We start from the raw sequence: 72,089 nt of genomic DNA, 5'->3' as shown, positions 1-72,089 counted from the left end.
TTGTGGAAATATAATTTGTTGATTTTTTTCTCCACCGAGGAATTCCACAATCTAGTGCTACTGTTTATATCTGTCTAATGCTTTTTTGTTTTGGGTACAATACAAGGAAAAAGGATGCACCAAGTCACCAACAACAACATGGGGTAGATGCTTGAGATTCTCAGGTTCCGCATATGCTAATTGGGACAATAATATGTGAAGTGCAATTTAGTGAATATGAACTGTGAAGAAGGTATAATTAAGATTGAGGTGCTAAGAGATATCTCAAGTCAATCATTTCCAATATCTTAGAGTAATGTCCATGAAGAGGTGTATGTTGTCTAGGTGTTAGAGCTGAGTGGATATTATGCAATTGATACATACTATTTTCAGTCTGAAGAAAATTTTATAGGGTAGTTATATGAATGGCCATGTTTTGGAGCAGAATGTTGGGCAATCAGGTATACAAGACATTCATAATCTGGGAACACTAGAGTATTCAGATGGATGAATCAATGTTGTTAGTACCAGACTGGATATAAAACCAGAAAGCTCACTGGTGAGGGTTTTAACAGTTTAACTGGTCATTCAATCCTTCGGCCTGTAAAATCTGGGACAAGGGGAGCTCACTTCTCACTGGTTCACCAGTTTTTACTGTTCAATCTGATTTAGTTTGACAAAACTGGGATGAGTGGTATGGATTAAATCAGGAATGAGCATATTCATGGGAAATAGGGGTAGCATCATTTGGCAACAAGGTAAGAGAGGGTATATCTAGATGGTCTAGTATCTAGTTGTGAAATGAAGCTAATGAAGTTATTTGTAAGGAGTGTTTGTATTCAAGCTTAAGGTTCTAAAAAGATAACGGAAGAGACCAAAATGGTCTTGAGTTTGTGTATGGGGGAAATATTTATTGGCTCTTTTTTTATAAGAATATATTTCCCTTAGGCATAATTTAATTGAGGAGCAGAATAATGCATTATTGTCCCTTATATGTGGAATTAGGCAGATGATGATAACAGTGATTTTGGTGGTAGACTTCCTGCTTTTTCATCTGGTTTCCCTTTGTCTGCATTCTAGTCATTTTGATTTATCATGTTTTTATCAGTTAAACCTTTTTTTTCTTATCCTAAGCTTTTACTGACTATTTGTTGTTAATTTCTCTTTTTCCAATTCAGGGCAGATGAGGAACTTATTGATCAGAAAAAGTATCTTGAGGAATCTTGCAAGCCAAAGTGCGTGAAATCTTTACTTGAATATCAGGTACTTCTAGTTCATTTGATCTTCAAATGTTCCAAACATGAGGACCATAATGTTTCTGCTTCTTAGCATCCTCCATGGTTCACACCCGCAAATGAAATGAGTTTAGGGTCATCCACCAAAGAGGTACTAAAAGGGTGTATGGTTGAGATGATCAAGAACACCAAGGCTCAATATCTATCACGGGTTGGGAAGTATACAGAAGGTGATCAGCTGCATTGTGTCCACTCCATCATGGTTGAACACCATGAGTTAATGTTGGTGTGGTGGGCATGGGGCCCACGGCATGTGCAAATGATGTGGTGGAGTGATATGTGAAGTTGTGCAGTGTGATGTGGTGTGGTGTACGAGAGTGTGCAGTTGGGTGTGCACCCTGACAGACTCCAATTATGGCCTGGGCTGGCCCAGGCCAAACCTAGGGTGCTTGGGTTTGGGCTGGAGTTTTAGGGCTGTGGGGTGAACCTGGGCCTTGATGTCTGGTATGGTACCAGATATGGTTGGGCTTGGACTGTGACCTTGGTTAGCCCAACCCAATCTGGGCCCATCTCAGCCAAACCTGAAGCTGTAATTATGCTTTGTTTTCTCTGTACTCACATTGAGAAGCCAAAAAATGAGCACAAGTGCAGAGCTAGCCCACACCAACTAGGCTGGAGCAAATTTGAGTTGTAGTCGGGTTTAAAATGGGCTGGTATGGGTTGGCCTGTTGATCCATTTTCAGGGGGCTTGTATTGTCCCTAACTCTTCCCAATCATCCCAAATTGCTCGCTATTTTTATAATATGATTGGATGAGTTGCCTATGTTCGGAGTTTGAGATTCTCCTAATTCAATTTTGGGAATACATTGATTGCTTACGGCATACCATTTCAAAAGGTCTTCAGGTTTCCAGCTCCATTAATACAGCATTTGTATTATGAACTTTTCTAGTGGAGTAGCCACAGGTTTTGTTAATATCATATATGACATGAATTGATAATTTAATATACCATGCCTACATTTGCAAATTCCAGGACCTTGGATGCTACATGATTTTTTTTAACAATTTTGACAAATGACTAATCTAACAACCAAAAGGTGTTTGCTCCTGCTAGATAGATCAAATACTGTGTTGTGAGATGTGAGGTGTTGCTCTGACTTGAGCTTAATTTCATTGTCAAAGATTGGAACTACCCTTCATTCCAATGAATATATTTGTTTCTATTTCTATCATTTCTAGTCTTACCAGTCTATCTCAAAATCTCACCTTGCTAATATCCTGTTAGAATGATCTGAAAAAAGGCATTTCCCTATCTCTATTTCTTGCATCTTATGCTTGGTGATGTTTCGAGCTGTGATCATGTATATTTGACAAGGTAGCACGTATTCTTGCAATCCTAGTAATTCCAAAGTTGGGCCATTTACTGGACAAATATTATATGAGTGGAACAAATTTTTGATCAGACATGAAGGGCACAAAATTGGCAAAAATGTTCTTACCTTTTACTGTTACATCTTCGATATACTTAATCGAGTTCGAGGGCATATTTTGTCCAAAAGCAAAAGGAAAAAACTAATTGGACACATCACTTGTTGCTAGCTGCCCTTTGGGACCTAGGAGGCTAGGATACAAAAAACCTTGACCCAAGTCAACTGACCGGATTAGGGTTGGATCAGTTGGACACTTGGACTTTGCTTGAACCTGGCCCACTTCGTATCTTTAATTTGCTTTAGGAGCTGTTTGGCATCGTTGCCGTTTGCTGGAGCAATGGTGCCACATCAGCGCCACGTCGGAAAAAATGGTGCTCCAGGAAACGAGAATTTTTTTGGAACCGATTTTCCATAAAAAATGGTGCTCCAAGCTAGCAATGCCAAAATTGGCATTTCCTGGAGCTGCAGCTTGTTGCTGCCAACAGGGCAGTGATGCAGCACTGGATAATGGGTACCAGTGTTGAAAACGTTTCCTGGAACAATGGTGCCAAACAGAAAAAGTTACTGTTGATCCAGTAAACGTCCTACTTGACAGCAACGATTCCAAACAAAAATAAAGGCACCCTACAAGCCACACTTCTGCTGCAACTGCAGCATCGATGCCAAACATATATACTTCGTTGCTTTATAGTAATAAATGCTTGTAGTATTTCAATATTTTTTAGTGTCATGAGTTATGACTTAAATAAAATATTGGGCACACCATCTATGGTCTGAGACATTTAGTAACACTTATGACATCCACTTTCTGTCTTTCTTAGTCTTAATCATAGCCACCTGTTAGCATTAATTAATGGTATAATATAGGCATGCGACGTTGTCATGTTTTTTTCTTTTTTAAATATCTCTATTTTTCATGGTTGTATACCTACTTCTATATAAATAAAAGTCCTATTAATGGAGGTATCCATCAATTGTTGTCATACTGAAATTGTGTCTATTATTACAGGCATGTGTTAAGAGGATTCAAGGAGATGAAACTGGTCATAAACACTGCACAGGACAATACTTCGACTATTGGTCATGTGTTGACAAATGTGTAAGTCTTTGTTGTTGACATGGTTGGTTTAGTAATATCCTAGTCTGGCTTTTCTTCTAAAACTGCTTTCTCGAAAAACAGGTTGCATCAAAGCTATTTGTGAAACTCAAGTAACTGAGAAGTGGAGTTTTATGAGCACCTTATTCTCATCTAGTGTTTCATTACTTCCCAACATTTTAATTTCTTTTGTACTCAAAACTAGCCATACTCGTATGGTGCTAGTCCTCACCAACCGATCAACCATGACATTTTTTGAACAGTGAAGATTTCAAGTTAGAGAAATAAAAGAGGGTTGAAGTGCACTTAGTTGATGTTGGTTTTCTGATAATGTTGAAAGCCACAAGTTATTTTTGGGTGAACAGTGAAGATTCCAAGATGGACAAAATAAAAGAGGATTCTAATTTGATTTAATTCACTTTGGTTTTTTGTTAATGTTGAGACTTGAGAGCTATAAATATGGGGGGTTAATGATATGCTAACAAATAATGTAGTAGCTAAAGTTCCAAGTGATCATGACAGCAATTAGCCATTGCATTGTGGTTCAAGAGAGTCTGTGCTCAATGGGATTATGGGATTGGGCTGTTTATACTTTATGACGCAATCTTTAATTGTAGAATTATATCATGGAGACATGCATGCCTTGGATTCAGATCACAAAACCAACTGTGCTTGCCATCAAGTCATTAACCATGTTCATACTCCCCCATTGGGGTAGCTTGGGGGGTTTGCTCTTCCCATTGTCTCTACGGTTTCCAACTTGCTGAGAGGTCTAAAATCAGAGAAATCTTGATTGAGCTGGAAAGCACAATGGAGATTGGAGAGCTCTCTTGTATAAACCAAGGTAGAAAACGTTCCCTCCGTCCCTTAGATGACAGTTAGAGGCACATTTGCTGAGATAGGCAGATCAAAAATGTGATTTTCAGACATTATGTACAGGACAAAACCTTGTATTTGCACTCTGCGTATTTGTATTTGTACATTGTACACTTCCCAAACATTGGGTTTCACTAAGGTTACAAATATGGTTTGTTGTACGATTCAAATGAACGATGCGCAGAATTTTTAAATAGGATGTTGTCCTTCAATAGTGGCCAGATGTCCAAACTCCCTGTATTTAGGGTATCGATGGCTTTAAAAATTGATACGTATCAATGGATACTTACTAATAAGTAGTGATATTTTGAACTTGGGTCCTTGGGTGTTGGGTCTCACTTTGTCTGCAGATATATCCAAGAGTTCCTCCTCACAAATCATATTCCTTATAAAAAGCCCCTGGACTAGAGTCTAGAGGTGTAAAACGGGCTATGCTGGCCAGTACGGCATGGCCCGCGTGTGGCCTGCGGGCCGTTCTTGGCCGTGCCTCTCACTCTTGGGATATTTTAGGGGTTTGGCCTGATATGGCCAATGGCTTGAGCCCGCATGAGCCCAAGTCAGGCTGGGCTGGTTTATGGGTCGAGTTATGCACCATGCCAAAATTAAAAAAAAACTTAAAATTTTAATTTTATATGAATTTTGATGTATACAATTGTTTATATATATATAATAATTAAATAAAATAGTATAATAAATTTGAAAAAATATTTATTTTATTAATATATTATATACTATATATTATTATATAATTATAAATTATATAATATTATATATAAATATATAAAATATATATGGGCCATGTCAGGTCAAACCGTGCCAGCCCGTGGGCCACAGACGGTATGGCATGATAGTGCGGGCTGTGTTGGCCCGACCCATTGACCTGAAACCCCATTGGCCCATACAATCGTGTCAACCTGTGGCATGACCCATGGACCATCGGGCCAAGCTGGCTCAAAATCGTGTTGGGCTGCGGGTGTCACTAGTGGAAGTGTTTGTATTTGTAGGGTTACCATGAGTAGGTTGTATGGATGACAATTTTCCTCATTTTCCCGATTCCCATGGGGATATGCCTCGAATGGAGCAGAGATGGGGATGATTTTCCTTCCATGGGGACAGGGATGGGGAAATTTTCATCCCCATTAGCGAGGACAGGGTGGGGACGGGAAGAGCACTCCCTACCCCGTGGGATCCCCACTAATATATATATATATGTATGCATACGTTATAAATGTATATATGATAGAATTGTAAATTTTAATTATTTTATTTTTATTTTTTTAAATGAAATAAAAATAAAAATAAAATAATTAACATTATAAAAAATCTTGGAGAATGAAGATCCTTGTGGGGATAGGGATGGAAATAACCTTGTCCTGTTAGCGGGGACAGGGATGGGGAGAGGCTCCCCGTCCCCGCCCTGCCCTGTTGCCATTTCTAACCACGTGTCCATGTTGCAAGGGTTGCCATTGGATCATTCCCAAAAATCAGCCTAAGTTGTACTTATCTATTATAATGCAATAAGGTCAGGTTAATCTAGTTCTATATTGATCTGTCCAAGCTGATCTGATCCAAATCTCATAGATGGGAGTACGACCCACCTCTGGTCCTACCCCTTGAAAGATGAAACTGGTTTCAAGTTATGCGGCCAGACCAATCTATGGGTGTATATGGTTTAGTCTAGCACCCTAGCCTATTTTAATCATCCAGGAAAGTATGAATGGATTAGATTAGAGCCGCAACTTGTGACTTTAACCATTTGATTAATCAACTTTAACTTGAGTGTGCTTGTGGCTTTTTTATTCAGTTTTTATTAGTACTTAGATAATTGTTAGGTAGCTGAGAGTTGATTTATTAGTCATTAGAGAGCTATCTATAATAAAATAATAAAAGACTGATTTGTAGTAGCCCAAAATAAGGGAGTTCATCTCTTTAGCCATGACTGCGGCATTTCTCTTCTCCCTCAATTGGAGGACATAAAGTTACATATACACTTGCAATAAGCAAAGTTCAATATTCGTTTGATATTTCTCATTAATCAAATCCAGTTCATGTAAACTATAGTCATATGATATCTATATTAGAATTTTAGTTATTTTTTATTATTTAATAAATTATATTGTTTAATGACACTTTTGATTAAAATAATTTAATAAAAAGTACCATTTTGTGGAGTTGAATTTTTTATCAAACAGAAGTCGGAATAACAACACCTCTTTATTAATCAAAATGCCTATCAACAAAAGAATCTCTCATTGAATTATCAAATATCTCCTTGAAATCAACTTTTTTCCCTTTATTTCAATTTTATCATGTTTATTTTAAAAATAAAGGTTAAATTACAGATAGGTACCTTGAACTTTTAAATGTGACACTTAAGTACCTCAAATTTCTAAAAATAGATACCCTGGTCCAATACCGTTAACCCAGGTTATGGTATGGTGTACAATCAAACGTTATGGGTTAATGTTTTATTATTATTATTAATCATTAGGCTTATCACAAACACTTAGGAAGAAGGGCAGTTTGGGGGATTTTGGAATGTTTTAGAGTCACATGTAACTTCACATGCATAACTGATAGGATACTAACAGTCGAATTGGGATGTCAATTTATGGGAATTTAGAGTAATCAAGTATTGCATTTGAAAGTTCAGAGTACCTATCTGTCAATATCCACAAAGTATAAGGTGCGTATCTATAATTTACCTTAAAAACAAACAAAACACAGAAAAGAAAAGCTAAAAAGCCTAAAATAATGTCTCTTATAATGCTGAACAGCCCTCAAAGTACCACCACTCTGATTCCCAACTTTGGATCTACGTCATTTTAGACCTTGACGAAGGGAATACAAGGTGGGCCATGGCCCATAAATTTATCCCTTTATTAAATAGGAGATGAAGCCCAGTTGCCAAATATATTAGTATTAAGGTTCAAAATATTGATACGTCCGATATATGGGTGTATCGGATGAATCGATACTATTTTTTTTAGTTTTTTTATATTTTTTTTTTCTGAAACCGGTTCAAAAGGGCCAATTTAGGTCTCCTCCATCTCCTGAACCGATCAGACCCCTGATACACCCACTATAGGGGCGTATCAGTGGGGTCTTAAAACAATACGTATCAATCGATACGGACCAATACGTATCGATTCTTTGAACCTTAATTATTATTGTTCTTAAATCCCGGGTACATGAGTAAGTGTATAGTCATTTTAACCGAACGAATGCATTATCATTGACCGAACGAAACCCATGAGACAGAATCCTCCTACCAAGGATTCTGTTACTTGCTTGGATCATTTTCAAACGAATCTGCTATCCAATCTTATTATATGATCCACTCTACAGTCCTCCAATCTCTGTTGTGGGAATCGTTTCAACTTGAGTCAGGTAGAGCTTACATCAAAATCTACAACTTGTTACAGCACAATTAGGCTTGACCATTGGAGGAATCCAAGGGTTTTGTTATTGCCATACCTCATCTCCCAGCAAAGTGAAAGGGTAGTGATATTGTTGGATTGCTGACTATGAAACTTGACTAGAGTTGAGTGTTTTTTTTTATGAGTTATCATGCACACTGATCAAGAGAAGAGAGAAAGGGGATTGGTGAGTTGTTGAAGTTGGTAATGCTTTTCTGATTATATACTCAAAAGGGTTATTAAGGTACACGGAATTAGTAGAAGATTTCACACTTTTTGTTTCTTGGGTACAGTAATCTGATGACCATCTCAAGTGTCAAGTCCTATGGAGGTCTAAATGAGCTGTGAGCACATAGAGATGTATTTTTAACCTTAAATCCCTCTGCCTTGTCATCTACTTCTGAGACGCGTTCTTCTCTCTACTATATTTAATTGGACCTGTAAGATAAGGTTTCTGAAGCCATGAATTCCATGTCAAAATATTAATCCAGCTTGTGGATATGAGAGTTCATAGAAAGAGCTCAAGAGTAAAGAAACTGGAATTGTCCAAATCTAGCTCAGCTCTTATAGTAAAGACCCAAGTGCCAGAAAATAACTTGTTTGGCCAAGTGGCAAGGGGCTTTAGGTTGAAATTTGCCACGTAAGTAAAGGATGAAGAAAAGAAAATGTGGGGCCCTTTTGGGCCTACACCTTCTTGTCATGTGGAAGACCCTTGATGGATTCCACTTCATTACTAAGTTTGAGTTTGTCAATTGATGGAGGTTGACTTGGCCCGACCTCGTAGCATGGAGACACGTGGACATGACCTGGCATAAGTGACAATTCAACGTGATAGCTTGGCCATAACTTGGCGTAACGAACTCGTTGGAGTCCGGCCGGACAGCTTGGCGAACGAGGCAACTCGTCGAGAAATAACATTCAGTTCACCCCGAATTCTCTCCAAGGGTGGAGCGAACCGAGCTCCCCCCCCTCCCCCCAGCAAGGGGACCCGAGCTCCTCCCATTGAGCCCCAAGCTCTTCCTAAGAAGGGAACACCTCGACCTACGGCTAAGTATCCCGAAGTGTTTCCACTTTGGGTCCGCGCCATTAACACTCATGTCCATACTTGCCTAAGGCCCGCTTCAAGCATAAGCACCTCGGCGCACCCCCAACACCTTGGTGTAAGGTAGCTCGATGCAAAGTAGCTCGGCAACCTGCAAGAAAGATCTGCCTGACAACAGTACCTGCCGAATTTGGAGGCTACGCCCACGTCCCCCGTCAGGTGGCGTCGTGCCTGCCATTTCTGAAAGATGTGACACGCCTGATAGGTCCATACCCCTCCTCAGCTCTGGCAGTAACGGCTGCGGCGGAGGCGGTTACGCCTGATTTGACAAAACTTCAATATAAAATGACCCCGATCCCCAAGGAGCAAAGGTACTGAACTTGCGCCATCTGCACTCTTAGCTCTTTCTTTGCGTTCTCTACAGTTCTCTCAGAGTTCTAACTTAAGCATCGGAGTGTTCCTGCCGGGCGAGCTCCCCGAGAATTCTTCACCTCCCTCTTCTTCTCAGGTACCGTCTGTCGCCAGATAGAAGCTAGGTTTTCGCCAGATAGGAGTGTCCGGATCGCGCTGCATCACCAATGTTTATATAGATTTGATTGTGATGAATTTAATGCTTCTAAGGTCCACTTTTAAGTTTGGATATGTGAGAATAATTCTTACATGATTCTAAAGATCAAAATTTCGCAATGTATCGACTGATACATATTATATGGTTAGGTCATTGATACGTTAACTATGGGTTTTTGGGTTTTTGACCCACCATTTCAGGGGTTAGGCAAGCCTTAAGACCACCCCATGACCAATTTTTGAAAAAAAAAACTAACTAAAGAAGTAAAGAGTGCGACCAAAATAACTTATACACCCAATCCAGCATATCAGGGTGTACTGATTATGGTTTTTAAAAACGAACCGGTGACCGAATTGATCAGGGGTTCGATTACCGGTTTGAACGGTCTGACAGTTCGACCCGAACGACCAGTCCGTTCTGACAAAAAAATAAAAAAATTAAAAAAATTAAAATAAATTAAAAAATTGAAAAACGGTCAAAACGGTTCGAACAATTTACCATCCGGTTCAATGGTTTATTAACCAAAATCAACGATTTTAAAAGAAAAAGCAATTTTGAAGAAAAACGGAACCGGTCAAACCTGGTTTTTTTGGTCCGACCGTCCAATCCGGTCCGATTTTGAAAACAATGGTACTGATACTTTGAACCATGTATAAACCAAAAAGGGAATGCATAGAGAACTTTGGTTTCTATTGATCCATGATATCATAAAAATCCCACCATTACAACGCTTGTCAGCCTAAGATTTTACCATTATAAACAATGGTCATTTCTGATCCATCATATTATATCATACATCAAATTGCCAACCCTTCTTTTTGGCTGTAAAACATATATTTGAAAATACCAAATTAAGACTAAATTATCACACTGAAAATAATTTCTGGCTCCCACTTTAAGTCAGAAGCAACCAGCTCAAAGTAATCTCAACGTGACTACTAGGTAACAAATACCACTTTTTAAAACGTGACTACTAGGTAACAAATACCACTTTTTAGTACAACTGATTTGAAGCTCTGAGTGGTTTCCCTCTCATCTTCCATTCATTTTTTCCTTCATTGGATAAGGAAAAAAAAACCATATTTCTTCCTTTTTGCCTACTTGGTTGATTCTTTTCCTGCTCCAACCCCATTTGTTGAAGAGTAATATAGTAAGGAAGAAAGAAGCAGACATAAGGAATCACACATTCTCAGATTGTACAAGTTACAACTAGTACACACTCTTTTTCTCTGGTGACTAAGATACTGGGGTCCCCACCTTGTAGCCCCAAAATTCAGAAGGTCTTAAAAAAACTAAGGCAAAGCTTCCAAGGAATGGGTCTACTGTTGAAAGTGCACCAACTAACAAATACCCTGATGACCACGTATAAAATCTTCACGTTCTAATGGGACAATCCCTCCGGCGAATGCCGGTTCCGGCGACGTTGTCATCGTCGTCTCAGATGAGCTAACTTGGCTGTTGCAACCAACAATTTTCTGACACGTTTCAATCAGGCAGTGCCTACAGGTTGGGCATGACGAGTGTGAACTCAGCCATTTATCAATACATCGGATGTGAAACCCATGCTTGCATTTGGGTAGGATCCTGACTCGTTCCCCTGGACAGAACTCTGATAGGCATATAGCACATGCCGAGTCCAAGCCAGGTAGCTCTAACCCAGCTGAGTATGTTAGAGTGGGGAAAGCCTTGAGGGCTTTCCTCTTGACTCCTGTGTTGGCCAACTTCTGGCTCGTTGTGTTGGAGGTGACTCGGCTTGACCACCTCAATGCACACCTAATGATGGAATTTAGCCCCAGTGCACAAATCAAGGCACACAAAAGAACTGAAAGGATCATTATTACATTGGCATCCAAGCTACTTCCGGTGGTGTAGGGGTCTGATGAGTCTGATGAGTCAAGGACGTTTGCCGTGCCAGCCGGCGGCGGCGCCTTGCCCGGTGACTGGTAATGGGAATTGTGTAGAAGCAATCTTCTTGAGTGAACATATCTTGGAACAATTTGGATCAATTGTGAAGGATCAGCTGAGGAGGAAGAAGGAAACATGTTGGGGACTCAAGAGTTTGCCTTGAGATCACTTGATGGAAATGGAAATGGAATTCCTTGTGGATGGTTGTGTGGGGTGATATATAGAGGGAAAGGCTGATTCGATCATCTTTTTCAGCTTAGTATTTTAATAATTAAGCAGGAATCGTTGAGGGTTGAGAATATTCAACGCATTAAGAGATTCTTCAAAATTAAAATTTTCTTGGCTTATTAGGGTTATGATTTAATTCAATTCTATTAACTAATAATTTTCCCATAATTTGGAGCCTCCACTATGCCCATGGCCCATCTAATTTCTATGGCCCTTCCAATCAAGATGGGCCCATGCCACTTTCTACATAAGAGACAATGCCACGTGGCCACATCTCTGTAAGTAGTCATGTCTCTAATTGCTATTCAGGCCCCACATTGTCTAGTTGCCGTGGAGAAGTTATCCGCTGTACATAGTTTTTTACTATTTGTTTGCAACTGAGTTAAGAAGACACATTAAAGTTTTTTCATCTTCAGACTCAGCTCAACTCATTTAGAAGTTAGAACTCCAACCAATTAAGAGTCCGTTTGGTTTATAGTCGGAATTGGAATCAAAATTAAAAATTTTCAGAATTGAAATTAAAATGGTGTATTTTCACAGTCTGTTTGATTCCGATAAGAATTGGAATGGAAATTAAAATTAGTTGGAATGGGATTTAATTCCTACAGGTTGGGGCAACCACTAGCAATGGAAATAGAATTTCAATTCCGTCAACCAAACAATTAAAATCGGAATGGCCGATTCCAATTTTAAACCTCTATTCTTGCAAACCAAACAGGCTCTAACTGGGTGATCTGAGAATGCATAAAAAACCTGTTCATAAAACTTTGCCTTATTAGTAGTAAATGCCACTATGCCAGTCAACTCATGGCTCGAAATTGACTCACCTCATGTGAAATCATAACTCAAATCAGCTGGTTTCTGTGAAGCCAAAGATTTAACTTTAGAAAGAAAAGCAAGCAACCAAGAAACTGTTGAGCTTTATTTATTTGAAAAATGCAAAATGGTAAGTTTGACTTGGCTCAGTTCCCGTTCCATGGGAGCCGAGTGACGTTTCCAATCATAGCGAGTCACACTGAGTCGCTGCTACGAAGGTAACACTGAGTCACTGATCACTTTCAAAGATTCCGATTTCCACATGCCTCGACGGCTCCACTTAAGTGGAAGGTTTGCCGACCTGTACGCCACAATCTTGCACATAACACCAATGGCCTATTGGCAATGTGTTGAATTGAACTCGTTTATTTAATCACAATTCTTATCATCTATTCATTTGTCTTATCTTCTTGTCTTACCAATATATTAAAATCCATTTATTTATTTATTTGATTTTGTTGCTGCTTAGGATGGGGCCGAGGGCAACATGCTGGTAACTTTGCTTCTGGCCGAAGCTTGATGTGTCCAACCTAAGACCAAAAAGAAGAGAGTATATATGAGAGGCCTCAGGTGTTATCTCAAAGGTGGAGATTCCAACGATGAAGTTAGTCAAATGCTTGAGAGGGATTGGACCAGGCTTGAGACGATGGCTCAAATGATGTCATTCAAGAGAAGGAAAGCTAGAGAGTAAGAGTAGACTAGATGGCCTTACCTTGAAACAGGGCACCCCCTTTTATACTTGACCTTGCCATGGAGTGGTTGGAGGCAGTTAGAGGTGAACAACCAAGATCTCATCTGGCCGATGCCATGTGGCGCCATCTGGAACTTTGCCATATGCCCCTACATCACTTTCCCCCCACTCTCAAGGTTGTAGTGGTCGAGGTCGAGCGGTGTGTTGAATGGAGACCTCAGCTTCGGCCAAAGAGAGTAGTATGATGCTTCCTGGAGGCATTGAATGGCGCATCAGGTGAGGGCCTTGGCTTGGTTGAAGAGACCATAATACAATGGCACGGAAGCATCGACCTCGGCTGTCGAGAGATCTACTTGGTCATCTAGTGGTTACTGCTTCCTTGTTGACTTCTCGCCTCTTTGGAGGATCGTAGTGAGCTGAGAGAACGGGGCCATATTTGACATGGGTGTGAGGCGTCCACGTTCGTCGGTCGTGCTCTATACGAGCGTCGTTGTGGATTCATACACAAGATGGGCGTCGACATCAATCGGTCATGACTGTGAGCGAGATGGGCGATGGGTCGCCCAGCTTAGGTTGCTTTTGACTTGGGTTCGTTGGTCGGACTGGCTAATGTCTTCAACATCGTTTTGCATTCCCGAGGTCAATGCCACATGGCACATGTTGGTTCGGGCTGCTAGGTCAGCGACTCCGCGGCCATTGGATTGAAGCGATCTGAACCATACATTTTCCTTTAAATAGAGTCGCTAGTTGAGGTAGCTTCCTACCATTTTCTCGCTTCTACTTGTGCTTCCATAGACCTCAGCCACCAACCAACCAACCAAATCCTTAGTTTCTTCCTCAAACTCATCTTGTTAGGTAAAGGACTACTCCTGTAACCATGTCATACTCAGACTCCGGTCCCGAATGCTATGACCTTCCTGACCGCTCTAACACTAGCACTCCATGCTCCACCTCGTCCAACAATTAGGACATTGTCACTGAATCTGAGAGCTTCCCTCGGGCAGCTGGAGTCCAGGTATTGAGGGAGAAGACCTCCCCTAGAGGCACCGAGTGCAACCGACAGGGTAGGGAATCTCCTTATGAAAGTACTGACTCTACAAGGTCGAGGGGAGACGTCGTAGGGAATGCCTTAGCACATCCCAAAGTGGTGGAGTAGGAGGAGGTCGAGGATCCAACCCTTGAGGAGCTAGCCGAGGCTGAAGGCCGAGGTGTAATGCTAATGCACTATCCGCACTCCGACCTAGACAGTGAACTCAGCAAGGAGCAAGTGAGGGTTATTGCTGAAATGTACCACACTCCTGGGGGCTATAGGATTAAAGTCCCTAGCGTCGACGACAAACTGTGGCAGCCAATCGAGGGGGAGGTGTGTGTGCACAAGCACTACCTCCACTTCGGCCTTCGATTCCCCATTCCTTAGCTCGTTTCCGAGATCCTCAATTACTACAACATCTCCCTTAGTCAGTTAGCTCCTAACGCCATTAGGATGATCATAGCGGTGCTGGTGATTGCTCGCCTCCAAGGTCTGTACATCACCGTGAACATCTTCTGATGTTTGTTCGCCTTAAGGAAGCATCTAGCTAGGGCCGACTTATTTTACTTCCAGACCGACAGGTAGAGTAGTGGACAACTCGTTGTCCATCCACAATTGGAAGAAATATTTCTTTATGTCCTATCCAGAGGGATGGCCCTTCAGATTTGACTAGGGGAGGTCAAATATCTTGGCCGAGAAGATAAGGCCATATAATAATGACGAGGAATCTGACGTGGTGACACGAATTTGGCTGATGGGGACAATTCGTGCCGAGTCCTTGGTAGCGGAGGAAGCCTTGGTGTAGGTTGGTCTCAGCCTCGCCTGCCTCAATATGGGCACTCCTGTTGTCGACTATCTATGTCGTCTTCCTTCTTTTCTTTGCCTCCATACTAACATTTCCCTTTGTGTATTGCAAAGATGGATGGCGGAATCAAAGAGCGCATCATGTAGATGGCCAAGTCCACCAAGAGGGGCTCGGGCGAGGGGCCATCAAAGAGGCTTACCCTGAAGGAGACAATCGCCTCGGGTGAAGGCGCCCATTGAGGCCGAGAGGAGAAAGGTGCCCATACCCAAGAGACCCACCGAGGCCCCCCAACCTTTGAGGGGGAAGAGATTGGTAATGAAAGAGTGCCCAACCAAGGGCACCGCTAGGGGCTTGCGGCAGTCGGGGCCCCACTCTTTTGATCGCTATGACGAAATGCTATTGGTGGCAAGAAGAATCTTCCACCCTAGATGGAGCGTCCAGGAGGGCGACACTCTGAGCACCCTGGGCAATCCTGGTCCCAAGTGTCCCTCCAAGGGGTTTGGGACACTTTGCTAGATCGGTTGGCCGAAGTGAGGCTTCTTTTCTTTATACTTGGCCAAATTTCTTCTTTACTTTGCTTTCTCAATTGCTGATCGCTTGTGCCTTACAGACGTCTTCCACCGCCGTTGGCCTGTGCGACAAGGTGGAGGTCCTTCTTCAGCAAATAAGGACCTCCTAGGAAGAGATCAACCAACCGAACCATCAGCTGGCCGAGGCGTAGACAGGTCAAGAGGCATCAGTTGCAACAGCACATGAGGAGCGTGATCACTGGAAGGAGATTGAGGCCGAGGTCTTGGCCAAGAGGGAGAAATTGAGGGCTGCCCTGGCCTCTTTGAAGGAGGCCGAGGAGAAGCTACAAGAGGCAGAGAAGAAGGCTCAAGAAGCCTCGACTAAGGCTGTCGAGGAGTGGAAGACCATCAAGGCCTACAAAGAGGAGATGACCCAATTCGGTGTCACTTCGTACTTGGAGGACATCAAAGACACGAAGGCCCAAGTGTTGGCACTCCAACTGGATTTCAACATCAACCTGCTGGGTCCAACACGAGAACAATCCGGCGACTGAGGCAATGTGCCCATCCGAGGGGTGCAGCCATTCGAGGGCCAAGTCAGTGATGAGTAGCCTGCACAACCTGAAGCAGCCGATGAGCACATGGACATCGAGGGCTAAAGATGCTTCACGCGGGGCCAGGGTCTTCTCCAAGGAGTTTCTTTTTTGTCTATTCTCCCCCAACTGAGGTCAAGTTTTGTAAAGTTTACAGTGGCATACAGTGCAAAGGAAATGAATGAAAAATAGATTGAGTTTTTGCCTATCTTGTTCCTACTTTTTTTTTATTTTTCTTTCTTGTGCTAGGGACTGATGCCCCCTTCGATAGGTCACAAGTAGTAAAAAAACTCACAATCTCTTACTTAGGCACTTGCTTAGGAATTTAAGTTAAGGAAGTTAGGTTGAGACTGAGCTTTGCTACCGAGGAATCGGGGCCCCTTTCCTTAGCGAAAGGGATAGGGAGGCGATTGCCTTAGCTCACTTGACTTATTCTTCTTCCCCGTCAAGGTAATTAGGCCGAGGCCGAGCTCTGCCACCAAGGACTCAAGGCCCCTTTCCTTAGAGAGAAGGAAAGAGAGGCAAATACCTTTGCTTGCTTGGCTTAGCCTTCCTTAGGGATTTAACGAATTGACTCGCATGAAGACGAGGCCTAGCAAGTGGTGCCCAACCGAGGTCACAGAGTGCCTTTGCCTTGGCAAAGTAGTGTTGCCTGATTTAGTGTGTTTGTTTGCCTTAGTTCGTATTCGCTAGTGGGCTGACGTCGTGAGCCAACACCGTGGCAGAGGTCCCAGCAGTTCTTTTCCTTAGCTAAAAGGCAATTAGCCATATGACTCTTTGAGAGTTGTGTGCCTTGGTCATCGTCCAATCCGAGCGTATAACCTTGGTAGATTGTGTGCTACGGATAGTCGTATGGTTGAGGGGTCTAGGCAATGAAATGGAGCAAGAACATCTACACTAAAATTTGAGCCGAGATGAGAGGAACTTTTCACTTTTCATTGATAAGCTTTTCATATTTGAGATTACATCATTGGTAGTACATTTGGAGGTTCTCGGAGTTCCAAGTATGAGGTACCGGTCTTCCACTCAGGTACTCCAATCGAAATTTGCTAGGGCTGACCATCTGCTTGATTCTATAAGGCCCTTCCCAGTTAGGGCCAAGCTTTCCAATGCTGAGCTCAGGCACCATGACATTTTTGTGGACGAGGTTGCCTTCTTGGAAGTGGTGCTCTCTCACCCGGGAGTTGTAGTATCTAGCAACCCTTTGCCGATAGGTCACAACCCTGGCATAAGTTTGCTCTCAGATGCCTTCCAACAAATACAGATTGTTTCTTAACTCATTATCATTCTCAGCCTCATTGTACGCCTCAGTCCGAAGCATCGGCTAGCCGATCTCTATTACGATGACAGCCTCGATCCTTTACGTCAAGTCTCACATGTGGCGGTCTAAGGTGTCATCCAGTAGGCCCAAAGGATGTTGTATACCTCATCGGCCCATAGACCGTTGGCTTTATCCAACCTTGTCTTCAATCCCTCTAAGATGGTTTTGTTGGTGACCACGACTAGGCCGTTAGTTTGGGGGTAGCCGACCGAGGTGTACTGCTGCTTTATTCCAAGGCTTGCACACCATTCTTTGCACCTTGCATCGTCGAACTATTTTCCGTTGTCAATGACGAGCATGTGGGGGATGCTGGAGTGGTCAAGGACATTCTTCCAAACGAAGTTTTGGATCATTTTGGTCGTGATGGTCACCAAGGGCTCAGCCTAGACCCACTTGGTGAAGTATTCTACCACGACGACAAGGTACTTCTTGTTCCTAGTGTCTTAAGGGATGGGTCCAAGGAGATCCATTCCCTACTTGGCAAAGGGCCATGGACTACTGAGGGCCGAGAGGGTTGTGGTTGGTCGATGGGAGATATTGGAGTGTCTTTGGCATCGGTCACATTTCTGCACTAACTCGGTGGTGTTCTTCTGTATGGTCGGCCAAAAGTATCATTGCCTTCGTGCCTTTTATGCTAAGGCTCTACCTCCAAGGTAGTTGTCATAGTTGCCTTCGTGGATTTCTTAGAGCACATACTCGCCCTACTCTTGACGGAGGCATCAGAGGTAGGGCAAGGTGAAAGATCTTGTGTACAACTTTCCTTCGGGTAGAGCGTAGTTAGTCGCCTACCATCGGACTTTACTCACTTCATTCTTCTTGGAGGGGAGTTACTCGTGATGCAGATAGGCGAGGATGGGGTCCATCCAACAGGACTCGCCTTGGATTGGACACACCTGTTGCTCTTCAATGCTAGGCTGCACAAGCTTCTAAACATGTATAGTTTGATCAAGGGCTGACCCTGAGCTACATGCTAATTTGGATAAAGTGTCAACTCTCATGTTCTCAGCCTGAGGAACCTACTGCAAGGTGAGGTGTTGGAACTACTTGGCTAGTTCTTAGAATTTTTCCAAGTACTTAGCCATATTGGGTTCTTTGGCTTCATACTCCCTGTTTACTTAGTTCACCACCAACTAAGAGTCACTGAAGACATCAATATGCTTGGCTCTGAGGTCTTTGGCAAGTTGTAGTCCTACTAGGAGGGCCTCGTACTTGGCTTCGTTGTTAGAGGCAGGGAAACTGAACTGTAGTGTGTATTCCACCCCGTTGTCATCCGAGGTGAGAAGTATGAGGCCTGCTCCGCTTCCCTTGGCATTAGAAGACCCATCCATAAATAGTCTCCAGGTCAGCTGAGGTCCCTTATCCTTTATGGGAGCCTGGCCGAGGTCTTTGCTAAATGTTTACTCGACCAAGAAATCTGTTGGGGCTTGTGCTTTGCTAACATGCCTCAGCTAGTAGTGCAGGTCGAATACAGATAACTTGATGGCCCACTTGGTTAGTCGACCCAAGGTCTTTGGCTTGGAGAGTACAAACTTGAGGGGTTGGCTGGTCAATACTGTGATGTTGTGAGCTTGGAAGTAGGGCCTGCGTTTCCTGGCTGTGACCACCAATGCAAAGGCTAGCTTCTCCACCTCAGGTTATCTGGTATCGGAATCGCAGAGGATGTTACTAACATAGTAGATCGGCCTCTACACTCCTTCATCTTCTCGTACCAGACCAAAGATGATGGTCTTGTCCCTGGCCGAGAGGTACAAGAGTAGGGTTTCTCTTGTGAGGGGCCGTGTGAGTAAAGGGGGCGAGGCGAGGTAGGACTTCAATTCATCAAAGGCTTTTTGGCATTCTTTGGTCCACTAGAGTTCTTCAGCTTATTGATGGCTCAGAAGAAGGGTATGTAGTGGTTGGCCGACTTCGACATGAATCGGTTGAGGGTAGCGACTCGACCGGTCAACATTTGTGTCTCCTTGATGGACCGAGGTGGCTCCATGTCAAGTATAGCCTGAATTTCCTTTGGCTTGGCCTCCATGCCCTGTTGAGTGACCCCAAATCCCAAGAACTTGCCCAAGGTGACGCTAAAAGCACACTTGCTAGGGTTCAGCTTCATGGTGTACTTTCTCAGTACTACAAAGGTTTCACCAAGGTCTAAGGTGTGTTGGTCAGCTTTCAGGCTCTTCACCACCATGTCGTCCACATAGGCCTCAACATTCCTTCCCATCTGGTCCTTGAAGACTTTGTTCACCAACCGCTGGTAGGTGGCTCTAGCATTCTTTAATTTGAAGGGCATGACCTTGTAGTAGTAGGTGTCATGCTCGATACTGAATGAGGTATTCTCCTCGTCCTTGGGGTGCATTTTGATCCGATTGTATTCGGAGAAGGCACCCTTGAAGCTTAACAGATCATACCCTATGGTGGCATCGATGAGGTGGTCAATCCTCGGCAAAGGAAAGTTGTCTTTGGGGCAGGCTCTATTGAGGTCTGTGAAATCAAAACAGATTTGCCATTTCCCATTAGCCTTCTTAACCATGACCATGTTAGACAACCATTTAAGGTAATGTACCTCCCGGATGAAGCCGACATCGAATAGGTTCTCTACCTCCTCTCCGATGGCTTACCAATGCTCCAGTGCAAAGTTCCTCTTTTTCTACTAAACTGGCTTATAGCTCAGGTCAATGCTTAGCCTGTAAGTAATAATCGAGGGGTCAATTCCTAGCATGCCAATGGTAGACCAAGAAAAGACGTCGACATTGGTTTTGAGGAAGCTTACTAGTTCAAAAAGTGTGTCTGGAGGAAGGTGGAACTTGACACACACCATCTTCTCAAGTTCGGCCTCGTTTAGGGGAACCGAGGCAAGGCCCTCAGCTCGCTAGTTCATCCTTGAGGTCGGGCCCTTCCAACAGCAAAGCTTCTTTATTTTTGCCTTTTAGTGCTGCCACATAGCATTGTCTGCCTGTCTACTGGTTTCCCCTAACAACTCCGATGCCATGCTCGGTAAGGAACTTCATGGCGAGGTGATAAGATGAAATGGACGCCTTGAGTGCATGAAGGGTCGGCCTCCCAATGATGGTGTTGTACGGGGAACCTATCTTCATGACCAAGAGTTCGGTCATCCTAGTCACTTGTCAAGGCTCTGTCCCTACTGTGACTAGTAGAGTGATTCTTCCTTCTAGCATGATGATGGCTCCAAAGAAGCCGAATAGTGGCACATCGACCGACTGCAGCCGATCTGGTGTCAGCTTCATCTTCTTGAAAGTGTCGTAGAAGAGGATGTTTGTTGAAGAGCCGCTATCCACAAGTATCCTCTTCACCATATAGTTGGCGATGGTCATGGACACCACCAACGTGTCGTTGTGGGGCACCAAGACCCCTTTCAGGTCATCATCCAAGAAGGAGATGACACCGTTTGGCTTCGGCATCTTGGGTGTTGGGCCCTGGATGCTAAGTTCCCCGGCATACGCCTTCTAGACCGAGGCCGATGCTCCACCCAAGGCCATGACCCCTACGATGACGTCAATGACTCCTGCCAAGGTGTGTTGCTGTTGTTATTGTGAGGACGAGGCGCCGGCGTTGCCCCCCACGTACTCTTTCAAGTGACCGTGGCGAATGAGGGACTCGATCTCATTCTTGAGCTCGTAGCAGTCCTCAGTGTCGTGGCCGGTGCCACGGTGGTACTTGCAATATTTCTTCGGATTACCCCTCTTGGGGTTCCTCTTCATATTGGTTGTCCACTTCATGTATTCCTCCTTCCCTACTTGTTGTTGTGGTCGCGGCCATGGCCATCTCTTTCCTTCCTCTTCTTCTCAGATGCCCCTCGATTGGGGTTGGCCTCAGGTTCATGGAGGTGCTCACTAGCCTCGGCCTCTTTGGCGGCAATGTACTTTTGCGCCTTTTTTAGGAATTCCACCTTATTCTTAGGCGGTGTCTTAGATATGGACCATTTGAGAGGTCCAGGCCAGAGGCCGTTGATTGCAACATGCATGGAGACTGAGGGGTCGGGGTCTCAGACTTCAAGCTCTTCCTTCTTGAAATGGTGGATGTAAGCTCAGAGGCTTTCTCTATGCTTCTGCTTGATCAACATGAGTGAGACAATGATCTTCTGGCACCATCGGCTGCTGATGAAGTGGGAAAGAAAGAACCTGGCAAATTGCTCCCACGAGTTGATGGACCGGGGGGGGAGCATAGAGAACCATCCGTGTGCCACTTCCTTGAAAGGCCAGAGGCCATTGATTGCAACATGCATGGAGACTGAGGGGTCGGGGTCTCAGACTTCAAGCTCTTCCTTCTTGAAACGGTGGATGTAAGCTTAGAGGCTTTCTCTATGCTTCTGCTTGATCAACATGAGTGAGACAATGATCTTCTGGCACCGTCGGCTGCTGATGAAGTGGGAAAGAAAGAACCTGGCAAATTGCTCCCACGAGTTGATGGACCGGGGGGGAGCATAGAGAACCATCCGTGTGCCACTTCCTTGAAAGTTGCTTGGAAATCTTGGCACATCAAGGCGTTGAAGTACCCGTAGAGAAGCATGAATGCTCGGAAGCTCTCTAAGTGGTCGTTCAGGTCGATGGTTCCATCGTATGTCTCCAAAGTGGGAGTAGCTCCGAGGTGATGGAGTCAGTAAAGGGGTCCATCCTGGTGGACAAGGGGTTCTGACTAGTGGAGGCATCACCTTGGCCCTCCTTCACCTATCGGATTTCGTCTTGAATGGCACCAATCTGCACCTGCAGGTCACCAAGACGTCAGTCGATGGGGGCTTGGGCCTTGTCCTGGTTTTCTCTAACATAGAACGGGTCGACCCGATTCCCCGAATTCTCAGATGCCGGTACGTCTTGGGATTTTTGGGCTCGGTAGTCATTGAGGAGATCACAGAGGTCCGATACTAGTTGGGGAGAGGCGTAGTGTCGGCCCCCAACCCTCAGAGAAGGACTGTAGTGACCAGAGTGCCGGCCTTCGTCCTGGTGGCTCTTTACACGATGGTAGTGGTCGCGGTCCCGGCAATTGTCATAGGACCCAATTGGATCATCTCCCCTTTGGCTAGGGAGGCAGGATGTCTTTGACGGAGGCTTGCTCACCCGTTAGCTACTGATATAGGGCATTGAGGAGTCGACCTTGCATGGGTCGAGGGTGTGCTGGACCAGTGGCGCGTGAGTGGAGCGCCCACTATACTACCCTTGGCTTCCAATAGGGCAGCCACCTTGTGGGCGGCCTCCTGTCAGGTGCCCCACCTTGTCCAGTCTTTGAGTTATGTTGACCAATCTGTCGAGGACCAGTTTGAATTGGTCCATGGTGACCATGTTTTGATTGTTATCTTTTTTGTCAGCCATTTTCGAAAGCTTAGTTGTTTTGAGTTAAAATGTTTTATTAGGGGAAGTGTTAAGAACGTTCTCACAAACGACACCAAATGTTGTTGCCTAGGATGGGGTCGAGGGCAACAAGGTAACTTCACTTCTGGTCGAGGCCAATGTGTCCAACTTAAGAGCAAGAATAAGAGAGTACACGTCAGAGGCCTCGGGTGTTATCCTAGGGGCGGAGACTCCGACGGTCAAGTTAGTCAGGTGCTTGAGAGGGGTCAAACCATGCTTAAGATGAGGTCTCAAATGAGGTCACTCAAGAGAAGGAAAGCTAGAGAGCAAGAGTAGACCAAATGGAGTGGTTGGAGGTAGTTAGAGGTGGACAGCCAGGATATCATCTAGCCAATGCCACATGGCGCCATCCGGAACCCTACCATATGCCCCTACATCAGATTTCGTATAATTATTTTCAGCCTAAATATTTTATACCACAATCTCAACTACACCCCACAATAGCCAAATTTTTCTTCACCTCAGATTTTCTTCTCCACAAATCTTTGCTATTACATTGGGATCTTAATTAGGGCGGGCCCTAACAAGATCTAAATAAAAAACAAAAATATCTGAGAGAGAGAGAGAGAGAGTGATCAGTCTTAGTTGCAAAGAATGAAAACAAAGTGTGTGAAGAGGGTTATCAAGGGTGATTTGATTGAGTGAAGCTATCTACTCCATAAACATCTATTCCTCCAAAACCATGAAATGAGGAACCCAAATCTAGAAAGATAAAATTTTGAGAGTACAGATGGATATTATATTATATGTCTAATGTTGCTCCAAACTAAAAAGTGTGTGTGTGGGGGGGGAGGGCTTATTAGTGGCCTTTTCTCCATTATTATCATATAATAATAACTAGTGGGGACTTCTGTGATGCATGGGCTTTGTTAAGTCAAATCAATGTAAAAGTTGCCTATGACATTTCAAATTTTATTGATTAAATTTTATTCAAAAAAATTACATTAAAAATTTTAAGTTTAATTGATTAAAGATTAAATAATAAATTTAAAATGAAATTTAAATTAATGCATATATAAGTTTTGAAGTTCATTAATATTTTAAAATAATTAAAAGAACTATAGCTATACTAAAACAATTTAGTGAATGGAATTTTAAGTTTGATTTTGTTAATGATAATTTTTAATTAATAAATAATATTTTATTAGTGAATTAGAAATTAAATTTAAATTTTCATTTGATTAATAACCATATTAATTAAATTTATAATTTATTTTATTAAGTAAAAAATTATCTTATTAATTTAATTTTACAAAATTACTTAAAAATTAAAAATATTTAATAATTAACTTTAAAATTTTATAAAGGAAACATTCTAAATAAATTGTGAGTTATAATTAGATGGAAATTTAAATTATAATACCATGTTAATACAACTTAACGTGTTTAATTAGTCTAATTAGTTTTGTTTGATTTAATATTTATTATGGTTCCTCACTTGTTCCCAGTCTAGCTCCACTCCTAATTCCTAATGTGTAGTAAAGAATATCTATATTATTAATTACAAAAGTGCGAATGAGGAGGTATTGGCTTTTGGAATTTTTCTTTACTGAAATACCCATCATCTTGAATTTAGTTCATCTCCATTGAAAGGGAAGAAAATGTAATTAAAAGAATACCATTAAGTACATTCAATTACCTCTCATTAAGTCTCACATTTAAGTCATAAAATAAGTCACGTTGTCTCTCATTGAATCCAACATCTATACTTTTATTTATCATCATTAAATTCCATTAATAAATCCATACACACTAATTATTAATAGAATGAAATTTTATATTTTTAAAATAAACATAGAAATGAAATCATATTTTTCATCTAGGTCATGGGTAAGTAGTTCAACCATTTGGGTAAAATGGATAATTTCATGATGTCATAAATAAATAATACAAATTTATATATATAAAAATACTTTTGTTTATCATCATTAAATTCCACTAATAAATCCATACACTAATTATTAATAGAATGAAATTTTATATTTTTAACATAAACCTAGAAATGAAATCATATTTTCCATCTAGGTCGTGGGTAAATATTTCAACCATTTGGGTCAAATGGATAATTTCATGATGTCATAAATAAATAATACAAATTTAGAAATATAAAAATATAAAAATTATATAAGAAAAAAGAAATTTTGAAAAAAAATTCGACACGTTTCTATTATTATTATTATTATATGTTTGTCATATTAAAAAATAACTATGATAAAATAGACATAGTTTTATATCAAATATACAACTTGAAACCAATTGGAAGTTAAACAATCTTCCTATAACTAGGTAACAAATATTAAATACATACATACATACATACACACACACACACACACACACACACATATATATATAGCAAAATGTTTTTTCATTCCAAGTGGTGGGTTAGTGGTTAAACTATTCATGTCAAATGGATGTTATTATTGAATAATAAAATACATAAAATTTTAGAAAATGTAGAAATTTGTCGATAATTTTGGCTACATTCTATAATATTATATATTTATCATATAAAAAAGTGTGATTAATGAGAATTATTTTCTTTAATGATAAACATGGGATAAAAGTTAGGATAAAAAATAAAGAGAATTAATGTCTAAAACATGACCTGACTAACCATGTCAAATGGTTCAATAATTTAATTAGCTAGGTCATCATAAGCAAGTGGTTTGGTTGGGATGCAAACAGATTAGATCAAATTTGAATTAGGGTATATTCAAATTTGATCTGATCCAAAGATTTGACCGGATCTCATAAATATTGATTCGAATCTCAATCCGATCAAGATGTCAAATATTCAAATCTGATATGATCCGATTTAATTTTTTTAAAAAAGTAATAAATTATTAAAAGAAAAAGAAAATTATAATAGTTGAAATAAAAAACAAAAAAAATATAAGTATTTTTTCAACTATTTTCATCATATAAAAAGTTTGCAAAAGTGCAATATAAATAACATATTTATAAATAAATAATAAATTACATATATTATATATAAATATTATATATATATATGTATATATATATACTATACATAATTGATTTGACCACAATATTAAAAACCAATATTCAAACAATATATTGGAATTGCATTTCCTCTTGGTAAATAAGCAATTTTTTATCTCATAAATTAAATAATAAAAAATAAAATATAGAATTTTTTATAAATTTTGTAAGAAAATTTGAACATACATTAATATTATATATTCTTCATACTAAACAAAAATATGTTTGAAAAAATGAGAATTATTGTTAGTAAATATAAAAATGGCTAAAATACAAAGAAAAAAAATGAATTAATGTCTTAATCATTGTCCATTTTCCTGGTTAAATTGGTTAACGGTTCAACTAGTAAGGTCCTTTGGTTACCAATTATTATCATCATCATGATTTGATACTAACACATGCAAAAATAAATGTGAAAATAAGAATTACTTTTATTGATGATGAAAATGTAATACATGATTTAAAATTAATCGAAAAAGAAAAATAGTTTTTCCACCCAAGTGTTGGGGTTAGTGGTTCAATTATCCATGTCAAATGGATCTACACATGATGTTATTATTAAATAATAAAATATATAAAATTCTAGAAAATGTAAAAATTTGTAGATAATTTTGGGTGCATTTTATATTATTATATATTCATCATATAAAAAAAAGTGTGAGTAATGAAAACTATTTTCATTAATGATAGAAATGGGATAAAAATTATGATAAAAAATAAAGAGCATTAATGTCTAACACATGACCCCACTAACCATGTCAAATGGCTCAATGATTTAATTAGCAAGGTCATCGTAGGCAAGTGGTTTGGTAGGGATGCAAACAGATCGGGTCGAATTTGAATCAAGGTATATTCGAATTCGATTCGATCTGAAGATCTAATCAGATCTCATAAATATTGATTTGAATCTGAATCTGATCAAGTTGTTGAATATCCAAATTTGATACGATCCAATTTAATTTAAAAAATAATAATAAATTATTAAAAGGAAAAAATATAATAGTTGAAATAAAGAAAAACAAAAAATATAAGTATTTTTTCAACTATTTTCATCATATACGAAGTTTACAAAAATGCAATATAAATAACATATTTATAAATAAATAATAAATAACATAAATTATATATTATATATAAATGATATATATAATTGATTTAACCACAATATTAAAAACAAATATTCAAATAATATATTGGAATTGCATTTCCTCTTGGTAAATAAGTAATTTTTATTATCTCATAAATTAAACAATAAATATATATATTTAAATTTTATAGAAAAATTTGAACATGCATTAATATTATATATTCTTCATATTAAACAAAAATACATTTGAAATTGTTGTTAGTAAAAATGTAAATGGTTAAAATACAAAGAAAACAAAAATGAATTAATGTCTTAATCATAGTCCATTTTCCTGGTTAAATAGGTTAATGGTTCAACCAATAAGGTCATTTGATTGCTAACTATTATCATCATCATCATTTGATATTGCCACGTGCAACGCACGTACATTGACTCCTTGTGGTTCGTTAATTCTATATCAGAGTTAATAGGATTTGTATATATTTTTGGACTAAAATACCCCTTTTTTGAAATAGGATTTCTATCTATTATGAGGGCAGAAAATGCAATTTGAATACTATTATTTGTTGCATTTAATTCCCTCTCATTAAATCCCATTTAAAGTATTAACCCTCATTCACCTTCATTTAACCATATATTTAAGGCATTTTTGTTTCTTTTAATTACTAAATTCTACTAATTAAATCCATACATAAATAATTCTAATAACATAAAAACTTGTGCTTTTGAAAATAACTTGGAAAAGTAGTATTTTTATCTAGGTGGTGGTAAGAAATTAAACAATTTTGGGTCAAATGGGCCAATTCATGTTGTGTTGTTGCTACAATTAAATTATAAAAAATTAAAACTTGATAAAATGCAAAAAATGGAAATTAAAGAAAAATTTGGGAACATCTTTAATATCATATATTCATCATATTAGACAAGAATAAGTATGATAAATAAGAAATACTTTTATTAATGATGGAAATGAAATATAAAATTTAAAACCATTTGGAAATAAAATTATTTTCTTATTCTCTCTCATTAAATCTCATATCTAAGGTATATTCTCTCATTAAATCCTATATTTAAGATATATTTTTCATTGTTAAATTATATTAATTAAATCCATAATATTGATTTTAATAGTATAAAAATAAATATTTTAAAAAATAATTTGAAAAGAAAACCATTTTCTTCCCTCCTGGTGACGGGTAAGCAATTCAACCATTTGGGTTAAATGGATTAACCAATAATGCCATAATTAAATAATAAAAATAAAATAAATAATATATAAAAATATAAAAAAGAATTTAGCATATCTCTAATATTATATATTCATTATATTAAATAAAATTAAGTATGAAATGTAAGAAGCATTTTTATTAACGATGAAAATGGAATTATAAATCTAAAATAAACTTTGAAATTAAAATAAATGATTTCATAGTTAAATAATAAAATTTTTAAAATAAAATTATAAAAAATCACAAAAGTAAAGAAAAAATAGAGGACATTTTGGGCGCATATTTGATGTTATATATTTATAAAATATAAAATATTGGGTTCACATATAATATTATGCATTCATTATATTGAACAAAAATAAGTATTATACATAATTTTATCAATGATGGAAATGCAATAATAAATGGTTTGGGTGGTGGGTTAGTGATTTGGGTCAAATGGATTAATCAACGATTTACTATAACAAATTTTTAAAAAATAAAAAAGTACAAAGAATAAAAATTATCAAAATTATAAAAAAAATTGGATACATATCTATTATTATATATTAATTATATCAAATAAAAATTAATTATGATAAACAAACATTATTTATATAATGTAGATGAAATATATAATTTAAAATTGATCTGAAAGTAAGGCTATTTTCCTATCAATGATCAAACTTTTCAAATAAACTCATGATGATGTCATAATTGAATAATAAATATTTAAAAAAGATAGAACACAAAAAATAAAAAGTATACAATTTTGTTAAAAACATTTGGGGACATTTCTAATGTTATATATATTCATCATATTAAATAAAAAATTGTTAAAATAAAAATTATTTTTATTATGAAAATGGAATACAAAATTAAATAACAACAACAACAACAACAACAACAACAACAACAACAACAACAACAATAATAATAATAATAATAATAATAATAATAATAATAATAATAATAATAATAATAATAATAATTGTGATGACAATAATTTTCATTGTAATTTAAAATTTTAATGTGCAATGCACGTCCACATTTACTAGTCAAAAAGAAAAGATAAAATGAAAAACTATAATATCTGAAATTTATCTTTCAAGCTTCACAAAAAAAAGTAGCTCACATCAATAACCTGATTTGGAAAGTTTTATCTTCTCTTTTATTTGTCTTTTGATTCGAATCTAATTGTTGATTTTCCCTATTCAAATTCAATAACGTGCAATGTTATAATTGAAAAACAAAAATAAATAAATAAAATAATAAATAAATAAATAAAATATGGACATGATGAGAAGGGTATGCTTACCATTCAATGCACGGTACATTGAGAAAACAAATTACAAATGTCTCTTTATGTCTCTCTCAGTCTCAAGAAGAACAATGTCATCGTCTCAGTTATTAGTGTAAATCCAAGTAAGTTTTAAAACTCAACCTGAGAACCCACATCATAATTGACCTAACCCGGCTGATTGAAATTAAAATGGGTTACATTTGAATCACTTTGATTGTCTTCTTTGCCCCCTTGACGAAATGGGTTCACAAAACCCACAGTGTATTGCTGGAAGGAAAGCAAGAACAATACATACAAAGGAAAGCAAATGCCACCGACAATTCGTTATAGTAGAAGCGATCCATTTGGTCATCTTAAGCTGTTTATAGCGCTAGCCATTCTAATCATTGAAAAATATGTTATAAATACTTGAAAATAAGCCGATGGTTAGAATACGTACCTTTCAGAATAATCCAAGAGAGAGAAAGTGAGGGAAGAAGAAACTTTGGCCCCTTGCTTTATAGTGATTTTCCACCCAATCAATGGTAGAAACATGTTCAAAAGTGATGTCCTTTTGACTTTGTTTCTTGTTCAATACAATGTCTTCCATCCTTGCTTTTTGTCTAAAACAATAATTAAAATTGGGTTTATAACAGAGAGAAAAACTGATAGAATAAAATTGGGTTCCATTTTCATCCAATGAATGAGAGAAACCTTCAGCCTGGTGGTCTCTTATCTTTAGAATAGTGAGAGAGAGAAAAAAAGAATTCCAAAGCAACATGGCTTCCTACTTGAACATGATTAGGAGAAGCAAGGGACGTGATATAGCTGGTTTCCTACAATCGTGATGCAGCATGGCTCTAGTCACTGGACATGGCCAACAACAGAGAAATTTGATTCGTTAATTTTACATTAACGTGGCTTTTAGAAAATTGAAAATTTAAAAAAAGAGAAAATTTCTAGACTTTGATTTATATATATAATTTAAATATTACTGTTAATTCAAAATAATAATGATTTAACATATCACATGTATTTGTAATTGTAATCATTATTTAATTTTTAAAAATGATATTTATTTAAATTTATTATTAATAATATTATTTAATAATCAATTGTTATTAAAATATTATGAATACCATTATTAAAATTGATATTAATAATTATCAAATATTAATAAATAATAATATTATTGAAAATAGTATTAATCGCTATAATTGTAATTAACATTATTATTATTTTTACATCAATTAAAATTATTATTATGTAATAATTATTAAACAAATAATAATAATAATAACTAAAATTATTATTATGTAAACATGTATAACATGCATGGTACATTAACAACCGTGTATAACACCATAAATAAAATAATTGGGTTGGAAATGGGTCGATATCGACTCGTTACACAAGTATCAAAAACAGGTCGATCCTAACCCGTTTTCATTCATCTTTCTTCGCTAGTTAGTATAAAACAGGTTTTTTATTGCAGAAAAATTCTCATTTTGGGTTTCTTTTTAATGTTTTTACTTCCTAACCACACCTATAGTGTTTGTACCGTACATTCAATTCAAAACACATGGAGAAAAAAAATATATTTTTTACCTGAATTCCAGAGCAAAATCGATTGTTCATACTTGATGTACTTACGTCCCTATTTGTTGTCCAAAATAACATCTTCTCACCCATGTTTTTTCTACCTAAAACATATTAACTTCACCACTCTATGATGTATAGACAGAAAACAATAATTTTAAGAGCTTCACAACAAAGAATGAATAAAAACAGTTGGGGTCTTTGATGTGAAGAAGAAAAAATGAGTGATTTCAGACAATTTCCATTAGGAAAGCTTGACATGAAGAAGAAAAAATAGAGTAACTTTAAAACTAAAAGTGTTTTAGTTGGACACATTCTAGGAGAGGTTTCAGTAGTGATAAACCTCTTAGAATTGTGATTAAACATGGCTCTTGGAAAGCCATTGATGTGGCCAAGAATTATCAAATAAAAGGAATTCCATTCATAGAGACCAAAAAATGCGGAATTAAAAAATAAAAAAAATTAAAAGAGAAAATTTCTTCACTTTCTTCTTTTAATATATACTATTAAGCGTGCACATGCTTTGCACATAGTAATTCTAGATGATGATAATGATAGTAATAATGTATCTAATTTTTTATAAACTTGATGTATTTTTTATTTTTTGTTTTTATATTTTTTTGCTTTCTTTTATTAATTGGATGCGGATTGAAAATCCAAATTTGATTACATATACACCTCATCCAAATATGTGACAATCGGATCGAGTTTTGAAGTTTCAAGTATCATTGATAGGCATACTTTCTTGGCTTGATTCTTCTTTTTGTAATATTTAATCTTTTTGGGGTATCTTTTTTTTGTTCATTTATCAAAAATTGCAAGATTTAAATAGAGGGAATTGAATGAGGATGAAAAGTAGTAGTTCAATTTACAATTTAAACCTCATAATTAAATAGAGACTAAATTTAAAAATGAGTATTTAGTCAAAAGAAAGTTTCACAATCTTATTCATATTTTTAATAGTGGTGTAAATATAGAATTATAGATGTGTTTAATTTTTTCTATAATTTTTTTTTTGTATTTTTGTGTGTAAAAATAATTCTAATATGTCACACTTACTTTTTGTTTAATATGATAAATATATGATATTATAATGTGCCTAAATGTTTTTTTTTTCAAAATTTATGTATTTTTATTTTTTATTAACTTTTATTATTTATTTATGACATTAAAGGTTAACTTGTTTGACCCAAAATTTGTACTATTGATCTTTGCCAAATAGTAAAATATTTCATTTTTGGTTAGTTCAAAATTATGTATTTCATTTTCATTACTAATAAAAATAATTCTTGTTTATTATACTTATTTTTTTAATTTGATTAGTAAAATACCATAAGTGTGTCTAATTGTTCCTATATTTTTGTAAGTTTTTATATTTATTTCTCTTTTAAAAATTTATTAACTAACTATGACTTCGTAAGTTGATGAAAGTGATTCGGATGGTTGAATTGCTTAACCACCAGTTGGAATAAGCATTATTTTGTTTTTGAGTCGATTTTAAAATATATGGGTTTATATTGTTAAAAATATTGACACAAATCTAATTCAATAAGAGAAAATGAGAGTTAATAATTCAAGTATCAGACTTAATGAGAGGAAATTAAATGAAGTGTGAAATAATAATTGAAGTTATATTTTCAACCTTACCATTAGAGATGGATTAAAGACACAATTCATGGCCAATTAATCAAGGTTCAAATTATTGCAATGTATTAGTGCCTATCATAGCCCCATTGATTTTTGAATTCATTAAAACGTCAAATACATGGATTTAGAGGGAGTCTTTATCTTTAAACATTAGAAGCCCTCCTAAAATGTTTATTATGAAAAACTCAGGCTGTAAAAAGAAAAAAAAAGAAAAGAAAACAGTTATCCTATCAATATTTTAAACATTATTTCTACCAATTACCCAAAATTAGAAATAGATTTTCTGAGCTCTAATTTACATCTTTATGACACTTTTAATCAGATGTCGATGGGAGTGTTGGCTTGATACACAAGTAGATTATATGCATTATATGCATATGATGCACATGCCATACTATAAGTAAAACCCATATACATGATTTGGGCAATAAGTAAAACGATAAGTTGATCATTTCAATAAGTAAAACCCATATACATGATTTGGGCAATCTTCTAAAGGGTCCTATCCTGAGGGGAAATCATAAAAGTTTGTAAAAACGATATGGATTTGCCTTTTCTAATAGATACATGTATTATCAAATTTACTTTTTAAAGTACATTATATGCATATGATGCACATGCCATACTATTGAACTGTAGTCCATTGTAACTAACCTAATTTCTGTTCTGCTCTGCAGATATCATCCTTAAAATAGTGGGCTCAATGCTTTTTGTCCTGAATTGTCCAAACCAAGGTCGTCATTGTTCCATTAGATAACCCTTTAGGTCCTATTGATGATCAACTCTCTCTTGTGCCCACTACCCACTAATAGTATATTCTATGGCTATCTCTACTCTAGGGTGGAGGTTGACTGTCTAGTCCAATGTAGTAGAGGGTTACCTATTTGCCTAATGTTGTCAATTTATGGGCATACATGGCTTGCCAACATGTCGTTTTCAATTTTGTTTGTGCCATGTTGTCTTTGATAAGGCTAATGCGGGCTAGTTCGAGTGGCAATTCTAGGAGAGGATGTCTTTAAGGAGGTGTTTGGCACAGTGGTGTTGTATTACTGTTGCGTTTTGGGTTAATCAATACAATTTTTTGAGAGAGATTTTTTTTATTTGAAAATGTTGAATTGTTCGATACAAATTGTTATTCTACCTAAAATGTCAAATTTGATGATTCTCATACATGTATTTTTTAGTTGAAATGACACTCATATATAATGTCATAATACATATTTCTCATAAATTTGTATTGATCCAAAATGCAATGCAACTTTATTGTACCAAACACCCCAAGAACCATTTTACCCTAGAACCGTTATTTCCACCAAAACTGTTGATTTAGTCAGTAAACTGTTGAACCGTTATTTTTTAACTTTTTTTTTTGTCAAAATGGGCCATCTGTCCAATTCGAATGGTCATACCATTTGACCTGGGAACTGAACCCCTTACCAGTTCATTGTCCAGATCAGTTTTAAAAACCTTGATAAAAACTGCGCTTGACTATGCAGTTTTTGCATTATTTTCGCTGAAACCAAAGTGGTGCATTTTAAAAGTAGAATCGACACATTCACATTATTTCCGCTGAAACCATGCTGTTACATAGCTTCTCAAATGCATGGCTGCTTAAAGGAAGCTAAAAAAATTGGCACATTCACATAACATGAGGTGTAGTGTTGTGTTGCAGCTTCCACCATAAACAGGTCATGCCAAACATGTTTTTTTTAACAGTTGAGGTCTAAATTCTGATGTAGCGCAAATGTGGTACATACCCTAAGGCTATGCCAAACATTGGTGTTGTTTCTTTTCTTTTCTTTTCTTTTTCTTAGTTGATTCAACTTTTATGGGGGGGGGTAACTTCTCCCTTACCCCTTTTTTCCCAAAGTGCTGGTTGGAACAAATCAGCTAACACACTAATGAGCCAGCCCTCATTGGGTCACAGAGCACACTCTTTAGGCGCTCCACATGCATATCTCAGTAGGGGTGTCAATAGACCGGTTTTGGGTTAGACTCCGTCCAAATCAAAACTCATTTGGATGAATTGGACGGACCAATAAGACATATTGAATTTAGATGGATTGGACGAATCAATATGGCATATTGGATTGGACGTAGTCCGTCCGTAATTGAGCCAATATTTGGTCCATTGATAGAAGATAAGAACATAGGTGTCAATGGACCAGGTTTGAGTTGAAACTAATCTAAATTAACAGGAATTTGAACAGATTGGGCAGTATCTGGACCAGTCCAAAGTAATCCAAAACATTCATTGGACTGGATTAGACCAGGTCTATTTGTAATGGACTCACTTTGGACTTGACCGGATTGGACCAAATCCAATCCAATTGACACCCCTATATCTCAGCATGCATTAGAAACATCTCCCATACTTGTCAATGGGTGATATTCCCAATACATGGTTGGGATGTGCTGTGAGTCATGTTCTGAGGCGCCCATGCGAATTCCAAAGGGGATATTCAAACAAATGTCAAAATGTTATGCTCACTTGTTCTATATAGCACCCATCAGTCTCTCTCTCTCTCTCTCTCACTTATTTCTAGTATAAATGCCCCTGGCTGAAAAGCTTATGGTACCAAATCACTAGGTAATTTGGGTGATGTTGGTAATCTTGGGAATGAAAGGCAAATGGTTTTCCTAACTTTTGGTGATGAGATATATAGGACACAAGAGCTAGAGCTTGAATCTTCTACCCCAGAAAGATGCTACTCACAGGTAACCACAATATATTACAGCCACATTGGGAACATCCCTACAGGTACCCACAAGACATTACAGCCACACGTGGGGAACATTTCTACATAAATGACAATTAAATGAGGCATCAGTAGGGATCTGCTACACACAGACGCTACAGTAGGACATTGGGAATATTTCAATTGTCATTCACTCTGGATTCCCTACTCACTTTTCCTACCCAGTTTCTACAGGTAGAGAGTGAGTAGGAAATCCCAAATGAATGTAAATGTGGTAAAACCGGGTGGCTAGCTTGCCCGTAAGGTCTTGGCCGAGAAAATGCTCAAAATGTTAAAATTTTAAAAACATTCATTACCTTACATGAGGCGATGAAGGGGAAAAAGTTGCAAGCTGTTTTCTTTTTACCTTTATTTTACTCTGCTAGTTTGTTTTAACTATTTGCTTTTCCTTAATTGAAGGATGCCTTGCTACTATTGATCAATAGTCTATAGTTTGTCAGGAAAAAAGCTGTGTGTTAAAGTTAGGGAGAGAGGATAAAGAATAAAAGAACAAAACAGAAGATCATGAGAGAGAGAGAGATGGATCGTCTGGTCGAGAAGAAAAGGCACTTGGATTGGACAAAGTTCAACCCGGCCCAACGGCATGGCCCATGGGTCTGGCCTAATTTGAGTTCGTATTTGAGCAGGAAATAATATGGGTTGGACTTGGCCTAATTTAACTATTAGATATTTAGATTAGATGTCAGAGATGGGTTAATCAGGTTTAATAAAAAAACGTGAACCCTCGTTCATTTTCTGCAATAATGGATTGAGCCCAAAGCCCATGGGTTGGATTTATTTGGTTGCTGCAATCTTCTCTTTCACCTTGTACCTTTTTAAGTTCTATATTTAACTTGATAAATCAAGGTCCATAAGTAAGATCAGAGAGAACCGGTTTGTTTGTAAGAAGCTTCTTGATTTTCCTTTGGTTTGGATGGGCTGATTTAACTCAATATTTTGAAATTAGGCCCATAAAAGCCAAATATAGAGCCCATAATGCAAATTATCAAACTATAAACATATAATAATATTAAAAAATAAAAAGAGAAGTTTTTCTTAGTTGTTAAATTCTAATTGTAACAATTTTTTTAATAAATACTTTAGATTCCATTCAGAAAATATTGGAAAGAGATTCTGTTGCTATTTCCTAATGATGAACACCATCCTAGTTTCTGGGCCTAGGTTGGGCCTCGTACTAAAAGCCCATAACGGCCCTTATGTTCAGCTTCAACGGGAAGCAATCTGGTGTCTCCACTTCTGTGGCAGATGTCCACTCTACGGCTCTACCTCGTTCAATGATTTGTCCTCTCTCTCTCTCTCCCTGCGGTTGACGGGGAAGTTACGCAGAGTTCGGGACATAAATCCGTATCCTCAGTGCTTCAGTCCTGTTTCATCTGCTCACAGAGCCTCAGACCCAGACCCACCCAGAAACCAGGGTCCTTAAAGTTTCAACGAGAAAAAAAACAACTGAAAATCCTCCTGTTAAAAACGGGTTTCCTTCCTAATTCCAACTATAGCAACAACAGCAGAACAGTGAGTGTTGCTTTTTCGAATTTCAATCTCTTTCCGATTTTTGATTAATTTGTGATCTTCTCATCTGTTGATCACTGAAAATTTAGTATCGATCCCTTAAGCTTCGCATGTTCTGATTCTCTCTGCAGTTCGAATCCTTCTATCTTTGATTCTGTTGTTCGAAATTTGTGATTTTTTTTTTGTTTTTTAATCTCTAGGGTTATTCTCTGAAGAGGTTTTGAATGCTTTATTGCTGGAAGAATCAATTTTAAATTGGATTTTGAAATTTTCGATTTCTCTCCCTCTGGAAAGAGTATTGAACATTGAGTTAACATCGATGAAATTGTTTGTTTAGAGAGGGAGAGAGGGTGAGAGTTATGGCTTCTTCTCAGAGCAATATTCACTCCGAATCAGCAAAAATTGAGCAGATAATTACTGAGTTTTTTACAAAGAGTTTGCACATAATACTAGAGTCCAGGTCTCCATGTGTTTCCTCGCGGAATTACAGTGGAGAGCAGATTCTTTCGTCTCCATCATCGTCCTCGTCTTCGTCTTCGAGTGTCAAGCCTAGAGATAAATGGTTCAACTTAGCACTTCGGGTCTGTCCATCTGCTTTAGAGAACATTGACCTCTGGCGTCAGAGCAATCAGGAACCGATGGTGGTTGATGTGATTCTCATCCAGAGACCGACGGACTTGGATCCTGTTCGGTGTTCTCCGAGGAGAGGCCTTGCGAGGAACTACTCTTTGAAAGAGAGGTTTAGGAATTGTTGGAATCCTGGGCAGGAAGAATATCCTTCGGAAGTGAAAAGAGAAAAGATTATAGAGAGGTGGATTGTGCAGTATGAGAGCCGGAAGAGTAGGGACTCAAGTTCAGGGGGCAAGAGGACGGGCAGTACTAGTTCCCACTCATTGTATAAGAAATCCATTATATTGTTAAGGTCTTTGTATGTGACTGTGAGGCTATTACCTGCATACAAGCTCTTCAGAGACCTCAATTCGTCGGGGCAAATTCACACATTTAACCTTGATCATAGAGTCTGTTCCTTTGTTGAGCCTTTCACTCGTAGAGAGGAGGCAGAGATGCAGCAATTTGGGTTCATGCCCATCGATACTAATGGGGGCAGGCTTTCCCTTTCTGTGTTGTACCATCCAAAACTGTCAGATGTGAACTTGGAATCTTCAACCCCAATATCCACACAGCTCATACCAGATTATGTGGGGAGCCCGATGACAGATCCTCTTAAAAGATTTCCTTCTCTTCCTGTGACAACTCATGTTTCACCTTCTTCTGCCCCATTTTGTAGGCGACACAGCTGGAGTTATGACCTTTATGGAGCCTCTGCACCTTCAGCATCTCCTTCACCCTCACCAACATACTCAGATTCCCGTGGTTTCCCTTCTAATATGACTTCCAATCGCCTCCCGCCTACAAGCTCACCCCATCACCCCCCTGAAACTCCACTCTCAAGCAATACATCTTTGGCTCATAACAAAAATACAAGTTTTGATGAGTATTGGCCATCACCTACATTCTCTCCCTCTCCTTCCCCATCTCCGCCAACCCATGTACCTGGTGATCATCTGTCGAAGGCTCTTTTACGTTCTGAAAGTGCTCCAGTCAGCATATCTGCAGCTAAGCTTGGTGGAAGCCCAGGATTACCCACCACTCATATGCTGCCTCCATCGCCTTCCCTAAAAGGCACACGACCTGGTTTGCAGATTGATAATGTTAGAGCTCCAGCGAGGCCAGCAGATGTTCAGACCTGCATAACAGCTCAGAAGGTACTATATTGGTAATTTGTCTTGTTGCACTTGTCATATCATTCTTCCATTGCATCTGCAAGGCACCAGTTTGTACATTGATTTGTTCTTTTTCTAGATACTCTATGCTGGGAGGGATGAGGTTGGAAATCTTTCTGGAGCAAAGATATCATCTAATAGTTCACCAAGGATTTCATTTTCAAGGAGCTCTAGCAGGTTGTCTTTCCAGGATGAGTTTGATGGTTCTGATTTTGCCTGCCCATTTGCTGTCGATGATGATGATCTAATGGATCTTCATACCAGGTAAAGCATTGAATAATTACTGATTGGTTTCCCTTACAACATCACTTATTTCTTTTATGTTCCATAGACCTTTATTAACAACCACACCAATACGAATTCATTAATGAAACAAAAGTTAAATGCAAAGGTAAAAGAATAGAAATTCCACCAATAGCGATTGCACTAGCAGATGCACTTGCAAGAGAAGGGGTAGGTAGGTATGATCTTGTATTGGTCTCTGGGATTATGCTGTCAAATTGATGGCACAGTAATTGTGGCGTAGGGAATTTTCTACAATTGTGTTGTCCTTTTCATACAAAAGCAAACATGCCTCAATGATAAACACCCAATATAATCACCCTTGAGCACGATTTAGGGCCCATTTGATTTGTCGGAATAGGGGTCTGGAATCGGAATCAGAATGGGCCATTCCAATTCCAACTGTTTGGTTGGGAGGAATCAGAATCTCATTCCCATTCCTAGTGGATTGGCATTCCCCCATTTGAGGGAATGGCCATTCCCTCCCCCTCCCTTGGGAATGAAATCCCATTCCACCTGATTCCAATTCTCGTTCTGATTCCTATCTGAACCAAACAGACTTATGGGAATAGACCATTCCAATTTCGATTCTGAAGGATTTTGATTCTGATTCCGGTTCTGACTGTGAACCAAACGGTCCCTTAGAAAACCAGAATGCGCCAATAATTCCCCACCCCTCTACAACTAGCTCCTCCCTAAGCTGCACCTTACAAGCATATTCAATCATTGTGCTGCCTTCTTTTGTATAGTACTGATCCCCAATATCAGTCATTCTAATAGTTGGAATATCTTCGTTAATTAGTAAAAGATATTTCTGATTGTGTTAAAGATAAAAAAACTAATGATGGTTACTGATAATTCCTTGCCTGGCTAAACAATTCTCCATCCTGATAGCATTAGAAATTCCCAAAACACAAAGGACAAGGTGGACAACATTAAAGAAAATGAGAGATAGCTTTTTCCTTGTAGAGGGACAGAGAATAGACTCAAAGGACAAGGTGGACAACATTAGCAATTTTTTTTTGTTGCTTTTAGGAGAGGTAACAGCTCGCACCTCTCCATGGGCATCCTGTAATGATCTAACCTCTTGCTCTTTTCATTATTCATTTATCAAAAGAAAGGTGGACAACATTAAAAAAAAGGCTATGACTCAGTAACGTGGTCTCCATGTGTGCTAGAATGCAATGACACTTGATTTGCAGGGTCCAAGGACTGGAAGAGAATCACCTTGCAATTGTTGTACTTGTACCTTGTTGAAGATGTTTAACCTGTCTTACCCAGTTGGACTGGAGTAATCCTTTGATATAATTTTTCTTTTTTTGATGGAGGACAATGAATCTGTGGCACAACACTGATAGTTGGTGTGGAAGTTTGATACCAAATTGATGGACTGTGTACTGAAATCTAAAACCTAGCTAATAATGTAAATATGAAGAAGAAAGGGAACAATATAAAGGGGGACTTAATTGGATACAGGATGGTTATTTAAGAGCTGGTTTATGGCCTGTAGGGCTATAAAGAAATCAGTTCAAGAAAGGAGAACTTTGGTGAAGATTGAGATGGTTGATAGAGGCTCTATAGATGGCGCTCTTAAGGTAGAGAAGAAGGGCTAGATGAAGAAATAAGTTGGATATTCTTATACTAATGATGCTGAATTGATATTTCGGCAACAAGAAGTAGACAATAGCTTTCTTTATTAGAGTGGATAGAATCAAAAGATGAGAGATTTAAAAAGATCAGAAGAAAGTATCAATTAAAAAGAAAAAATAGAGAAAAGAAATTTAGAGAAGAAAGGATACAATGCCCACAGATATCCTATTTCTTTGCATTCTTTGTAACGCTGGAAAAGAGAAACTAGAAAACTTGATGCCTATAATGAAAAGGTTTGAGAATAGTGACAGATCTTCATCTAAATTTATTTAAGACTGAAGTGATGGTTGTGAGGGGGATTCTTGTTTCTTTTTTTTTTTTTTTTGGTAAATTGGGCCATATCTGGCTGTGGAGAATCTAATTCAATGCTGCAGACTTTGGTTGTAAGGTAGGAAAGCTGCTAGGCACATATTTGGGAATGCCTTTTGGTGCCAAATGTACAAGTAAGGCCATTTGGAACCAATTTTGGAACAAAAGGAAAAGTGGTTGGCATCATGGAAATCCAAATACCTCTCAAAAGGAGGCAAAGTAACACTAGTGAAGGATGCTCTTTCCTCTCTTCACGTGTACTTCCTGTCTCTATTCCCTATCCCAGCATCAATGACCGATGAAAATGAAAAGAAAGAGATTTTTTATGGAGGGGGTGGAAAGATGAAGGGAAATATCATTTAGTAAATTGGAGGAAGGCATGTAATCCTAAGGGGAATGGAGGCTTGGGATTAGGTGAGGGAAGTAGATGTTACTATGTTGGTAAATGGTTTTGGAGGTTCAATGAGCAACAGGACAGTCATTGGAGGAGGACTTTTGCAGCAAAGTATGGGTGTAGAAATTTGGAGTGGGATCCAGGTGAGGTCAGAAGACCTTATCACTGTGGGGTCTTGAAGGAAGTGGACAAAGCTTAAAACAGCCATAGTAAGGGTGTGAAGTTTGAAGTGGGAAATGGTCAGAAAATCAGGTTCTGGAGAGATTGTTGGTGTGAAGACAGACCTATAAAGGATCTATTTCCTGCCCTGTTTGAACTAGCTGCTGATAAGTGTGTGGCTGAGTGTTACCAAGTTCAAAATGGCATGCTAGCATGGGATGATGGGACCCCATTTTTTGGAGAAACCTGAATGATTGGGAGGTGGCCCCAATGGTGGATCTGCTACAGAAACTCTAGAACACACAGGTGGTAATAAACAGAGAAGATAAGAGAATTTGAGCCTGGGAAAATTCTGGCCAATTCTCCGTGAGATCCTTCTAAAGTAGGCTAACCAGACAGATGGAGTGTGAGTTTTCCAGTAACAGAGTATGGTGCACAGCTGTGCTATCTTAAGCAGCCTTCTCTTGTCTGGTGACTGGTCAGCCACTCTGGACAGAATCTTGACTAGAGAAAATCTGGTCCAAAGAGGTATGCAGATCCCAACACAAATTGTGCTCTATGCAATAAAACCCTAGAGACTGTCAACCACTTGCTGCTACATTGCAAGTTTTCCTACAGTATTTGGACAAAAATAACAAAACCTTTTACAGTTAGGAGTTGTTTCCCTGCCTCAATTGCAGAGTTATTAAGAGGGTGGTACTTGGAAAGGTTGAGTATGCAAGGGAAAGTAGCATGGAGAATGTTACCCGCAGCAGTATTTTGGTGTTTGTGGAAAGAAAGAAGGATTTTTGAAAACAAAGTTTTTTTTTTTTTTTTTTTTTTTTTTTTTTTTTTTTTTATAAATGAAGAATTTATTAGAGAAAGAAATTAGAAGCAACTTTACAGAAGACACTTGGAGAGGCACGAGCTGCGACCTCTCCAACCCTTCAAACACTAAAGAAAAAAGATTACAGCTGAGCCCAATACAAATGTTCCCTCATTGCCCCTTGCTTGGATAAACAGTTAGCCATAGCATTAGCAGATCTCCCTACCCATTGTATTCTAACATACAAGTATCTCGTCAAGCATTTAAATCTTTTAAGTTGATTTCTGAAGCACCAAACTATAGTCTCCGGATTCTGTAACCACCCCACGACCACCTTAGAATCACCTTCTATTAGAAGCTGCTCCACTCCTATCTGTACAACAAACTGTACCCCTTGTAGTGCAGCTAATAGTTCTGCCACAGAACCACTTCCATTCCTTATAACACTTCCCATCCTAGAAGGGCCTGGGTTGCCCAGGCTACTCCCATCAAAATTTAATTTCAGGAAGCTTTCAGGTGGGGGTACCCCGCTCATGTGCATGTTTGTCTTCAATGAGGAACTGCTTGCCACTTCTGCCCAATGCCTCCACAGGTCATTAAAAGAAAACTGCTGAAATAACTCCGAAGATTTTAGCCACACTATAGCCCTATACAGGATATAGTCCTTCAAATCTTGTTGGCTTCGCACCTTCTCTTGGAATATTCTAGCATTCCTTTCTTCCCACACTGTCCAAAGCAGTGCTGCTCTTGCAACCCTCCACATTATTCATCTTCTTTGATGGCGCAAAGCAAAGGTAGAAGGGCCAAAAAGTAAGCTTACATCTGCTGGCCTATTCGACCTGCATCCAAAAATCAAGAAGAGCCAATCCCACAAATCTGTTGTAACAGTACAAGAAATTAGCAAATGGTTGCAATCCTCACCATGGGATCTGCAAAGGGTACACCAATTGGGTGAAATGCAAAGATAGGGTCTTCTCCTTTGTAGATTACCCAAGGTGTTTACTTTCCCATAAAACACTTCCCAACAGAAAGCCAAGACCTTAGGGGGAACAGGTTTGCACCAAACCTCCTTAAAAAGGGTAAGGAGGAGCAGACACTGGACGACAAAGGGCCTTGAAGAAGGAGGCACAGGAAAAACTACCCGAGGGCACAAGAGTCCAAAACCTTTTATCTGATTCTGTGGGGTCCAAACAAACTTTTTCAAGGGTACTCAAAAGGCAAGTAAGACTCACAATCTCCTCATCCCTTAGACCTTGTTGGAACCCAAAGTCCTAAACTGGAGCCAAAGGAGAATCCAAAGGGGAGCAAAAAAAAGAAACAAGCTCTTTCTTGTACTAGGAGATAGTGTATAAAGACGAAAAGAGGTCCTTCAAAGGAGCCTCTTCAACCTAAATGTCTTCCCAAAAGAGAATCGAATTACCAATACACACATTATACCTGAGAAAATTGTTGAGTTGAGGGAGGAGACTGTGAATTTCCTTCCAAGGTGTTGCCAAATGCCCACCGAGAGACCCCAACATCCATCTGCTCTCCGAGTGGCAATGAATACTTCCTATCACTTCAACCCACAATCATTCTCTCTCTAATGGCCATCTGCATAGCAATTTTCCCAACAAAACCGTGTTCTTTTGCATCAGATTCCCTATTCTTAGACCTCCCTCTTCTTTACTCCTGCAAACCACCTCCCACTTCACCAAATGATCCTTCTTACTTTCCCCCAGTTCCCAAAGGCATTCCCTCATCAACTTTTCTAGCTTTTTAGCTTCTCTAGAAGGAATCCTAAAGACTGACAAGAAATAAGTTGGTAGGTTAGACAGGGCGGCTCTAATTAGGGTAATCATACCCCCCAAAGAGATATAATTCTTTTTCCAAGAAGCTAATCTCTTCTTAAACTTCTCCAAAACCGAGCACCAAGAACCACTCTCCCTAGGGTTTGCCCCTAAAGGAAGTCCTAGGTAGGTCATGGGCCAAGTGGCTACAAAACACTCTAAGCACCTTGCAATCGCCTCCACCTCTCTATTATCCAAATTATCCCTGCCACACTGCTCTTTTCAAGGTTGGCTCTCATATTGGACATACTTTCAAACCTTTGCACCAACATCTTTAGATTCCTTAACTTCTCCAGGTCCTCTCCTTCACCAAAGACTAAAATATCACCTATAAATTGAAGATGGGTAACTGACACTCCAGACCTGCCTACTTTCCAGCCATTTATTAAATTCTCCCTATCAGCCTTTGAGATCATTCTACTTAGCACATCAGCTAACAAGGTGAAAAGGAAGGGCGAGAGAGGGCCTCCTTGCCTTAGCCTCCTACATGCTGGGAAAAAATCCTTTACCACTCCATTAATCAAGATAGAGAAGTGACTAGATATCACACAGCCAAAAATCCACTGACACCACCTTTCTCCAAAGCCACACTTCCTCAAAACTTGTAAAAGGAATTGCCAATCCACCAAATCATAGGCCTTTTCCAGATCAAGCTTGCAAACAAATCCCTTCTTTTTGGATCTTCTCATTTCTCCCAAGCATTCATTAGCTACTAAGATTTGGTCTGTAATTTGCCTCTCTTGTACGAAAGCCCCTTGGTATTTGCTGATTAGGGAAGGAAGAACCTCTTTAATCCTCAATGACAACACCTTAGCTAAGTTTTTGTAGATACTAGTAACCAGGCTTTTTGGTCTAAAATCCTTTGGGAGGATAGCATCAATCTTCTTAGGGACTAAGGCCAAGAAAGTAGCATTGACTCCTAGGCTTACTAGATGATTGTCTGTAAACTCCCTAAACACCTCACAAAGATCTTCTTTCAAAATCTCCCAGCAATCTTGATAAAAGGCCATTGTAAAACCATTTGGGCTTGGAGCCTTAGACCTATCCATCAAAAACACTACCCTTCGAATCTCATCTTCTTCAAAGCTTCTTTCCAACTAGCAAGCTTTTTCATTGCCTAAACTTGGCCAATCCAATCCTTCTAAGGGTAGCCTCTCATCCAAAGGTCTTCCATACGGATTTTTGAAGTGATTGACAAAGGTTCTAGCTATTTCCTCTTGGTTTGCAATTACCTCCCCTTCTACTTCTAATTTGGCTATAAAATCTCCTTTGATGTCCACTTGCCAAATCATGGAAAAATCTGGTATTTCCATCTCCTTCCTTAATCCATTGATTCCTTGATTTTTGTCGCCAACAAATCTCTTCCCTAAGCAGAACATCTTCTAAGTCCTTCAACTATCTTCTCTTCTCTCTATCTTGTTCAATCAAAATCCCTAGGGACTCCTTTTCATCCAAGGCCTCAACTTGAGTGATAGTATTCAACTTTTGTTCCTCTGGTCTACCAAACTGATCCCTATTCCACTCTTTCAGTTTGAATCTTAACCTTCACAGCTTCTTATGGAATCTCACTCCCTTCCACCTTACCCCGCTTAGCTCCTCACATCACCATTCCTTCACTTTAGCCTTAAACTCTGGATGTGTTTAACCACATATTTTCAAATCTGAAGGGTCTAGGGCCATTGCTAAAGGATTCTACACCTATCTTAATTGGCCAATGGTCAGAAGTGACTCTAGGCAGAGCTCTAGGGACCAAATTACCCCAATAGTTTCCTCAATCTAGGTTGAAGAGGAACCTATCCAATTTTCAACTCAAAGGGTTTTCCTAGAGGTTAGACCAAGTGAACTTGTGTTGCAACAGTGGGATCTCCTTCAGTTCACTCTCATCTATAAACTTATTAAATTTTCTCATACTTGTGATTGAAAATGAAGTTACTACTGAAAAAGTAGTAATAAGCAGAATTATGGGGAAGATGATCTATTGGCTGGCGAGTCATTGGATGTTTTTTTTTTTGATGAATAACGAGTCATTGGATGTTTAGAGGAAAGAGCACAAATACGGGTTTTTTTTTTTTTTTTTGATTTAAACAGCCAGGGTCTGATTCTTTAATGTATAGTGAACAGATTTTTATATTCCTTGTGTACAGCAACCTGTTGTATTTTTTTTGGCTTTTAATTATTAAAACAATTCATTACTTTTCTTAAAAAAACTCTTAAAAAAATCTTCAAAAGAAAACTCTGCTTGACCATTTAATTCATCATTAAAAACTGCACTGCATTAGTTTATATAGACTGGAGTACATTATTAATCATAGGTATAAAATAAAGTACAGCCCTCAATTGCCAATCTAAAATAAGGAACACACCCCTCTCTCCAAACAGAGATGGAGGGAAAAACAACAGAAGGCTGACTGTGCTTACAACTAATAAGCCTGAGTAAACACTACATATTTCTCAGGAGGTTCATCCCCCAATGAATAGACTCTTTTCTGACTCCTCTAACTAAGCTCTCTGCAAAGGAACTGGTAGATATTGGCATCCAATATTCCAATTGAATTACCTGTTCTAAAACCAAGTAACTTCCTCTGATCTGACATTATAAACCAGAAACCTTCTTATTGACAAGATAGAAAACTAATACCCAAAATGACAATGAAACAAAACTTATATTTGGCTTTATAACATAGCTAAAGAGTCTCATAGGGCTGACTGATTTTGTGGACAACACTTGTGCCTTATGGGCTGCACCTTGGAAATCTTCTCATTTTCACAATTTATTCCTTTCAGGACAACTTTTGTTCCTATAGTTTATTTATGGGAACAGATATTCAATATGCGTTTTTCTGATGTTCACTTGAACCAGTCCAGTGTTTAAAAGCACAAGGGGCATCTTGTGCCTTAGGTTCAAGGCACAAGGCGTGCACCTTTTTGAAGCAAGGCACAAATATACAAAAAATGCCAAAAAGTTAACATATTAAACATAATATTAATTCAGAATATAAACTTAAAATTTTCAAGCATGTGAAACGTTCAGTCACTCTTTTTCCCAATTGCATTACTTCAAATGGCTATTTTAATGACTTATAAAGAAAGACTATTGTGATGTTAAACATTTTGCATTTTTTATGAGCCACTTTTTGTGCCAAGCCCAAACAAGTCCATGTTAGGGTCTTAAATTCTTAATCCTTAAAAACAAAGATTTTACAATGAATAAATGATAACATTAAGAATATTAGGGGCTTTAGAGAAAGCCATTGCATCCTTACAGACTATTTAATGATTGTTTGGAAGCATTAAATGTTAAATAATACTTCAAAAAATGGCTTCAAATTAAGAGCATAAATATAAGCACATACATATACTATTTTTGATTGGTGCACATCATCATCATCATATCTACATTTCTATATACATATACAAATGCACACACAATGCTTGCTAGTTTGTGGGGAGTTTGCCTTGTACCTTCAAGCATGGACCTCAAGGTTGAGTTCCTTGAGCATAGTTGCCAAGGTGATGCCTGAGCAACAAGGCACCCTTGGAGGGTCAACTCACCCAAGCACCTACATATTTTTGTATAAGTTGCCACATAGTATTTTTACATTCTTTTATTTTATGATATTATAATATTACAATATATATTACTACACTAAATTATTCATTTTGTGGGTTTATAATATTTTATTATTCTTATACTAGTCACCTTTTATTATGTTCTTATTTGTTTGGGTTCAATTGACACACAAGTCGGTGATGTAATCTTGAACCCTTTAAGACTTCAAAAGGGTCCAATATAGGGAAATTTGAAGATTTTATCCAATCAAGATACAAGAGGAACTGAGGAACTTGATGATTCTTTTTCTATTTCTTATATTTTCCTTTCTTTCTTTCTCTTCTCATAAATATGTTGATTTTCCATGTTTTGATATGAGGTTTATGCTTATTTCATGAGGACTAGGGTAATTATTAATTAAAAAGTACTACTGCTTTTACTATGAGACCTAGGGAATTACCCTACGATTTATGTTTTTTTTTTTTGTCACAAAAAACTCATTGCCTAGGTGATGCCTAAGCGACAAGGCACCCCCCCTGTCACCTAGTTTCTCCTTGGTGTCTTTAAAAGTGAAAACTATGTCCTTGAGCATTGCCTCAAGGCTAGCCTCAACGCTGAGCACACATACTTTTTAAAAGTTAAACATGATCTTTCCTCATGTGGTTATGTTATGGTTCCTTCCTCATTTGTATTCTCCTTTGTCAGTGGGAAAATGGAAATTTTCCAAGAGATAATCAAAGCCAACCATAATTTATGCAACAGCAACAAGGCCCTCTCTGGTTCATCGTTCTTCTTCACTTTTTCTCTTCTTCATCACTTTTCTCCTTAGAGAGAGGGTGCATCTTTGGCAGGCCTGGATTGAGCATTTGTTAAACTTTGTTAAGGACAAAGCCTGAGATCTGGTCCTGAATCCTGATGCAATTGAAATTCTTCAAATCGGGCACCCTATTTGCATCCCTACTTAAGAGATTCCTGTAATATATGCAAGATGTTTTCCAGAAGCTACTTTCAATGACTAATTTGAGACTTGAACCAGAGTAATTGCAAAGATAATTTGTTAACTTCTTACAAAAGCATTTTGATGTTTGGAATCTTTATATTTTGTTGTGACAAAGCTTTGAATGACATCCCTGAGTAGAATTCATAATAGTGAGACTAATAGTTCATGCATCCAAACAAGAGAGGCAGTTTGGGATTTTAAATTGGATGACATTTATTAAAGGTCTAGGAGTTTATGGCCTTTTTCTCCAACTAGAGAGCAAATTCTTCTTTCTTGAACCCTTCCCAGATGGACAACACAACATATGAACATTAATGGCTGAAGTTTTGGAAAGCCTGCAGCTTCAGGTATTGTAAGCTTTCCAGAATCATGATGGTAAAATCTTCCACTTATTTTGGTTAGTCCCATTAGCAACAGAAACTCATTCTTGGCTGAATTACTATTCCTGCTACTTTGTCAGAGACTGGCTACTGGCCAATACATTGGGATATTATAAAAATTGAAGGGGATTTCCAGGTTGTGATTGGGTGAATGAGGGGGGACAAGTAAGTTCCTTGGATGAATCTTCATTCTATTTGGGGAAATCTGGTCTTTTCCATCTAGCCTAAATATCTTGGTTAGATGGATGTCAAGGTCTTCTAACTATCTATGATATTTCACTTACCAGAGAAGAAGCTAATGGGGAGGAACCTTTTTGGGGGCTTGCCTAGGGGTGGGGGCATTGAAGGGTTTATTATTGTATTTGGGAGTTACGTCACTGTTGGGGTATCTGGCTTGTCTTAGCCTATTTAATTTTCATCTCTTGTATCTAAAATCAGTGGATATAAGAGCTATTATTACAGTGAAGCATTTCAGTTAAGAGCAATGATGCATGGAAAGACTTAGTCTAATGTTCTTTTCTTTCTCTGTTTATTTTATTTCTTTTTGGTTTTCCTTTTTCTACTATTTCCAATCAAGCAGTTCCATATCAAGTCGCAAGTACTGAACAACCACTTCCTGATTGGAAACCTAGTTATCTCTAAGTGTTTAGAGTCTTAATGGATATTCCTTCTTTCCTAACAAGGAATCTCAATGAATACCTAATGGATAGAATGTAATGACATAAGTAAGGGATTAGATCGTATTTGTTCTATGATATGCATTCAGAAAGTTGGAAATTTTGGAAACATTTTTTTTGGAAATATGTTTGTAAATATTGTGGAAAGAACAGAATTAAAGTTAAAAGAAATGTTTAACAAATATTTCCTTTATGGCATGTGGCATGAATACCTGACTGCTTGAACAACTCTACTTCTTGATGATGTAGCTAAATAAGTGGGTCTGCAGAGGCTTGATGTATAGGGTAATATGAGCTCAAAAGTGTAGAATCATAATGGTAATGGGAGAACTCAAGAGTAGAAACATGGGATCACATGTGTCAAATTAGTTAGTATTTGAAATAAATGAAATACATGGGAGAACCAGTGTTTTCAATCCATCGTTGATCTGGTTGGTTGGACCAGTGACCTGGTCACAATGCTGGTTTGTGTCAAATCTCCATCCAGATATTTTACTATTAAAAAATTTCTAGAAATAAATACAAGAGCCTGCTAACCTGCTGAACTGGTCAGATGGGTCAACAGTTCAACCGCTTGGGTTGATTGGTTGACCTTGAGGGGGAAATGGTTCAAGTTTATTTATTTATTTTTTTGATGAATGAAAATAATTTATTAAATCAGAATATAAGGCAATACAGGAAACCCATGAAGAGGCATGAGCTGTTACCTCTTCTAACAAAGTATTACATCACTTAAGAACTGGATAAGCAGAAATAAACAGAAATATAATTACATAGCAGCCCAAAACAAATGATCCCTTGAAACCCCTTGCTTAGCTAGTCCATCTGCTAAGGATTTTGCTGATCTTTCTACCCAAAGAGAGGTAACTGTCATATTTCTTGTGAGCCAATTGACTTTCCTCAATAAATCTCTATATCGCCACATAGCTGAAGCTGGCTTTGTCAGCCATCCCACAACAATTTTAGAGTCTCCTTCAACTATCAAGTGTTGAACTCCTAACTGTTCAGCAATCTGGATGCCTTGTACAGCCGCTAAGATCTCTGCTCTATTTGAGTCTCCTATTCCCACAGGGCCTGAAAACAAAGCTAGGATGTTTCTCTCTCTATCTCTCAGCACCCCTCCTATTGCCGAAGGGCCTGGGTTTCCTTGGCTACTACCATCAAAATTCAGCTTTGCCCAACCTTCAAGCAGGGGCTTCCACACTGCAGCTGCCTTGTCCCTCCTCGTATGACTAGTGGCTACCGCCTTCCAGTTACTCCAAATGTCATCAAAGGAAAACGTATGAAAGAAGTCCAAAATTCTTAGCCAATGAATGGCTCTAGTCAATATACAATCCTCAACAGTTTGTAAGCTTCTTTCCTTTTCTTTGAACATCCTAGCATTCCTTTCTTCCCAAATTGTCCACAAGGCTGCTGCTCTAATACATCTCCACATCGTTTTTCCTTTTTTTGTAGGCCACACAAAACAAGAAGGATCGAACAACTGACTTAATTCTGAGGACAGATTCCACCTGCATCCAAACAAAGAAAAGATCCAAACAAATAAGTGGGAGCAATCCTCACCACTAGCCCTGCAAAGTACACACTAATTAGGGGACAAGCACATGAAAGGCCTTTTCTTCTGCAAGCAATCTTTCTTAATTCTGAGGACAGATTCCACCTGCATCCAAACAAAGAAAAGATCCAACTCCAAATAGCACTAGAAAAGGAACAAGATACAAATAAGTGGGAGCAATCCTCACCACTAGCCCTGCAAAGTACACACCAGTTAGGGGACAAGCACATGAAAGGCCTTTTCTTCTGCAAGCAATCCAAAGTATTGATCTTTCTTAAAACACCTCCCAGCAGAATATTATTATTTTAGGAGGAACAGGTCTGAACCAAATTCCTTAGCAGGGAAACCCAACTGTCCCATGGAAGGGCAAAGGGACTTAAAAAATGAAGCACAAGTGAAAAAACCTTTTGGATGAGGGGACCAAAGTCTCACATCCGAGCGAAGAGGATCCAGAAAGACACTGCCAAGAAGAGACAACAATTCTGAAGCACTACTAAGTTCAACATCCCTCAAACCTCTCCTAAAACCAAAGTCCCAGCTTAAGTAAGAGGGTGAAGTAATAGAAGGAAGAAAATGAGAAACATTTTTTTCCTTATAAAGGGAAAGAGAATAGAGAGCCGGGAATTTGTCCTTAAGGGCAACGGTAGCCACCCAAGTATCTTCCCAAAATAAAACAGTCACCAGAGTTGACATCATACCTGACCAAGTTGAGAAACTGAGGGAAGACACTCTGAATTGCTTTCCAAGGAGATGCCAACATAGCTTGACGTGATACACCTGCATCCCAACCATTTTCCTGTCTGCCATGTATACTATCTATCACTTCATGCCACAATCTCTCCCTTTCTCTAGGCCACCTCCACAACCACTTTCCTAAGAGAGCTTTATTCCTTTGAACTAACCTTCCTACTCCCAGTCCACCCTCTTCTTTACTCCTACAAACTATTTCCCAATTGATTAGATTATCTTTCTTTTCCTCCCCGGGCTCCCACAGAAAAGATCTCATTATCCTCTCTAACTTCTTAGCTTCCCTAATAGGAATCCTAAAGATAGAGAGAAAATAAACTGGTAAATTTGCTAGGGTAGCTCTCAATAAAGTCACTCGTCCCCCTATGGAAATGTAGTTCTTTTTCCAAGAAGCTAATCTTCTCTCAAACTTTTCCAGAATTGGGGTCCAAAAACTACTCTCCTTTGGGTTATCCCCTAGAAGGAGACCTAGTAGCAAGGGCCAAGAAGAAATGGGACAGCCTAAACAATCCGCCACGGACTGCAAAGTCCTCTCATTCAGATTAACCCCTACCACACAACTCTTATCCAGGTTTATCTTCAAATTGGAGACATTCTCAAAGTGTTGTAACAATGCTTTGAAATTTCTCACTTCCCGCCTGTCACCCCCTTCACAAAAAATTATGATATCATCGGCAAACTGCAGGTGGGTTACCCGGACATTGTTCCTTCCAGTCCTCCAACCTCTAACTTCCTCTTCCCTATCTACTTTAGAGATTAATCTACTGAAGACATCTGCAACTAGGGTAAAAAGAAAAGGGGAGAGAGGGTCACCTTGTCTAAGGCCTCTACAAGCTGGGAAAAAGTCTTTCACCACCCCATTAACCAAAACAGAGTAATGGCAGGAACTAATACAGCCCTTTACCCAATTGCACCATCTAGCTCCAAACCCACAACACCCTAGTACCTCTAGTAAAAAACTCCAATCCACAAGATCATAAGCCTTCTCCAAATCTAGTTTACAAATGAAACCTTGGGTTCCTGACTTTCTGATGTCCTCCACGCACTCATTTGCTATTAGGATCTGATCCGCTATTTGCCTTCCCTGCACGAAAGCACCTTGTTCTTGACTGATGATGGAGGGTAGTACTACTCGGATTCTCAATGGCAACACTTTAGCCAGGATTTTATAGATGCTTGTCACTAGACTGATTGGCCTATAGTCCTTAGAGTTCTTTGCATCTTCCTTCTTTGGGATTAGGGCTAGGAAGGTAGCTCACTCATCATCCTTTGAGCTTCCTTGGAATCAAGTTCCTCAATCTTGGACATCAAGTCAATTTTTTGCTCCTCTATCCTTCCAAAGTGTTCCCTATTCCACTCCTTAATTTTGGATCTCAACCTTTTCAATTTTTTGTGGAATCTTACTCCCTTCCAATTCACTCCTCTTAATTCTTCTCTCCACCATTCCCCAATCAAGTGCACAAAATCTGGATGAGTTAACCACATTCTCAAATCTAAAAGGCCGAGGACCAGAAGTTAAGGTTTCAGGATGTAGGTGTTCAAGACTGCTATCAATCTTGATCACTAAGAAACTTCAAGTTCGAAGAGAAGAGAAAGTGAAGAAGAAAGAGGAGAAAGAGTGGTGAGAGAGCAGTAGAACACAGGTTTTGAGTAGAAGAACAGAATCTCAATCTTCTGCCGCCGCCACTTCAATTTAATATTTATATGTTATGCTAGTTACATGAAAGGACACATTTACCCTTGGTGTTTACATCATAACACATAACAATATAAAACTGAAAAGTAAATGACAACTAGAATAACCAAATAATAAATTGACCATCAGCTATGACTAGATACATTCTACCCTACGGACAGAGTGGGACCACAGCTGTGGGGCCCACATCAATGTTCTCTACACTCCCCCTCAAGTTGGGAGTAAATGTTCATCATTCCCAACTTGGATAGATCCGCTTCTAGCTTCTTTCTTGATACGACTTTAGTGAGGATGTCTGCTAGTTGCATACTGGATGTGATGTAAGGGAGGCATACTTCTTGAGATGAGACTCTCTCTCGTACAAAATGACGGTCAACTTCAATGTGTTTGGTTCTGTCATGCTGCACTGGATTATGTGCTATATTAATGGCTGCTTGATTATCACAATACAGCATCAGGGGCTTCTCATACTCAATACCCAACTCTTCAAGTAGAGATCTTAGCCATAGGATTTCAGCCACTCCATTGGCCATGGACCTATATTCTGTTTCAGCACTTGATCAGGAGACAACACTTTGTTTCTTACTTCTCCATGAGACAAGGTTTCCTCCCACAAGAGCACAATATCCTGAGGTAGACCTTCTGTCATCAACACTCCCAACCCAATCAGCATCCGTATAGACCTCCACCTTCATGTGGTTGTTGTTGTTGAACAGTATACCCCTACCCGGGCATCTCTTCAAGTAGGCTAAGATTCTTTCTGCCGCAAGAAGATGTGTGGTTCTAGGAGAATGCATGTACTAGCTGACAACACTAACAGCATAAGTAATATCTGGCCGAGTGAGGCAGAGATATAGGAGCTTTCCTACCAATTTTTGGAACATAACTTTGTCTTCAAGAAGCTCCCCACTCTCTGCACTAATTCTGTGGTTCTGTTCAATCAGTGTATCTGCAGGCTTGACACCTAACTTTCCAGTTTCTGCCAACAGGTCTAGGACATATTTCCTCTGAGAGATAAAGATCCCCTGTTTGGATCTAGCAACCTCAATACCCAAAAAATACCGGAGTACACCAAGGTCTTTCACCTCAAATTCTTGATGGAGCTGTTTAAGGGACTCAATCTCATGGCTATCATTCCCTGTGACCACAATATCATCAACATATACTGCCAGTAGTGTCAAGGAGGACTCCACCCTCTTGATGAATAGAGTATGATCTGACTGGGCCTGTACATAACCAAACTTCACAAGGGCTAGTCTGAATCTATCGAACCAAGCCCTAGGTGATTGTTTCAAACCATACAAAACCTTGTTGAGCCGGTAGACCTTCTTACCTGTTTCTGCATCATAGAATCCAGGAGGCAAACGCATGTAAACTTCTTCCTACAGATCTCCATTCAGAAAAGCATTTTTCACGTCCATTTGGTATAAAGGCCAAGTGTGACTTGCTGCAAGGGATAATAGGACTCGAATAGTGGTCATCTGGGCTACCGGGGCAAAGGTCTCCAAGTAATCTATGCCATAAGTCTGTGTGAACCCTCTTGCAACTAACCGAGTTTTATACCTCTCAATAGATCCATCTGCATTATGCTTCATCGTAAATACCCATCTGTATCCAACTGGTTTCTTTCCTTTGGGCAGATCAACTACCTCCCAGGTGTTGTTTTTTAACAGGGCATCCATCTCAACTTGCATTGCATCTTTCCATTCCGGGACGGATAGGGCTTCTTGCACTGTTCTTGGAATAGGGACATTGGAAATGGAACTGAGGTAGGACCTGTAGGTAGGAAATAGGTGATCATAGGATACAAAATGGGAAATACAGTGGGCTGTAGATATGGTACAATGTCGTTTCCCTTTACGAACTGCAATCGGAAGGTCAAGATCATCTGTAGGAGGTGAAATGGCAACAATAGAGGAAGTCTTTGTGGGCCCTGGGACTGTAGTACCTGGACCTGGAGCTGCAGATGAGTTTGGAGCTAGCCTGGACTGCTGATGATCAGGATCAACCTACCTGCACCACTTGTGATAGACCCTTAACTCCTGATCCCTCTGACCACCCTCACCATTGCAGCTCTCATCACCCAATGAAATAGGTAAAGGAACTGCCCCACTCTCACTGCTCTCCCCCTGAAGACAAGGACTCAAACCCCCACTCTCACTACTCTCCCCCTGAGGGGAAACCCGAGGATAATAGGGTGTCCCCTCAAAGAAAGTGACATCCATGGAGACAAACTTCCTCCTTGAGACAGGATCATAGCAGCAATAACCCTTTTGAGTCTGTGCATAACCAAGGAAGATGCATTTAGAGGCTTTGGGTTCGAACTTGGAGTGATGGGGTCCGAGAAGCTGAACAAAGTAGGTACAACCGAATGTCTTAAGAGGAATAGAAAACAAGTCCTTACGTGGGTGTAGAAGGGAAAAAGGAGATCTCATATCAAGGACCCTGGAAGGAAACCGATTAATAAGGTATACCGCCGTGAGGATAGCATCACCCCAGAAGCGGGTAGGAACATTGGAAGTAAACATGAGACTTCTAGCCACTTCCAAAATGTGCCTATTCTTCCTTTCGGCAACTCCATTCTGCTGAGGTGTATGAGGGCAAGAGCTCTGGTGGATAACCCCATGATGAAGAAGATAAGATGTCAATGAGTTAGCAAAGTATTCCTTTGCGTTATCAGATCTGAGGACTTTGATCTTGGCATCAAACTGGGTTAGGATCATTTGGTGAAAGTTTTGGGTCAAGGAAGGTACCTCATCTCGTGAACGCATGAGATAAACCCAAGAAAAACGGGTATGGTCATCAACAAATAACAAGAAATATCTGTACTCACCCATGGAAGGGATATGATAAAGCCCCCAAACGTCAGTATGCACAATATCAAAAGAATTATCACTCATTTTATTACTCAATAAATAAGGCTTTCTACAATGCTTAGCAAACTTACAACTTTCACACTGTAACTGAGACAACTCAATAGACTCAAATAAAGCTGGAAACAGACTCTTTAAAGACCAAAAAGACAAATGACCTAATCGGTTATGCCAGAGAATAACCGGACTCACACTCTGAGAAACAAAAGACATCTTCTCTATTGACTCTTCCTGACGGAACCTCTCCTCGAGCAGATAGATCCCATTCGTCTCACGGCCAGTCCCAATCATCTTCTTCGTCTCCAAGTCCTGAAAAACACATCGGTCAGGGAAGAAGGTTACTGAGCAGTTCATATGCTTGGTAATACTACTGACTAAAAGAAGGTTAGTATCAAGCTTAGGAACATGCAAGACAGATGACAGGGAGATAGTATTAGATAACTTGATGTCACCCTTCCCAGAAATAGGAACCAGGGAGCCATCAACAATAGATACTTTATCCCTACCAGAAGACAAATGGTAAGTAGTAAACAGTGAAGGCAAGCTAATCATGTGATGGATGCACCTGAATCTATTACCCAACAAGGTTCAGTAGTACCTGGAGCTGAGGCATGATAGGCTGAAGCTCGAGTACCTAAATGTGCGAAGGCAGATGTGGCAGGGGCTGATGGTGACTGCGGTGGCTGAGCTGAATTTCCAACTTCCTTTTCTAACTGTATCAGGGCAGCCCGAACTGCAGCTAAGGTCTCTAAAGATGTTCATTTTGTGCCAGATGAGGATGCTAAATCAGTGTTCACGGCTACATGAGCAGTGCCCTTTTTGCTTCTCAACTTCACAGGAACCAAGTGAGGATGCAGTTTCCAACATGTTTCTTTTGTATGTTTGGGTTTCTTACAATGTTTACATACCACATCCTTCTTGTCTTCCTTCCTCCTGTCCTTCTTTGAATCACCCCCTGATTTGGGTGTGACCGCTACAAAGGCTGGTGTGGGGGGCTGAGGTTGCATCATAACTTTCTTTCTGGTCTCTTCACTGTGTAAAAATGAGTATGCCTGAGAAAGAGTCACACTGTCTCTAGTCAAAATCTGTTGCCGTACAATATCATACTCTGAATTTAGGCCTGCTAGAAACTCAAATACCCGATTTGTCTCAACCTGCTTTCTATATATCTGTGCATCTTTGGGACTTTCCCACTCAAGAGTCTCTAAGTGATCAATCTCACGCCACAGGGACTGCAAGGTAGAGAAATATACTGAAACCGGTCTCTCTCCTTGTTTAAAATTTTTCACTTCACATTTCAATTCATATGCTCTGGCAACATTAAGGGGTTGGGAATAAGTTTCTTTCATAACATCCCATATCTCCTTAGCTGTCTTTGCCCACAAATAATTCCGGCTAATATGAGGCTGCATAGAATTACACAGTCATGTCATAACCAAGTAGTTTTCTTGGATCCACTTGGTATATGTCGGGTCTCCCTTGGGAGGTTCTTTCATGTCTCCCAAGAGGTACCCTAATTTACCTCTTCCACCAATATCCATCATGGCTGATTGGGCCCATTCCAAATAGTTTGATCCATCAAACTTTACGGTTGTAATCTGACCACCCATCTCAGAAACACTACCATAACTGATGTTCCCAAGGCTGCCTTTTGCTTGATTTTTAAACTCCATTTCTGTCAAGTCTCAAAACAACACTTAGACTACCAATCACAATCAAAAACAGTATAGGCCTGATCTGTATTCACAGTGTATGTGCACAAAACTGGGATAATTCTGATCTGAAACCAACTAGCCAACACAACAGTAGCTGTCCGTAGAGCTCTAACCCCTTAGGACTCTGAAAAACAGCTTAAAAATAGGTCTGATATGCTTGGCAGAGTTAGGGTTTTAAACAGTCCTTAAAGTGAACAATTCAATTGCACAATCCAATCAGTACTGTATAGATAGACTTGCAGTAGGGTTAATAAGAAACCCTAGAATCTGATCAATGCTAACAATAAACTTGAGGGCAGCTCTAGGTAGATCACAAGGTTCAGTCTAACACTAGGGCTTGCCACAAGATCACTTTCAAACCCTAGAGCAAAGAGAAACAAAGTTGAGACAGTTCGGCCTAGGGTTTGTTGTAAAACCCTAGTGAATCGAAGAGAGAAAACCCTAGAGTGGTTCGGCCTCCCCCTCTAGATAGGTCCAACCTATCTTCTCTGATAGAACTTCTCTTAGAAAGTAAATAACTTACAAGGAAAAAATGTCTGCTGCCTTCTAGGGTTACCCGAACCCTAGTCTTCTCTGATCCTTCCTGACCACCAACACTCTACAACCCTAACAAGCTTCCAATAGCTGCTAGCACTTCTGGTGATCTTCAAGAATCAGTCTGCGAACTCCTCCTTTTCAGCTTTTAGTCCTAGGAGATTCTCATGTGGTCGGCTGGTATTAGGCTCACATGAGAAACCCTAACTTGGCTCTGATACCATGTAGGTGTTCAAGACTGCTATCAATCTTGATCACTAAGAAACTTCAAGTTCGAAGAGAAGAGAAAGTGAAGAAGAAAGAGGAGAAAGAGTGGTGAGAGAGCAGTAGAACACATGTTTTGAGTAGAAGAACAGAATCTCAATCTTCTGCCACCGCCACTTCAATTTAATATTTATATGTTATGCTAGTTACATGAAAGGACACATCTGCCCTTGGTGTTTACATCATAACACATAACAATATAAAACTAAAAAGTAAATGACAACTAGAATAACAAAATAATAAATTGACCATCAGCTATGACTAGATACATTCTACCCTACGGACAGAGTGGGACCACAGCTATGGGGCCCACATCAATGTTCTCTACACAGGACTTAGCTGGATAGGGCAGTGATCAGAGGTGACTCTGGGTAAGGCTCTAGCCATCAAGTTCGTCCAATGGTTCTCCCACTCTTCAGTAAAGAGGAATCAGTCTAATTTCGAGCAAAGGGGGTTTTCTTGGAAATTTGACCGTGTAAAATTGGCTTGTAAGAGGGGTAACTCCTTTAAACCACAGTTATTAATGAAATCATTGAACTTCCTCATGCTGGTTGTAATTGTCCTTTGGGGGTTATTAGATTCGGTACAAAACCTAATTACATTAAAGTCCCTCCCCAAAACACCAAGGACCCTCCCACGGACCTCGTATGGCATTCGACTCTTCCCACATCTCATTCCTCTCTCTATACGAGTTTGGCCCATAAACATTGGTTAAAACCTAAGTGAAGCCATCCCCCACATTCCTAACCTTTAAGGACACAAAAAATCTTCCTATTAGCTCCTCCATCGATTCTATAGTTGAAGGGATGAGAGATCCATCATATAGATAGCCGAACCCTGCAGGTAGGTAGGGCGAAATTTAAAAAATTTCTCTCTCCCATGTGGGAATCATATTCCCTGTTTTAGAAAACTGCATTTTCAAGGATCAATCTTGAACCTAAATCGGACCAGATCTGAAACCAAAAGGTAGGAGAGGGATATTCCTGATACAGAGTAGCAGTAACTCCCAACAAAGGTGTTCACGCCCAAGGAAAACGCCAAAGACTGCTCCCACTGAAGATGACACAGCATAGGGTGGAGCAGAATCAGCAGGTGGTTCTTTAGTAAGAACCGAACTCTTCAGCAAGAATTCGATGGAGGGTGAGTGAGCACGACTTCAGATCAGTTTTTCACCAAAAACTGATATCAAGAACGCTTCTTGATCACTCCTACAGGTGGAGATTAATCTGGCTATGGCGGCAGCAACAAGAGGAGGCAAGAGCAGAAGATGACGTTAGTCTAACTGGAGTTGTCTTCTCTCTTGTATCTGTAAGACTGAGGATGAACTGGGGTTCGCCCTCCTCCTCTATTTGTAGCCTTAAAGAGAGGTTCTCCTAATCCCATTAGGAGTTTCCTAATCCAAATCTTGTATTTGGATTTGGACTCTCTTTAAGAGATAAGGATAATCCCTTATCTTATCTGCAAATAAAGATCAGCCCTCCTAATCTTATTAGGAGTTTCCTAATCCAAATCTTTATTTGGATCTGGACTCTCTAAGTGGATAGGGATAACTCCTTATCCTATCTGCTGATCTAAATCCTAGAACCGCCCCTCTTTAATTAATCAAATTAGACCAGTTCGAATTGGGCTTTAGGCCCATTAAGTTCATGCGCTCACTTATCCTCCAAACTGCTGCATCCTTATATGGCGTGGGACCCAAACATTGATCTACACATCAACCACATGGGTTCAGCCCAACCTCTGTTACAAGGCTTGGCCGAATTCACTGTAGGAGACGGTGAACCCCTGAGTCCATCACCATGGGCTCTTCATGGGCCCAACATTTACACTAAATGGTCCTTTGTCAAGCCACCTTATAAAAACCCAAGGACTGTGGGCAGATGCAAGATTAGCCCATCAGGTATTACTCTCAATGGTCTTACACTTAACCTCTCAGCCCATAATGATCAAACACTGCCCGACAAGAGATGACCTCTCCCTCGACTGCAAGGTACAGTGCTGCACTCTACTCACATGGATCCCGGGAATTAAAACCTTTTGCAAACATTTTGGAACCATACAAAACAAATTTCAACGATTGAAATCAACTGCCGGTAGTTTAGGTTTCCATCAGAGAGAGTGCATCCCTGATCATTCACTTTGTCCGACAAAGGGGCTGATCCTGTCACTATGATCACCCACTCACATGAATTCTCAGATTGTCCCAACATACCCAAGTTTTGACCCCCTCTAAGGATCTCACTGATTGGCATATCAAAGATAGCCCAATCCGACACCTAGTGCAGTATTATAATCGAGTCTAGGGGTCAGGTGTAACATTTCAGTTTTGCCCATCAATCTTCAAGGTCTAGGGCAATGCTGGAATTCTGGTCCGGTTCAGGGTTTCAAGAAAACCCACACTACATGTACCTCAGGTCTCACCCTAATAGTTGAGACAAGCCACCCCAACCAACTTGGCAGCACATCATTGTCAGCCTTGGCAGGATAAATCTCTCCAGATCTATCCAACGGCTGTGAAGATTCTAAACTAACACGAGTCTCATATGTGTCTAGTTTAAGGGTATTACACAGAAGCACACCACAATAACATGAATCAAATATGTACTTTATTCATTTACATTAAATGTCATAAGGTACATCATTCTGATTGGAGTTGTTGTAAGGCTTAAGTGTTCCTTGTAACTGATGTTAGTGGGACAGTTTCAGCTACTAGTCCTTTCTTTCTTTTTTTTTCTTATTGTTCTTATCTTAGGATATGCCGCCAGGGGCATACTTGTAATTTTGTCTTTTTTATAAAGATTAATATAAATAGAAGACTGGTGGCTGCTAGTACTGAGTTTGCTTTTCTTTCTATCATTCGTACCTCTCTCTCTCTCTCTCTCTCAATCATCACAAGCAACAACATGGTATCAGAGCGGAATTTCTGGGCTGGAGAAGACCTACGATCCTAGCATCAGCCTTTCTAAAGAGGATTGGACGTGGCTACTTTTCTATCAAAAAAAAAAACCCTAGCGGCGGTTGGTCTCAGTTCTCTCTGGCGGCTGCACTTACAGAAACCCTAGCAGCGGCTTGTGTTTTCAATCTTCTCTGGCGGCCGTGCTTGCAGAAACCCTAGTAAGTCTTGCAGCTGTACTTCTGCTGAAACCCTAGTGGCCCCAAGCGACAGTTACTGAAAAACCCTAGCTATGTCTGGCCATGGGATGGTGCTGGTCTACTGAAACCCTAATTGAAGGAGGGTGTTGATGGTGCAATGAAACCCTAGCAGGTTCTGATCTAGTGCTGAACAGGTGTGGTTTTGTTTCAGTTTATCTCAGTATTCTTTATCCAATGGTGCGTAGGGCTTATCCCTTGATTATATGATTACTAGTTTGAATAATTGGATGGTTAGAGTGGGGGAACCACATTCAAACTGGCAGTAATGTCTGTATTGGTGGTGCTGAACCGATGACTGGACTATTTATTGTTCTGTTTGGATGTTGTAGTGACTGATGGTGGTGCTGAACCGATGACCGGACTATTTATTGTTCTGTTTGGATGTTGTAGTGACTGATCTCTTATTCTCAGCAGTAGTTCTTGTGCTCTCAGCAATATTCAATAGTTTGTTGCTCACATTCTAGGAGTAAACCCTAAGTTGCCACATTCCAGTTGTGGTGGTTGTGCTGTTAGGTGGCATTTGGATTGGTTGGTTGTAATATTCAATGGCAAGTCATGAACTGACCTCACCGGGGAACACCCCAACCCGCAACACAGCAGGTATGGGAGGTGAAACCATGGTTTTTTCCATGCCAATTACCCCCTTGAACAATCTGAACTACCTGGAGTGGAATAAGAGTGTAGAACTCTATGTAACGACAAGGGGTAAGGCCGGTTACATCAATGGAAGGGTGAAAGAACCCAAGAAAACAGTATGGTGATGTCTTGGCTCCTCGCAGCCATGGAACCTGATGTGAAAAAGAATTTTATGTGGGCAGACACCGCCAGTGAGATCTGGGAACATGCCAGAATTACCTATTCTGAGCAAAGGCATTATGCCAAGATTTACCAACTACAACCTGAGTCCTCAACATGTAAACAGGGAAACCGTAGCTTGTCCTCATATTATTCAGCTCTTACCTCCATATGGAAGGAGTTGGACCATTATCAGGCCATAGAGTGGAAGCACGGCGATGATGCTAAGGCCTACAGGAAGCTGATCTCTTAGCAACGAGTGTTTGCTTTCTTGTTAGGGCTGAACCTTGTATATGAACCATTAATGGTGTAGATCTTAGGAAGCAAAGAATTGCCTATAGTACATGAAGTATACTCCCTTGTCCAATCTGAAGAAAGCAGGCGAAGTATGATGGTTACAGTTGAGGGGGAGCAACAAGTTGCCTTGGCTGCGGTGAATAACAACTCAACAGGGAAGAAAAGTGATCCTAAGAAGGCAGATGATAAAGATAAACTCTTCTGTACCCACTGTAGAAGGTCACGACATACACGTGACACCTGTTGGGACATCCACGGGAAACCCAAGTGGGCAGCAAAGAATCAAGAACAGGGTAAAGGTCACTTGAAAAGAACGAGTGCAGCACATGTGGCAATCCAAGACACTCAGGTTTCCGGTAGTACCCGGGACCCTCCTAATTAGCCTGACCCCAAGGAGGATATAATGAATTCATTCAGAGAGCATCTGGAATCTTATGGTAGGGCATTGCGGCAATTGGACTGCTCAGTCACTGGTACTCCCTTTACCTCGTTTGCATCTACTTCAGGTAATGTGGCTTCTGCATTCCATGTCACTCCCACAGATTCCCCTTGGATTATTGACTCAGGGGCCTCAAATCACATGACCGGTAAGCCTAACCTATTCCATTCTTATAGCCTTTTGTCAGGAAGGGATAGAGTGAGACTTGTAGATGATTCATTTTCTTCCATTGCAGGTCAAGGATCGATATCCCTTCCCCATGGCCTTAACCTGAATTGTATATTGCATGTCCCTCAACTTCCCATAAATTTGCTTTGAATTAGTAGCATTACAAGTTATTTAAACTGTAGTGTAACATTTTTTGCCGACTCGTGTGTTTTTCAGGACCTAACTTCTGGGAGGACGATTGGTAGAGGAAGCCTGGTGGGCGGTCTCTACATTCTCGACAACAAAGCTGGTCTCTTCGTGTCATCCTCAAAGTCACATAGTCAGTCAAATAAGAGTCAAATTTTGTTGTGGCACAGTCGTTTAGGTCATGTTTCTTTCGAAGTAATAAAATGTTTGTTCCCACTTTTATTTAAGTCGTGTTCAGTGTCAGAGTTCATGTGTCAGTTGAGTAAACAATGTAAAACAATCTTTCATTCAAGCAATAAAAGATCCAATGTTCCTTTTCATGTTGTGTATTCTGATGTATGGGGGCCTACAAATGTAATCTTTGAGGGTGGATATAAGTATTTTATTACATTGATTGATGATTACTCTCGTTATACATGGGTAATCCCTATGCGTAGCAGAGACGAGGTTCCAAAGATAGTGAAAGACTTCCAGAGGATGGTGTTTACATAGTTCCATGTTGAAATACAGATCTTCCAATCCGATAATGCGAAGGAATACTTCCATGGGGAGCTAAATGAGTTCTTCGCCTCCCATGGGTCTATTCATAGAAGCTCATGTGCCAGAACACCACAGCAAAATGGGGTTGCAGAAAGAAAAAATAGACACCTCCTTGAGGTAGCCCACAGGATGATGTTACACATGAATGTCCCAAAAAGGTTTTGGGTGGATGCTATACTTACAACTGCGTATGTCATCAACCGCATGCCCTCCAGAGTATTGAATTACATGGCCCCTCATCAGTTATTGTACCCTCAATCACCTTTATTTTCCATCCCCATGAGTCTTTGGTTGTTGGACCTTTGTCCATGATTTGTCTCCATCCAAAGGTAAGTTAGACCCTCGGTCCATTCCTTGTGTCTTCCTGGGGTACCCATCCTCTCAAAAGGGGTATCAGTGTTTTGACCCAGTTAGTCGTAAATATTTTGTGTCTATGGATGTGTCCTTCTTTGAGTTTGAGCCATTCTTCCCTCCTTCTCCTCAGGGGGAGAGCCGTAGTGTGGAAGAGGAGAAGCAAGTTTAGGTGTCTCTTCCTTCTATTCCGGACCTCACTCCCTTCCGTGTCTTCCAACGTACTCGTCGGAGAGATCAGCAATGTGATAGAAATGTGGAGTAGCCAAACACTGAGCAACTAACATCATCAGAATCCAGGAGGTAAGTCCAACCCCTAACCCTACTCCCACTGTGGACGACCTAGACATCCCTATTGCTCAACGAAAGGGAGTCAGGTCTTGCACTACCAAACACCCCATTACCCACTTTGTTTCCTATGACCACATCTCTCCCTCGTACCGAGCCTTCTTATCGGCAGTTGACTGCATCCCTGTTCCCAAGAATGTTGCAGAAGCCTTAAAATACCCTGAATGGATAGATGCCATGAAGGAGGAGATCGATGCCCTCCACAAAAATCAGACTTGGGAATTGGTGGATCCTCCAGAGGGGAAAGAACCCGTGGGGTGCAAATGGGTGTTCACAGTTAAGCACAAGGCAGATGGAACATTTGAAAGGTACAAAGCAAGACTAGTAGCCAGACTTTTGCTCCAGTGGTTAAGATGAACTCGATTAGGGTTCTCCTATCCTTAACTGCTAACTTTGACTGGGAATTGCATCAACTGGACATAAAGAATGCCTTCCTAAATGGTGACTTGGAAGAAGAGGTATGCATGGTTCAACCTCCTGGATTCTCTGCCAAGGGAAGTGAAAACAAGGTGTGCAAGCTACGGAAGTCTCTCTACGGCTTAAAACAGTCTCCCAAGAGACAAATAATTAGAGTAGATAGGAAGATTAGCTAATGTAGACCTAATTAGAGTAATTCTCCCTCCAAGAGACAAATAATTATTCTTCCAAGTTGCATGTCTCTTTTCAAACCTCTCCATAACTAGAACCCAAAACTCACCTTTCTAAGGATCATCTCCCAATGGCAAACCAAGGTAGCTTAAGGGCCAATTAGATATTGCACACTCCAAAATGTCTACACACTCAAACACCTCCCCCTCCCCCATATTAATTCCAACTATACAACTCTTTTCAAAATTCACTTTAAGGTTTGGCATTTGCTCAAAGAGTTGTATAATGAGCTTCAGGTTTCTAATCCTATTGAGATCCCCTCTTTCACAAAAAGGTATTGTGTCATCTACAAATTGCAAGTGTGTGAATGGTACATTCTCCCTTCCAACTCTCCAACCTCTTATTAAATCCCTGGAATCTACTCTAGAAATTAATCTCCCCAAAACTCCTGCAACAAATGTAAATAAGAAAGGGGAAAGGGGATCTCCTTGTCTAATCCCTCTCAAAGCTGGAAAGAAGTCTACCACTGTTCCATTCCCCAATATGGAGTAATGGCAGTTCCTAATGCAGCCCATTACCCACTTGCACCAATTGTCTCCAAACCTAAAGTTGATCATCACCTCTAGCAGGAAAGACCAATTAACCATGTCATAAGCCTTTTCCAAATCCAATTTTCAAACCACACCTTTTTTCTTGGATCTCTTGAAATCCTCCAAACTCTCATTTTCTATAAGTATCTGATTTGTTATCTGCCTCCCTTTCACAAAAGCTCCTTGGTTATTTGCTATGATTGCTAGGAGCACCTTCTTAATTCTAATGGACAACACCTTAGTGATGATCTTCTAAAGGCTATTAACTAGGCTGATCGGCCTATAGTCCCTCAAGTGATTTGCATTTCTTTTCATGGGAACCAAGGCAATGAATGTGGAATTTAGCCTAGGGTTAATCACTCATCTAGAATGGAATTCATCAAAAACCAGCCTTAGGTCCTCTTTTAATATCTCCCAACAATCTTGATAAAAAGCCATCATAAAATCATTTGGGCCTGGTGCCTTTGATCTATCCATAGAGAACACTGCCTTCTTTATCTCTTCCAAGTCGAATTTCCTTTCCAACCATTCCCTATCCTCTAGTTGCAATGTTGGCCATTCCAACCCCTCAAGCCACACCTATTGTTTAGGGGTCTTCTAAAAATAGTCCTAAAATGATCCACAAAGGCCCCTGCAATTTCTCTTTGATTGGAAATTGTTGGCCCTTCAATCTCTAGACTTGAGATATAATTCCTTCTCTTTCTTCCACTTTCCACAGCATGAAAAAACTTGGTATTCCTATCCTCCTCTTTCATCCACTTACACCTTGACTTTTGTCTCTAACTTATTTCCTCTTGAAAAAGATAGTCCTCTAACTATTTGCACAATTTCCATCTTTGCTCCTTAACCTCTTCTATAAGACAACCCCTCCCTTCTTTGTTATCCAAGACCTCAATTTGTGCAGTCACAATTGGCTTCCTTTCCTCCAGTCTCCCAAACTTTGAGAAATTCCAATCCTTGATTCTAACTTTTAGATATTGGTGCTTTTTGTGAAACCGCATTCCACTCCATTCCACTATTGGATTGCTCTCTAACCACCATTCTTTGACTTTCCTAATGAATCCCAGGTGTCCTAACTAGATATTGGAGCTTTTTTCTGATGAATTTTCCTAATTGGTTTCATTCTATAGAAAACATAGAACTTGGACAATGTTTCTCCACTACATCCTGTCCAAATAAAAATAGAAAGAAAAATGCAAATATTATTAGAAAAATGACATAAATAGTAAAGAGGGCTACAGATTGGAAGGTACCCTCTTCTTCTTCTTCTTTGACAACAAGCAAGAGTTGGAAGAAATTGTGAACAAGAAGGTACCAGGCAATGTTATACTCCTGGTTGGGTGTTCATAAACCGTTTAGGAGAAAACCATACAATTCTTATTTTGATACAGGAAATCATTTTATATGATCAAAGGGGTGAACACGATATAGAATTTTTTGTATATTCCCCATTGTACAGTTCCCTAGTGTACATAGGGCTTGTGCAATTATCTCTAATTAGTTTCATTAATACAAATCTATACTCTTATCTACTTCACCACAAAAAAAGTCTTTCTTAGTACTTACTCATCGAGAAACATATTATGCTCTCTGTGATGGAAGTTTCTGTACAATATGGAATCCTCTTTTCTAAATGATCAACTGTGCTTCTGTATATTTTTTCCAGGCCTGAATCTTTTGATGGAAAAAGACTTCTCAGTGAGCCACTTGAGCCCGGTGGACTATTTCCAATAAGAAAATCCCAAGATGCTGCTGTTGGTTCTCTTGTACGCATGCTAAAGACAGCCCCACCTCTCCATCATGACTCCAACTCCTTCAAGTTGTCACGTGCGTCTGAGCCTGAAAACAGGAGCAAGAGCACCAAAGAAGCTGAGGAGACCTCTGACTTGGAAGTGAAAGAGGTTCAGAATACTGCATCTTGTTCAAGTTTCACGTCATCTAGACTTCTTATGTCTAAGACAACTGCTGATGCATTGGAAGAGCTCCAGGGCTACAGAGAGATTAAAGAATTGTTGCTCAGGCAAAGTAGTAGGTCCCAGACAGTAGCCAATGATGCCCATGTAGCACAATCTGTAAGTGGAGACACAAAGTGATTTTGAGCTTTTCTTGCCATAGGAAACCTGTACATATGTGCATCTTTCTATTTGAAGTGGTCTTGCAGGCACAGATGGGGTTTGTTCAGCAGCCCTCTTATGGAGCCTTTCTTCACATATATAGAAAATGTATAGCCATGCTTATAATAGAACTCACGTATGGTTTCACCATGTTCTTAATTACTTCCTATGTAATTATGTATAAAGCACTTCTCATACTTGATGGTTCATATATAATTGTATATAGACGGAAAATTGAATTATGGGTGCATCCAGCCATGACCTGTTTTGCTCTTCACAATGTTTAATTTTTGCAATGTTATGCTCTGTTTGCACAATAATGGGGGCAACAAGCTAAAGGTTTAAGACCTGACCATCATTTAACCATGGAGCGGGCAATTAGGTAACATTTATGGCACAAATAAGTAAGGTTGACTTGTGATTTCATGTACTTTGAACAAATGAACGAAGTTTTCATGTTGCTTATGTTCCTTTCTGATTGGTTCTTATATACTCGAGAAAGATCAGTCATGTTCTAGATTTCTTGCTTATATCATTAAACCTCTCTCTCTCTCTCTCTCAGAGAAGGATAAAAGGAATTTCTACTTAATTCATAGCCATGTTCTTGTTGCAAATGACTGGATTTAGAACACCCTTTGGAGATGTTATTGGAAACTAGTCAAACATGTACTAATAAAGAACTTCGATACTCGTTTGTTACATGGAAAAATATGGGCGGAGAAATACCTTCTGCAATTGATTGGGTCGAGCCAAATTCAGACTCTTCACCCAAACATTAACCAATAGCTATATGAATCCAACTGGCCTGCCTGATATGTCTAACCTGGAAAAAAGCAGGGACAGGTTTACAAACCCATTTGGTTTGATCACTAACCCATGTGTAATAAAACCAGAAACCTGACAGCCTAGTCACCCTATGAACCGTAGTTCTAAAACTAATCGAATCAATTCAGGATGATTCCTCCTCAAATGGATTTTGAGATATATATAATTTTCTTAAGTGCTTTTGTGATTTTTTAACTCTTAATTCATAAACTTGTATTGATGTATGCTTTCATGTACATACAGGAATTGAACTTATTAATGGACTCTATGGCAATATGTATATAGACCGACTGCTGAACCACTAAATATACTCAACCCAACTGACTCGACCAGCTTTTGAGTCGAATCGAGTTTTTTGAGTTTGGGTCCAGGATCCAGGGTCCAGCGGACCCATAACTTGCCACCTGTCTTATTTTTTCCAGGAATCAGGACTACCATTATCGAAAGGGTCCCAACTAAGTTATGGTTATAACATAAATCAGATTATACCACCTGATTTTAGCATTATTTGTAGAACTTTCTAACTTAGGGTGCGCTTGGTTTCTGAAAAAAAAAATTATTGGAAAAGAGAAATAAGAGTGGAAGATGAGCACCTGATTTGAAAATTTTACACACAACACATTGAGACAACCCCATTCAAATTTTAAGAATGCTCAACATGAACCAAGTTTTACCCTCAACTTTCTGTTCTTATTTTCCATCAAACCAGACACAGCCAATGCTCAGCTACTCTTGTGACTGTGGAATGTGATCCCAAGTCTCTGATATAACTAGGGATGGAATTTGATCGGGTTCAGGTTGGTCTTTTGTCAAAATTTGAATTGGCCCAGCCTGAAGTTCCAACTGGAAGCAATGTAAAATGCTAACCTGGGCCAATCCCAGTTGCACTCCCTAGCTATAACCTGTCAGAGAATTAGATCTGTTCATGGGCCAGACTCAGTCTCAGCTTTTGCTAGAATTTGAATGGGCTCGGTTTGAAGCCAAAGCCCAAAGCAGTGTAAAATGTTCATCGGCCGAGCCCAAAGCCTGGTCTATGAACAGGTAGGTATACAGAGATTTTACCAAATGAGCCAGCATCAATTGGTCTCCACACAACATTAGTCTATACAGCCATGCCTCAATCACTTAAAAAAATAGACTATATGATAAAAGAATAGATTATACACATACACACATACATAAGTACATAGATACATACATACACAAACAAATAATAAAATCTGTTTCCACAATGATTCAAAGTTTAAAGAGAACCTACTGTATATCCACTCTCTTTGGGCATATTGATCAGATTCTTGGAGGATTTTCCTGGGAGCTGAATTTGTGACCGCGCCTTCTAAGATTCTAATCACGGTCTGGTTGTGCTTGGAAGCATAACTTTTAGGTTTGATGTTATGTGGCTTACAGAACTTCTCTCAATGAGGTTGCTTGCCAAGCTTGGGCATGAGGGTTTGTAGATATAAAGAGGTCTTAACTCTTAACTCAAGAAGAAGAATTTTTACAAATTTAATCTAAAAATAAAACAAACCTCAGGAAGTTAAGGGAGGAATTTGGATTTGCTCCTCACAGCATATTGCAGCTGTGCATTTGGAACATCTCCCCATGAGTGACACCATACAAGTGTGGGAGGTGTTCCTGATGTGCAACTGTAAGTGCTGGGAAATTGGTGTGAGTGCTCTATGAGGAACAAATTCAGATTGGTGTAACTTGAGTTAGTTGAATGCAATGGTTGTTTAGCAAGCTATGAAACCAATGATAACACCCCATGCGTCATAAAATACATGGGGCAAACAAGTGGGAGATTGAATGATGTTGATCCCATGTATTTCATGGCTGGTGTGGACTGTTATCATTGGTGTTATAGCCTACTAAACAGCCATTGCATTCAATTAATCCGATCTTCTCTAAGGCTATATTTGGTTTGAAGGAAAATGTAGGGAAAGGAAGAAAAAGGTAGGGAAACCTTTACAAACCTTCTATTGATTTCCTTGGCTTTCCCTTCCTTTCCCTTCCTTTCCCTACCTTTTCCTTCAAACCAAACATAGCCTAAGTGTACCATTTAAGATGGAGAAAGTGAGGTCGCCTGCATAGAAAAGCCTCAACTACATAATTGAGCTATGGTCAGGGTTCAGGTCTATTCAAAATTTAACAAATGTTAAAAGAAACCCAACCCATTTGCACCACCACCTACCACGACCCCTACCTCCCATTCTTCCAACATGATGTACAAAGAACTTAAAATACCTTGTATTCATCTCTTCCCCTCCATCACCCTACTCTTTAAATAAAAAAAAAGGAAAAAAAAAGAAAGAAGAGCTTAAAATTGATCAATTATTGTAGGCTTATGATTTGCATAAACTTTATATCTAATCTTAGATAAGATAGTCTCCCCTTTGCACAAGTGCTCTTATCCCTTTTCTCGTTGTTGCTTTGGATATTAGATTCAGCTCTATCTGTTCTTTAATAGAACCACTTTATGGGGTGCTACGTTTGCCCTAAAA

General features: G+C 39.3%; 2 protein-coding genes and 1 pseudogene across 3 annotated transcripts in view; 2 read left to right on the top strand and 1 right to left on the bottom strand.

The window, feature by feature from the left end:
* LOC104586252 (cytochrome b-c1 complex subunit 6-1, mitochondrial-like) overlaps window positions 1–4,054 on the top strand; it is an 8,202-nt gene extending 4,148 nt beyond the window's left edge. Inside the window, exons 3-5 of the mRNA XM_010243421.2 lie at window positions 1,158–1,242; window positions 3,654–3,743; window positions 3,825–4,054. Of these exons, the coding sequence (XP_010241723.1) occupies window positions 1,158–1,242; window positions 3,654–3,743; window positions 3,825–3,857 (208 nt within the window). The 3' untranslated portion in view covers window positions 3,858–4,054. The remainder of the gene's footprint in view (window positions 1–1,157; window positions 1,243–3,653; window positions 3,744–3,824) is intronic.
* Window positions 4,055–10,599: 6,545 nt separating this feature from the next.
* On the bottom strand, window positions 10,600–11,704 carry LOC104586253 (RING-H2 finger protein ATL78 pseudogene; annotated as a pseudogene).
* Window positions 11,705–36,711: 25,007 nt separating this feature from the next.
* Window positions 36,712–69,064, top strand: LOC104586254 (autophagy-related protein 13b). Of its 2 annotated transcripts, none has more exons than XM_010243426.3 (4): window positions 36,712–36,994; window positions 37,329–38,757; window positions 38,855–39,039; window positions 68,316–69,064. In XM_010243426.3, exons 2-4 carry the CDS (start codon window positions 37,351–37,353, stop codon window positions 68,740–68,742), a joined length of 2,019 nt encoding a protein of 672 aa, XP_010241728.1. In that variant the 5' UTR covers window positions 36,712–36,994; window positions 37,329–37,350; the 3' UTR covers window positions 68,743–69,064. The 2 variants fall into 2 exon arrangements, with proteins under 2 accessions (XP_010241728.1, XP_010241727.1); XM_010243425.3 differs by having other exon boundaries at window positions 37,192–38,757.
* Window positions 69,065–72,089: the final 3,025 nt, after the last annotated feature.

Source organism: Nelumbo nucifera, chromosome 1, assembly GCF_055504915.1.
Source record: "Nelumbo nucifera cultivar China Antique chromosome 1, China Antique-T2T, whole genome shotgun sequence".
Taxonomy (NCBI): domain Eukaryota; kingdom Viridiplantae; phylum Streptophyta; class Magnoliopsida; order Proteales; family Nelumbonaceae; genus Nelumbo; species Nelumbo nucifera.
Note: the sequence above shows the minus strand (reverse complement) of the source record. Positions and strands in the feature narration are given on the sequence as shown.

What these genes read in the sequence shown, in the direction of transcription:
- LOC104586254 (XM_010243426.3), top strand. Translation starts at nt 37,351, where the DNA reads ATGGCTTCTTCTCAGAGCAATATTCACTCCGAATCAGCAAAAATTGAG. An exon ending in CCTGCATAACAGCTCAGAAG is followed by an intron (nt 38,758 to 38,854) that starts GTACTATATTGG and finishes TTCTTTTTCTAG; the next exon opens with ATACTCTATGCTGGGAGGGA. An exon ending in CTAATGGATCTTCATACCAG is followed by an intron (nt 39,040 to 68,315) that starts GTAAAGCATTGA and finishes TATTTTTTCCAG; the next exon opens with GCCTGAATCTTTTGATGGAA.